This window comes from Nyctereutes procyonoides, unplaced genomic scaffold, assembly GCF_905146905.1.
Source record: "Nyctereutes procyonoides isolate TBG_1078 unplaced genomic scaffold, NYPRO_anot_genome, whole genome shotgun sequence".
Taxonomy (NCBI): Eukaryota; Metazoa; Chordata; class Mammalia; order Carnivora; family Canidae; genus Nyctereutes; species Nyctereutes procyonoides.
The window spans coordinates 3,335,667-3,405,430 of NW_026575133.1; the positions used below are offsets into that span (position 1 = coordinate 3,335,667).

Here is a 69,764-nt window from a genome sequence, read left to right on the forward strand (position 1 = left end):
GGGTTGTAACTAGTAAGGAAATTTAATTTTTTCTTTTGCATTTCCTTCCCGCATCACATATGAAATGAATCTCATAGAGATATTTAATAAGAGACAAAACAGTATTAAAAGTATTGAGCTAGTCTGCCTGGATTTGGATCCAGCTCTGCCACTTACCAGCAGCATGATCATAGGCAAGTTACTTTACTCAGTTTCCAACATCGGAAGAGCTATAATACCAGTTATAGGTAACCCAGTTAAATCCGTGTACTTTACAAAAAACAATGTCTGGCATGTGTTTAGTATTTGGTGAGTGCTAGCTCTTCATAGGTAATAGGGAATGTATTGACCCAGAGAAAGAGAGAGGCAGAGACACAGGCAGAGGGAGAGGGAGAAGCAGGCTCCATGCAGGAAGCCCTACGTGGGACTCGATCTTCGATCTTCGGTATCCAGGATCGCGCCCTGGGCGGAAGGCAGCGCTAAACCGCTGAGCCTCCCGGGCTGCCCTCTGCTGGTTACTTTAAACAAAAACAACATCAACAAATCAAAAGGTGGCACCCTTTGTTGAGGGTACTAACCACTTATCTTCTTATTTGAGGAAGGGATGATAATTTTTTTTATGTACTAAACACTATGCTAAGCGTTTTACATACATTATCTTCATTTTTATTTAATTGAGGAAGGGATGATAATTCCCATTTTACAGGTAAGAAAACAGAGGCTTAAGTGTGGAGATGGGGTTCAAACTCAAAGGACTCATTCCCTTTCTTCTCCCTTCCCCCTCTGTAATCTACATACAGTCTTCCTTTAAATTTAGCTCATAGCACATGCCCCTAATTAAGGCCTTTGCTGACATTCTAGCCTATCCCCAAATTGCTGAACTTCTATTATGGAGCTTTCAGTTCTTAGTGTTGGTTCCTTTTCTTCTGCTTCCTCAGAGAGCTGTGTGTCTTCAGCTTGAGGCCAAGAACAATTCTTCCTTCTCTTTTTCACTAATAAAAATATACTCAGGGATCCCTGGGTGGCGCAGCCGTTTAGCGCCTGCCTTTGGCCCAGGGCGCGATCCTGGAGACCCAGGATCGAATCCCATGTCGGGCTCCCGGTGCATGGAGCCTGCTTCTCCCTCTGCCTATGTCTCTGCCTCTCTCTCTCTCTGTGTGTGTGACTATTATAAATAAATAAATAAATAATAATTAAATAATTAAAAAAATAAAAATATACTCAGTCCCTATCGTATCTAGACACCAAGATTTTACAGTGGTGATTTTTTTTTTTTAAGATTTTATTTATTCAAGAGAGACGCAGAAACACAGGCAGAGGGAGAAGCAGACTCCCTACGGGGAGCCTGATGTGGGACTAGATCGCAGGACCCCGGGGTCAGTGACCTGAGCCAAAGGCATGACCTGAGCCAAAGGCCGACGCTCAACCACTGAGCCACGCAGGTGCCCCTATAGTGGTAATTTTTTAAAACCTTTTTATTTAGGTAGATCAGGGATTTTTGCTTCTTTGTTTTATTTTTGTCTCTAGCCCTTAAGAACATAGTAGGTGCTCGATAAATATTTTAGGACTGAGTGCGTGATTGAATGAATGCAAATGCAAAGATTAGATTTCTGCAGTTTCAGAGCCGGCTGGCTCCTGGCAGGCGTTCAACAAACGACTGACTGATTCTGCAGGCTACTTCATTGAAAGCACCGGCAGACAGGTCAGCAGTTGGAAGCTGGGCGAGAGGCAGGGCTGCTAAGAGCAGGGGGCGTGTCTGACCCAGGTTTGGCTCCTGGAGCATGGAGCATGCGCAGTCTTCACAGACGGTGACGGGCGAAAATTGCGGAGGGCGCGATTACGTAGACGCCGGTTCTGATTGGCTACCGTTCGCGCGCGAGGGGTCGTGCCTACTCGTCGCCAAGTAAACAGGCTAGGGAGGGGCGGGGCCAGCGAGGCGCCACGACCTGGTTGGCCAGGCGGGGGTTGGGGGTGTCGCGGATTGGTCCCGGCCGGGAGCTCAGCTGTGTGGAGCTCACCGGGCCCCGGAGCCGGCGGCCTGAGGGATGGACGAAACGAGCCCACTGGTGTCCCCCGAGCGGGCCCAACCCCCGGACTACACCTTCCCGTCCTGCTCGGGCTCTCACTTTCCGCAGGTGCCGGGGGGCGCGGTCCGAGTGGCGGCGGCGGCGGCGGCGGCGGCGGCCGGCCCGGCCCCCTCTCCACCGGGCTCGCCAGGCCACGACCGGGAGCGGCAGCCACTGCTGGATCGGGCTCGGGGCGCGGCGGCCCAGGGCCAGACCCAAACCGTGGCGGCGCAGGCCCAGGCGCTGGCCGCCCAGGCGGCGGCGGCGGCGGCGGCGGCGCACGCCGCGCAGGCCCACCGCGAGCGGAACGAGTTCCCGGAGGACCCCGAGTTCGAGGCTGTGGTGCGGCTGGCCGAGCTGGCCATCGAACGCTGCATCTTCCCCGAGCGTATCTACCAGGGCTCCAGCGGAAGCTACTTCGTCAAGGACCCCCAGGGGGTGAGAGTGGGGTGGAGGCCGCCGCCGCAGCCTCTGGGGAGGGCGGGCCTGTCCGGGGAGTTAGGCGCTTCGCACAGCCGGAGGCAGAGGGGGGGTGAAAGGGCTACGGAAGGGAGCAACTTCTCAGTGCAGAGCCCCCTGGCAAGATGTTGGAATGCCCCTGAGGACTGGAGATGGAGAAGCTCTGCGAACCGAAGAACTAAATCAGAACCTATTTGGTGGGGGAGGAGTGAGCGGAGAAGGAAAAGAGGAAATTGACCAGATACGGGCGAGGAGGGGCCCAGCGGTGTGGTGGGGCAATCGGCCTGTCGCCGGGACACGCGCGGGGACGTGCTGCTTTCTAGTAGGTTCCTTAGCTTTAAACTGCGGAGTCTGCTGTGCGGCCGTTGTCCTACAGACTTGAGCTTTGGGTCCATTTCTTCTTTTTGGACCGAACCAGCGTTGTCGCTGTTCACCGAGGAGGACGGGTGATGCATCAAGGGCTCTGAGGGTTCAGTTCCAGCCTCCTGTGTTGTGGGGATGTCCCCGCCGTCCCAGAGCTCTTACTGGCAGACGTCGGTGATGGAGTAGGTGGACTTAAACCGGTTTCATCTGTCCTGGTTATTGCTCACTTCTGGGAAATTGTTCAAGTTCTTTTTTATGGTTCCTCAGTAAAGAGTGTGGAGTTTTAGAAACAGAGGACTAGCTAGCTGCTACATTTTACTTTTCATTTCTCTCCCAGGACTATCAGCAGTTTGCTTTTTTTTAAAGCTAAGGCAAAAATGTTTGCTGACCTTTATTTTGTACCCTGTGTGTGTATAAAGGGGGACAGGGATGAGATGGGTTGGGATGGGACATGGGGCGACTGGGGCAGCTGAGAGGTGACTTTATTCTTTCGGTAGCTGCAGATGAATTCAGGGCGTTTATATCAAACCAGAGGTATCATTGGAATATCAGTGGGTCAAAAAATACTGATTTTTCCTCTCAGATGGGCCAGAATGGTTTTTGGGGAAAATATACTATTGTTATATACTCACTAAAATAATGGTTGTCATATCTCCCGCAAAAGTTTTCCCTGCGTCTCCCCCGTGGGAACACTTTAGATGGGTGGTGGTCTGTTCTTAGAGGAGTGACAAGTGGCCCGGATGGTCTGACTTGTAGCCCTTGGGGAGGTTTATTGAATGATCTGGTCATTCTCCCAGATGTTGTTGTCCCTAAATCATCAAGAACCAGAAAGCAATTCTGCTATCAGCTCATTTAACATAAATTGGGGAAAACTTTGGGAATAATAAGTCTTTCCAAGCCCCTCGAGTAAGGGAGCAGTGAGTTAAATTGAAAGCTCAAAGGGGAACCATTACTTCTAGAAGAAAAGAAGAGTGGGTGTCCTGAGGTCTAAATGTTAGCAAGATACTTTGTCTTTTAAATAAGTGGTTTTTGTTGTTGTTGTTAATTTTACCGTACTTTTTTTTTTTTTAAAGCTTATTGGCTGATGTAAGAAGGGGCTAATTATCTTTGATAGGTATAGTAACAGGGGGAAGGGTTTTATTTTTCCTTCATGACTCTGTTAAAGCTTTGTGGAAGTGTGTCAGGTCAGCTGAGAAGTGATCTGGTGTTCTGACAGGTAGAAGCAATAAGATCTTTCACCTCTACCTGGCAGGTAAAGTACTACCACCTCTGTGCATAGGCTTCAGAGAATGACAGACTACAGGTATGTTTCTTGGTGGTTTGCAGGATCACAGGGTATAAATTTTTCTGGTCACTGTCCTTTCTTGGAGAGGAAGTCAAAATACATATGCCCTGACAAAACTTTTAATATAACCATCTTCCTCCCCCTGAGGAAAATGTGGCTCACAGCAGAGGACCACTTCCTAAATGCTGCGGTGGATTATAGTGGACCGCAGGCTCACTGTAGTTGGTCATGTCATCCTTGGCCCTGCTCCAAATATGTTTGTTTATTTTATTTAACAAATACACAGATAGCACTTACTATCTGCTAGGTACTGTTTTAAGTGCTTTACAAATAATAATCACTTAGCACTTACAACACCCTTGGAAGTAGGTACTATTATTCTCCTCACAGATATTGAAATTAAGGCACACAGTATAACTAACTTGCTTAGGGTCGTAGCAGTAAGCTAAGGAGGCAGGATTCAGACCCAGGCCTACTGGCTCCAGAATTCACATTCCTCACACTATGCTGTGCTGCCTCAAAGAGAGTCATCTGAATTTCTGCTTTCTCTTTTCATCTACCATATTGGTTAGGATTAAACTTGCCTATGTGTGGCAGAAAATTTAAAACAATAATGGCTTGAATAAGTACATTTAACTCTCAGAAAAAACCTCTAGGCTGTTCAAGGCTGGCATGGCATTATGAACAATGTGTGTCCTTCCGCAGGCTGATGAGCCATCCCTAGCATGTGGCTTCCACTTTATGATCCAGGATGGCTACTCAGACTGTAGACATCTTGTGTGTTTTTTAGCCAGTTGGAAGAAAGAAAGAAAGGAGAGGGAGAGTATGCCCTCTTCCATTAAGACATTTCTTAGAAGTTGCACCAGACTCTTTTTTGCATCCCGTCATTCAGAACTTAACTGCAGTAGTGACTGGGAACCTTAGTCTTAATTGGGCCCCACTAAATGCAGAGTCCTGTGTCCAAGGAAGAAGAGGCAACAGAGATTGGGGGAACCAGCAGTTTCTGCCATAGCTGCTTTTGGAGCTAGAAAGGCTAGAAGGTTCTTAAAGATAATGGCCCTGATTTCATTTCCCAATTTAGCATGGTTTCTCCCTCAAGGCAAGCAAGTGGGGACCTAGAAAAGTAAGATGGAAAATGCTAGATCAGAAGGCATGGTAGAGAGTGCTCATGTTATCCTCCTCACTTGCATTCTTGTGCTTTCTGGTCTTACGCTCAATCACCTATGAAAATATTTTTTGAGCATTTTCTGTTTTTGTGAGGCTAGTAATACTATATGTTCATATTGCCAAGAATCATAGAATAGCATGTGATTCACTAGTTTATTAAGAAGATTAAATGCGATATCACACATGAAAGCTCCTGGCATAGTTCCTGGTGCTTAGCAGGAGCTCAGAGTGTTTTTTTTTTTTTTTTTCCTCTTAAGTTAATGCCCACTGACCTCTGGGTTAGGCTTTCTTGGATACATGGCATTGAGTAAAGCAAATTTGTATAATTGTGAGAAGATGATTTTATGATCATCTGAGAATGGTAATTCATTAGATAATGCTAACTGGTATTTGCTTCAAAATTTTGCAGATAATGCTCACGTGTTCTAGGAACGAGGCCTTGTATCAGTAATTTTCAATCTTTTTTTTTTTTTAACATTTTATTTATTTATTCATGAGAGACAGAGACACAGGCAGAGGGAGAAACAGGCTTCATGCAGGGAGCCTGAAGTGGGACTTGATCCTGGGTCTCCAGGATCACGCCCTGGGCTGAAGGCAGCGTTAGATCGCTGAGCCACCTGGGCGGTCCAGTTTTCAATCTTTTAAAAACACTTATCCATCAAGACCTTGTCATGACAATGGTACAGGTTTTTTTTTTTCTTTTTTCAAACATAAAATTATGTTATTGAGTGTGCTTCTTCCAACTACCTGTGCCCTCCCAAGAAGTTCTGATATCCTTACACATGGCTGAGAGCAACACTGATAGCCCAATAAAGAATAAAGATCTCAAATAGAATACTTTTTTTAAAGATCTTATTTATTTGAGAAAGAGAGCACACACGCAGGCAAGCACAGAGGGAGAGGGAGAAGCAGGCTCCCTACTGAGCAGGAAGCCCTAAGTAGGGCTGTATCCTAGGACCCTGAGATTACCACCTAATTGGAAGACAGATGCTTAACTGAGCCACCCAGGAGCCCCCAGAATAACATTTTTTTACTAAAGTGTTAAGAGGCTGTCAAGTTTGTATATCATATTTATTGATTAATTTTATTTATTCATGAGACACACACACACACACACACACAGGCAGAGGGAGAAGCAGGTTCCATGCAGGGAGCCCAATGCGGGACTTGATCCCAGGCCTCCAGGATCATGCCCTGGGCCGAAGGCAGGTGCTAAACTGCTGAGCCACCCAGGGATCCCCTGTATATCATGTTTAGATGTAGTTCTTGAGGTGGTTTTTTTGTGGTTTTTGTTTTTGTTTTTGTTTTGTTTGTTTGTTTGTTTTTTAGTTCTTGAGGATTTTTAAGCATCGTTACTATTACAGGGACCTGTCCCAGGCCACCAGTTGTAATGGGTGAGGCAGGTCGGGTCAATGACAGTGGATAGGAAAATAAATACAGGCTTAATCTCTTCCAGTGCATTCATTCTATTTGGATCCCACCTTCTTTCATAGTTTCATGTATTTGGAGTAGCCCATCCCTCTCTTTTCTAAGAGTTAATATGTAAATAAGGCTTCTCTCCCTAAATAGGAGTGCTGTTTCTATCCAGCTGATAATACAGAATACAGCAGTTCTCAGAATGAGGCAGAAGGACTGTAGGAATCCATTTAAGGGTGCACAGGTCAAAATAATAACAATTTTAAGACTTTGCCATTTTCATTCTCACTTCCTATGAGTGCACAGTGGAGATTTCCAGAGGCTACATGATGTGTGATATCGAAACAGATCGAATATTAAGAAGACATAAAAATACAGTTAGTTGCCTTTTATTAAGCCAGACACTAGAGTTTTGCAAAAATGTAAACCAGTGTGACTGCCTTTTCACTAAAAATTGTTTTTGAAAATAGTTATTTTTCATAAAAATATATATCACTTATATGAACATGTAATAGGTTTATTTTTATTAAGTGAATTAACAGTCTTAACATTTTAGTTTTAATTTGTAGTATAGCAAACGTAGATTTTACCCACATAAACAAGTTTTGGCGTCTTTAATAATTAAGAGTTTAAAGAGAGAGAGAGGCAGAGACACAGGCAGAGGGAGATGCAGACTCCATGCACGGAGGGAGTGTGACATGGGACTCGATCCTGGGTCTCCAGGATCACACCCCGGGCTGCAGGCTGTGCTAAGCCACTGCGCCACCGGGGCTGCCCGAGTTTAAAGAAATCTTAAGACAAAATGTTAGAGAATCATCAACTTCATGCTTACCAAATTAAAAAAAAAACACTTATTAAAAGTTATTTCTGTGTATTTTCACTGTGCAATATGAGCAATGTGCTTGAACTATCTTAAATTTTAGCACAGCACAATGCCGTCCTCCTTAGGGCTGCCAGAAAGATAGAGAAAACCCAGTATTCGGTTGTGGGTTCTGACACCAGCCAGTGAATGGCCTCTTGCTTCCCGGGCAGTTGTCTTTGCACTCCAGCTCCATTGCGGCTGCTGCTGCTTAAACTTTCTGTACATCACCCCCTTTATTAAAGGAGGGTTACTAAGTGGGTGTCAAGGAAAGGTATTTGAAAAATATTGGCATCAAACCAAACCTTACTCCCAAATTTAAGAAAGGAACTGAAAGTAAAGAAGAGAGAGGAGAATGAGAAAAATTAGGCAGTAGACATTTTCTTTCTCAACCAAATAATGTGAGTGCCTTTCTGATTTGAGTGGTTCTAGAGTTTATTTTCTGTGAAGTAGGAGAGTATTCTTTAGTACTCAAGAACACAGCTGAAAATGTGAAGTTCACATTAGCTTTGGAAATTAGACCCGAGGCCGTGTCGTGTATCTTGTGGCACCTGCGGTGCTCACATGCCATCTTACACAAACGATGCACTGAGCACATGTTAACAGAATTGAATTGAACTGAGGCCACACTTAGTTCTGAAAGGCCTTTGACTCCCTTTCTGCCTTATGTCCTTCAGTTCCTCCATCCTTCCCACCCTACCATCCCTCCACGTGTCCTGTCCAAACATTATTATTTAATGAACCCTGTGTGATACTGAGGCAGTGATGATCACTAATGCTTTCATAGGCATTGAGATACTTTCTGTTTATCCTTATGTCTGAAGGAAATGGAGAAGTTTAAGAAGTGAGTCTGTCAATGGGGCTTTGGCGGTGATCTTGGCCTTCAGGTTCTTCTTTCTTTAATGCAAGTACTTAAGCCTAGACCTGTTATTTTTTAGCCTTGCTAATAGGAGTGTCTTGGTCTTCCTCCCACTGGGGACCAGCCTGCCAAACCCCACATTGTACCTCAGGTGAACTGGCTGCTGTGGGACATGCCTCAAGCTGTCCTGTGGATTATACCTACTTCCAGAGTTAGAATGAACTCGTCGGTCATTCTCTGAGTCATAGGAGCCCCTTGCTACTGCTGCTTTGTGGCTTGGAGCCCAGAAAGATCGCTGACTTAGACCTTTTGCTAGACATTTTGGATAAAAAGGTAATTCTGGATATGGATATGAATATGCATTTGACCTTTCCCAGTGATTCAGTAAAATTGTTTGTGTTTATTTATTTATTTTTTTAAAGATTTTGTTTATTCATGAGACACACAGAGAGAGGCAGAGACACAGGCTGAGGGAGAAGCAGGCTTCCCGCGGGGAGCCTGATATAGGACTCGATCCCAGGACCCCGGGATCGCGCCCTGAGCCAAAGGCAGATGCTCAACCCCTGAGCCACCCAGGCATCCCAAGTTGTTTGTGTTTAAAAGTAAATTGATTCCTATGGAAGGACGAGAGTTCTGTATTTTTCTTGCCATCTCAAATTCTTACAAGGCTTCTTGAAAGAACTAGTCTCAAGATGGACCCAATTATTGTTAGAGACCTGCATCTAGCTAATTCCTAATAGGAGTACATACTTAATGCAGGCCGATGGGCGTATGTTTACTGCTGTGACCTGCCTGTCAGGAAGTGACACCCACAGGAAAATGTCTTATGACCCAGACTAGCTTGAGTTGGCTGTGGGGTAAGGGGAGAAGGAGAATCATATGATACAAAGATGAATCACTTGGATAGCATACTTACTTTTCTTCCTTTGAAAGTACCAGTTTGGTGACTGGAGGGAGTGAGACAAATGTGAATAACCATGGAGGGCAGCCTGGCCTGGGGAAGAGACTCCAGGAGGGAGGTCTGTAGTTTTGGGGTTGCAGCAGCATCCCGTATTTACAAGGACCTCTGAGGATTAAGTTACAACCTGCCAGAGAAGATGGTTTTTAACCTTTGTGGCCTCTCAGGTTCTAATCTGTTGCCTCTCAGAGTTGCTTAAAAGAACCCCATTCTAATCAGGTGGCAGATTCTTTTTCCTGCTGTGAGTTTTCCCTTCTGTTGCTTTCTTAGTTTGTCATTCCTAAACTTTTTATATGAAAGTTTTGTTAACACCCAGGGAGTGGGATAGTAAGACTGATAGAGGAAATCAACCACTGGTGGAGTTTTCTTAGCCTCATTCCATAATACCTTACTCATTTCCTTTCAGTTGATACTTAATTTTGAGTTTTTACCTAATTGATGTAGAACACCAGTTTGTATGAATTTACCCTGGAGGTTGGGGTTTGATGGTGTTAAGTCTGTTTTACCATTTGTGTCAGATGTGGCATCTTCTTTGGCCACAGCCCTTTCTGGCAGTGGGTCTCTTAGCTGTGTAAATGAGCTGTGTCTTCCCCTTACACGCTGGGGAGAAATCAGTGTCTGTCTTTTAGGATTGTCTGCCTATGCCCTCTCATGTCTTTTTAGAGTCCTACTGACCTGGTCTGTGACCTCCTTTAATCAATTTGCCTTTAACATCCTATTTTTCTTTTTTCTGTGTAGAAGATCATTGCTGTCTTCAAACCCAAGAACGAAGAGCCATATGGGCACCTTAATCCTAAGTGGACCAAGTGGCTGCAGAAGCTATGCTGTCCCTGCTGCTTTGGCCGAGACTGCCTTGTCCTCAACCAGGGCTATCTCTCAGAGGCAGGGGCCAGTCTGGTGGACCAAAAACTGGAACTTAACATTGTACCCCGTACAAAGGTCAGTGACCTGTCTTCAGGGAGCTTTACTGCCTATCCAGAGTTTTCCTGGGCCTAGGGCCTGCTACATGTTAATGGGACCATTAGGTCCAGGGAGGGCTATGTATGTCCTAAGTCTAGGGTCCTGAGCCTTTTGTGGGGAGGAGGTGGTTGGTTTAGGCTCTTGATTTGATCATCTGATAGAAGCCATTCTGAGAAAGATACACGTAAAATTCTTGCATATGTTTCAGGAAATTCGCTGATCCTCTGATGCACATTTACAAGTTCCCTGGGTCTTTTGATCCCAGGTAACTGCATGCTGGTTAGAAACGTAGCTACTTTTGTAGCTCATTCTCTTAGCTATTCCATGGTTTAGATAAATCTAGAATGGACTAGCTGTTAGCTAGTCACTTATGTAAGGTCTGCAAGGAGGAGTCCAAGAGGGACTGAGGGTTAGGGTAAAGGTCTGGCTTGAACCTGTATAGGGAACTGACATGGAATTCTCACTTTATTTTATTTTTTTAAAGATTTTATTTTTTTATTTAACAGAAAGTGAGAGCACAAGCAGGGGAGTGGCAGGCAGAGGAAGAGGGGAAGCCAGCTCTCTGCTGAGCAGGGAGACCTATGTGGGGCCCCGGGATCATGACACAAGTGGAAGGTAGCTGCTTAACTGACTGAGCCACCCAGGCAGCCCCCACCTGAGATTGAGTAACAACTTCAGGTGGAACTCTGATCTGATGCCCTAAGGTTGCAGGAGCATTTCTATAGCTATGGGCCTTAATCCTCTGAGAATTAGACTAAAGAGGTTTTGAAGTTTTCTTTGCAGGTTTAGATAGTAGACTCTGTGGGCAAAAATACTGATCAGCAGATGAGAGCTTCCCTTCAAACTTGTTTTTTCTGTTTGCCCATGGAGTTTTAGAAGAAATTTTAATTGTTGTGGTTGTTTAACTGTCTACTCTTTTGCTACCAAACTCCAAACGATAAGTCAACTGGTTTGTAAGTTTGTAGAAGTCCGGTACTATTTCTTGAAATTTCCTCTTATTCTCAGCATCTAGCAAAGTACTGTGGGGGTTTTTTTGTTTACTTGTTTACTGTTTTTGTTTTGAGAGAGAGAGAGAGAGCTATGTGAGTTGGAGGGTAAGGGGAGCAGAGGTGGGGAGAGAGAATCCCAAGCAGGCTCCATTGCTCAGTGAGATCCCACAACCTGAGCTGAAATCAAGAGTTGGACACTGAACCAACTGTGCTTTCCAGGTGCCCCAAGCAAAGTACTGTTTTTATAGTAAGTACTCTGTAAGTGCCAGCTGAATCATTGAGTGAATATCAAACCATGAGGGACAATCCTAGTGATCCCCCAACTCAGGTCTATGAGGAGAGTGTTTGCTTATAGCTCCCACTGACATCTGGTTCATTTCCTGGTCTTATACAACTCATTCCTTCCCTTTATACTTTAGTTCTCTCTGTACACAGAGTTAAATAGCACACTTTGAATATCTTGTATGATAATTAAAGCTCTGAGATCTCCTGCCTAACCTGAATTCCTCCTATTAGGCTCCTCCTAGACTCTAGAAATTCTTTTAACTACTCCTTGCTCATCACTGTTATTCCCTTTCTTTACTGGGTAAATAGCAGTCTGCACCTGGCCCTGTGCCTGCTCTGCCTACTCTGCCTGTGCTTCTGGAGTGTAGTGCCTAAGAATCAAGGCTTGAGTCCACATTCTGGCTCTGTAGCTCTTTGTTGGGTGACCCTTGGCAAGTCAAGACACCCCCACATGCCTTGCCTGCTCAGTTTCCTCACTATAAAGATAGGGATATAAATAGTTCCTACTTGATAGGGTGGCTATTAAGATTACACAGGATAATCCATGTAAAACACGTAGCCCAGTGCCTTTGCACAATGGAAACACTCCATATGTCTCAGCCTATGGTATTTTTTTTTTAATTTATTTATTCATGAAAGACAGAGGATAGAGAGAGGCAGAGACACAGGCAGAGGGAGAAGCAGGCTCCAAGCAGGGAGCCTGATGTGGGACTCGATCCCAGGACTCTAGGATCACGCCCTGGGCTGAAGGCAGGTGCTAAACCACTGAGCCACCCAGGGATTCCAAGCCTATGGTATTTTTATGACAATTCTAATCATAATAGAAATGTCACTTACCACAATCCTGTTCTTCCCCATCTCTGGTCTTCCTCTTTCGCTGTTAGAGAACCTTAATGTGGCTTGAGGATCTTTTGCATCAAAGTCAGCAGTAACAAAAATACTCATCTTCCATGAGACTGGGATGAGACAGAACTTTGCAAGTTTAACCTACAGCTGCTAGAGAATAGTGAGAGGAAGTCTCTCCCCACCCAACCTCCTCACCCTTGTGACAAGATTCTATCCAGTTGATGAGAACATCTGTCACTATGGGAACGGAGCTCATGTTATGATGGAGCTTCAAATAGTAAGGTTCTAAGTCTCATTTGATAGCTTGTTTCGGCTCTCTGTTCTTGTGAGGTTTCAGATTATGATAATTTCATTAGTCATAGAGAAAAAAGTGGGTTGTTAAAGAGAGCGCTTGAGAATAAACCTGATTGAGGGGAAAAAGGTGGTTTATTGCTTTGAGAGAGTGAGGATTTTCACTGTGGAAACCGGTAAGGTAGTCTTAGGAAAGCCTTTTTTCCCCTTAATTCCTATGCATGTGTTTTCTGGGCATAGAGTGCCAACCTACAGTACCTTGCACATCCATTATAGATACTCTTGTTAACGTTGGAGGAGAAATGGATGAATAGGAGGGAGGAAATGATTTCGCCCCTCTTTAAGAATCATAGGCACAATAATTAGTTATTTGTGACGGATTTTACAAGGCTTTGAAAAGAACGAATTTTCGTTTAAATTTGATTTTAGGAATTTATATGCTGAGACTCATTTGTTGCTGTCTTTGAAAGAAGCTTGTAACTCATTCATGCATTCACTTAATAAATAAAGAACATGTGCCATGCACTGTGTTAGGGACTGAGGATACTAATGTGAATAAAAATAAGATGTTCTCTTTTTCCCCCAAATCTCTTTAGTCTTAAGAGAGATTAGATCTATTAATGGATAATCACAAGACAATATGATAAGGGTGATAATGGACATACATATGGATTAGAGTTTATTACTGCTATTTGACAGTCAAATGTAATTTATTTTTAAGAGGGAGGGAGGGAGGGAGAGCGAGAATCTTAAGCCCCCATGGGGCTTGATCATAACCTGAGATCATGACCTGAGCCAAAATGAGGAGTCGGGATACTTAATCAACTGAGCCACCCAGGCGCCCCAATCAAGTGTTATTGATGGCCCACTAAAAAATGTTTTTTGAAGTGCTGCCGAGGTGGCTCAGTCTGTTGAGCGTCTGCTTTTGGCTCAGGTCATGATCCCAGAATCCTGGGATTGAGCCCCATGTATTGCTTCCTGCTTCACAGGCACTCGCCATACTCACTCGTGCTCTCTCTCTCTCAAATAAATAAAATCTTTTTAAAACATGTTTTTTTGAATAGGCAATGCACATATCTAGTATAGAGATCAGAAAGCACATTAGGGTAAACAGAGAAGAATAGTTCAGCCTCTCTCCCACCCTTCCTGAAAGGCAGCTGCTAGTTCTAGTTTCTTTTGTAATATTCCAGATATAGTCTGTGTAGATATGCATAAATATAGCAATCTACTAAAGATTAAAACCCATTTTAATGCTTATTTTAAAAAAGTGAATAACTGCACATAGTACAGAATACAAGAGAAATAAAAGGATAGAGAGTAAATTGCGATTTTTTTTTTTTTTTTAATCTGGAGAGAAAATAGGGATTGGGCACTCTTCTAATGAACCAGGAGGTGGCAATATTAGGGGAATTCATGCTAGCTGCCATAACAACCCATGAGTCTCAGTGGTTTAATGGATCTTGCTCACACTGTAGATTCATGCCAGTTAGGCAGTTCTCCTAGATCCCTTGTCATTCCGTGTAGTGACAAGAGATCTGAGATCCCTCCATGATGTGGTTTTGCCATCTCAGACCCCTTCGTTTCCAGCTGCACAGATTGGGGAATGTGAACTAAGGATCATGGGAGGTTTTAGGGGTCAGGCCCAGAAGTGATACATACATACATCATTTTGTCAACATTCCACTGGCCTGAACTAGTCATATTAGAAAGACAGAAATGCATTCTTTCTGTATGCCCTGGAGAGGAACAGTATTGATAAGCATCCAGCTATTCCCAAATAAGTATAGAACATACTTTATTTGTTCTATACCACTACAATAATATAGTTCCTTGTACTCGACTATAACCTAGGTATTTCTTCTCTTTCCATTGTAGGTAGTATACCTGGCCAGTGATACCTTCAACTATAGTGCCATTGACCGAGTGAAGTCCAGGGGCAAGCGGCTTGCGTTAGAGAAAGTGCCAAAGGTTGGGCAGCGGTTTAATCGCATCGGCCTACCGCCAAAGGTAAAAAAACACCTGTGTGGCTTAGTAAAGGTGATGGTGTATGGTGGCATAACCATCCAAGTGCTGAAACAAGGCGCTTGCATATAAACATGTGGATAGCCTGCCTCGAGGCTCCTATCTTCCTCATTTCTGAAGGCCTAGGGTTTGGGGAATAATTCTCCAGAAACTGAGTCCCTAATTTTCTCACTTTATTCCTCTGGCACATTTAGGTGGGCTTCTTGATTTTGGATGGGCAATCACTCATGACTTTTTTCTGATATAAACTCTACAGTGCATTATGGGCCACCTGGCTTACTCCTGGGCTTTTTGGACTTGAGCTATAGGGAAATACCTTTATTCCTCCTCTTTGGCTGCAGGTTGGTTCATTCCAGCTCTTTGTTGAAGGCTACAAAGATGCAGACTACTGGCTGCGGCGTTTTGAAGCAGAACCTCTCCCTGAGAACACTAACCGGCAGCTACTGCTGCAGTTCGAGCGGCTGGTGGTGCTAGACTACATCATCCGTAACACCGGTAAGCAGCTGTGGGCACCTGGGGCCTGTATTAGACTGCTGTGCAGTATGCATGCAGAGGCTTGGGGGCTTGCCAGGCTCTACTCCAGAGTGCCTTCTAGGGATGAGGGTTTTCTAAGTGAGAAGGGCCTCAAAAATACTTTTCCAAGACAAGCTTTATTCAGGACATCATGTATGTTTATCAGAGGTAGTGAGTCCTAGAGCTAGTAATAACTAACGTTTTATCTTAGTCTCTTTTCTGGTCCCAGACAGAAGATATATTGGCTCTTCCAAAGCAACATGGAGAGTACTTTTGTCCTTGATCCCTAGTTACTTATAGTAGCAAGACCTATCACCAGACAGTTTTGTCTTTAAGTACTTCTTATGAGTGGGCTTATACAGTATGTCATTTTACAACTGGCTTATTTCACTTAGCATATGCCCCAAAGCTTCATTCATGTTGCAGCATATATCAGAATTTCTTTACTAATTTTTAAGGCTGAATATACATTGTATGTATATGCTGTATTTTGCTTATCTATCTGTTGATAGACACTTGGGTTGCTTCCATGTTTTAGCTCTTGGCGAATAATGTTGCTATAAACATGGGTGTACAAATATCTTTGAGACACTACTTTCATTTCTTTTGAGTATATACCCAGAAGTGGAATTGTTGGGTCATATGGCAGTTCTGTTTAATTTATTTTTTTAGGATTTTTAAATTTATTTGAGAAAGAGAGAGAGTGTATGCGTATGTGCATAAGCAGAGGGAGTGGCAAAGGGAGAGGGAGAAGTAGACTTCCCACTGAGTAGGGAGCCTGACATAGGGCTCTATCCAAGGACCACTGAGATCATGACCTGAGCCAAAGGCAGATGCTTAACTGAGCCACCCAGATGTCTCTGTTTATTTTTTTTTAATTAAAGTATGATTGACCTGTGTTTAGTTTTTTGAGGGACTGCCATACTATTTTCCACAGTGGTTGCATCATTTTACATTCTCATCAGTGGTGCACAGGGATTCCAATTTCTCCATCTTTTCCTCACCACTTGTTATTTTCTGGGTTTTGTTTTGTTTTTCGATCATAGCCATCCTTATACGTATAAGGTGATCTCTCATTGTAGTTTTGCATTTCCCTAAGTGATGTTGTGAATATCTTTTCATGTACTTTTTGGCCATTTGCATATCTTTGGAGAAATGTCTTTTCAACTCCTTTTGTTATTGATTTGTCGGACTTTTTTTTTTTTTTTTACGTATTCTGGATATTAATTCCTTATCAAATACATGATTTGCAAATACTTCCTCCCATTCTGTGGGGTGCCTTTTTATTCTGTTGATAGCATCTTCTTTTTCTTTCTTTCTTTTTTTTTTAAAGATTTTATTTATTTATTTGTGTGAGACATAGAGAGAAAGAGGCAGAGACACAGGCAGAGGGAGAAGCAGGTTCCATGCAGGGAGCCCGACGCAGATCCCAAGTCTCCAGGATCACGCCCCAGGCCGAAGGCGGCGCTAAACCGCTAAGCCACTGGGGCTGCCCTGATAGCATCTTCTGATGCAATTTTAAAAATTTTCATAAAGTCCAGGTTCTCTATTTTTTTATTTATTGTCTGTACCTTTGGTGTTATAGATAAGAAATTATTGCCAAATTGGATGCCATGAAGCTTTTGCCCTATGCTTTTGTCTTAAGAGTTTCATTGTTTTCAGTCTTAGATTTAGGTCATGGATCCATTTTGAGTTCATTTTTGTATATGGTGTGAGGTAAGGGTCCAACCTCATTTTCTGTATGTGGATATCCAGTTTTCCCAGTACCATCTGTTGAAGACTGTCTTTTCCCTGTTGAAGTATCTTGTCACTCTTGTTGAAAATCATTTGACCATATATGCAAAAGTTTATGTCTAGAATGTATTGTATTCCATTCATCTATATGTCTGCCTTTATGCTAGTACCACACTATTTTGATTACTATAGCTTTGTAGTAAGTATAGTTTTGTTTAAGAGAGAGAGAGTGCACTCATGTGTGTAAGTTGGTGGGGGTAGAGGAAGAGGGGAAGAGAGAATCCTAAGCAGGCTCCATACCCAGCACAGAGCCTGACATGGGGCTCAATCTCACAACCCCGAGATCACATCCTGAGCTGAAACCAAGAGTTGGACATCCAACTGATTGAGCCACCCAGGCACCGCTGTAGTAAGCTTCATTCATGTTTTATAATAGTTTTATAATAAATTTGGAAGTTTTGGAGAAAGTATGAGTCCTCCAGCTTTGTTCTTCTCTTTCTGGATTGTTTTGTTTATTTGGTGTCCCTTGAGATTCCATAGGAATTTTAGGATGGGTTTTTCTATTTCTATGAAAAACATCATTGGGATTTTGATAGGAATTGCATTAAATCTGTAGATAGCTTTGAGTAGTATTGACATCTTAACAATATTGAATCTTCCAGTCTATGAACATAGGAGGTCTTTCCATTTATTTATGTCTTTAATTTCTTTGAGCAATGTAGTTTTTATTTACAAGTCTTTTATCTCTTTGGTTAAATTAATTCCTAAGGATTTTATGCTTTTTGATGCTAATGGAATTGTTTTCTCAATTTGCTTTTTGGATTGTTTGTTGTTAGCAAAAGAAATAAAAATTAGGGATTCCCTGGGTGGCTCAGTGGGTTGGCGCCTGCCTTTGGCCCAGGCCATGATCCTGGAGTCCCGGGATCGAGTCCCACGTCAGGCTCCCTGCATGGAGCCTGCTTCTCCCTCTGCCTGTGTCTCTGCCTCTCTCTAGGTCTATCATGAATAAATAAATAAAAATTAAAAAAAAAAAGAGAAAAAAATAAAAATTATTTTTGTGCATTGACTTTGTATTCTGATGCTTTGCTGAGTTTATTCTCTTTTTTTGTATGGCATCTTTAGGGTTTTCTACATATAAAACCATATCATCTGCAACCAAAGATAATTCTACCTCTTTCTTTCAAACTTGGATGCCTTTTATTTCCTTTTCTTGCATAACTGCTGTGGTCTTCCAGTAACATGTTGAATAGAAATGTTGAAAGCAGGCATTTTTGCCTTGTTCTAGATCTTAGAGAAAAAGCTTTTGGTCTTTCACCATTGAGTATGATGTTTATTGTGGGTTTTTCACATATGACTTTTATTATGTTGAGGTAGTTTCCTTCTATTCCAGTTTAAGTATTCTTATGAAAGGATATTGAGGGGCACCTAGGTAGCTCAGTTAGTTATGCATCCAGCTCTTGGTTTTGGCTCAGGTCATGATTTCAGGGTTGTGAGATTGAGCTCCTCTTCCAGCTCTGCACTGGGTGTGGAGCCTGCTTAAAATTGTCTTTCTCCCTCTCCCTCTGCCTCTGCCCCTCCACTTGCACACATGCACTATCTCTCTAAAAAAATAATTTTTTAAAAAGGATGTTGAATTTTGTCAAATGCTTTTTCTACATCAATTGAGATGATCATGTGTGTTTTTTCCCTTCATTCTGCTAATGTGGTATATCACATTAATCAGTTTTCATATGTTGAACCATATTTACTTTGCAGTAATAAATCCCACTTGGGGGATCCCTGGGTGGCGCAGCGGTTTGGCGCCTGCCTTTGGCCCAGGGCGCGATTCTGGAGACCCCGGATCGAATCCCACATCGGGCTCCCGGAGCATGGAGCCTGCTTCTCCCTCTGCCTATGTCTCTGCCTCTCTCTCTCTCTCTCTCTGTGTGACTATCATAAAATAAATAAAAATTAAAAAAAAAAAAAAATAAATCCCACTTGGTCATGGTATATAATCCTTTTTTTTTTTTTTAAAGATTTTATTTACTTATTTGAGAGAGAGCACAAGTGGAGGGGAGTTGCAGAGGAAGAGGGAGAAGCAGACTCCCAGCTGAGCAGGGAGCCTGATGAAGGGCTTGATCCTGAGACTCTGCGATCATGACCTGAGCCAAAGGCAGACACTTAACTGACTGAGGCACCCAGGCACCCCATAATCCTTTTAATATACTGCTAAATTCCATTTGCTAGTATTTTGTTGAGGATTTTTGCAGCATTATTTATAAGGGATGTTGGTCTATCATTTTCTTGTGGTGTCTTTGTCTAGCATTGATGTCAAAGTAAGGCTGCTCTCATAGAATGAGTTTAGAATGTTCCCTCTTCCTCAAACTTCTTAGAAGTTTGAGGAGGATTGGTGGTAGTTCTTCAAGTGTTTGGTAGAATTCATCAGTGAAGTGGTGGTCCAGGGCTATTGGTTGGGAGATTTTTCATTACAGATTCAATCTTCTTACTGGCTATAGATCTATTCAGATTTTCTATTTCTGCATGATGAAGTCTGTCTGTTTTTTGGGTTTTTTTTTTTTTGAGAGCATGTGAGTGGGGGTGGGGGGACAGAACGAGAGGGGGAGAGAGGATCCCAAGCAGGCTCCATGCCCAGTCATTTCTTCCTGTATTATTGTTTCTTTGAAGGTAATCTCTTTTTCTCTAGCTCTTTTGAGATTTTCCCTGTAGTTGGTTTTCAGAATTTTTACTGCCATACGCTTGGTGTAGTTTTCTTTGTATATATCCTATAGGGATTCATAGTTTTCCTTGAATCAATAGTTTGAAACCTTTTGTCACTTTTGGAAAATTCTCAGCTATTATCTCTTTATTTTATTTATTTAAAAGTTATCTACTTAAAAAAAAACTTATCTACTTAAGTAATCTCCACACACACTGTAGGGCTAGAGCTCACAATCCTAAGATCAAGAGTAGCATGCTCTTTTGATGAGGCAGCCAGGCATCTCTATTCTCTCTTTTTTTTTTTTAAGATTTTATCTAATTATTCATGAGAGACACAGAGAGAGAGGTGGCAGAGACACAGGCAGAGGGAGAAGCAGGGGCCATGCAGGGAACCTGATGTGGGACTCAATCCCAGGTCTCCAGGATCACACCCTGGGCCAAAGGCAGGTGCCAAACCGCTGAGCCACCCAGGGATCCCCCTATTCTCTCTTTAAATAATTACTTCTGCTCATTTTTTTTTCTCCATTCCTTCTTAAGAATCCAATCACATGTTGTTAGTAACACATTTTTTCCTGGGTGCTTCATTCTGTTCTCTTTTTGTGACTGTTTTTCAGATCATTACTTCTGTCTTTGGCACAATCTATTGTTAAGCTCATCTATTGGAGTTCTCAGTTTGTTTTTGTTTTTGTTTTAAAGATCTTATTTATTCATGAGAGACAGAGAGAGAGAGAGAGAGGCAGGCAGGCAGGCAGAGACACAGGCACAGGGAGAAGCAGGTTCCATGCAGGGAGCCTGATGTGGGACTCAATCCTGAGTCTCCAGCATCATGCTCTGGACTGAAGGTGGCGCTAAACCGCTGAACCACCCAGGCTGCCCATGAAGTTCTCAATTTGGTAACCATATTTTTCAGTTGTTAAATTTCTATTTGATTCTTTTTTGTGAATTCTTATTTTCTGCTAATATTCTTAATCTTGCTTTTTATCTTAAACATATTAAGAATTTTATCTTGCATATTTTAGTGTCTGTATTTTCATTGTTCGAAGTCCCTGTAGATTTATTTTACTTTTATGTTTTCTTTGTTTTTATTTATGTCATTGTGTCTCTTTATATACCTGTTTTTATAGTTAGATAGATAGATAGATAGATTTTATTTATTTATTCATGAGAGACACAGAGAAAGAGGTAGAGACAGGCAGAGGGATAGCAGGCTCCATGCAGGGAGCCCAATATGGGACTCGATCCTGGGACTCTGGGATCATGCCCTGAGCCAACGGCAGACTCTCAACCACTGAGCCACCCACGCGTCCCTCTATCTGGTTATTTTTGATTGTCAGATATTATATATCAAAAATGGTAGAAATATTTGGAGGCCTGGATGCTAATATAAATCCCATGTAGAAGAAGATGTTTGTACTTGGCAAGCAGCTAGGGGTACTAGCTATCCAGATTCACTTTAATTTCTGGTGTTGAAGAGAAACTCTACTTAGTTCCAAGGTGTCGTCCTTCAGATTTCAAACCACAGCATGGGGGATTTTTTTTTTTTTTTTTTTTTACAGCATGGGGGATTTAGCAGGGTCTCCTCCCCTTATCAGTCACCAGACTAGGGTTTTGTCTCCCTAGCTACACATGGCTATTAGAACAGTGTTCCATATCTCAACCTCTTAGCTACCTCTTCCCAAATCAGCAGATGCTCTAAGAGAAAAGCCACAAACGATGGATTCTCTTTCTGAATTTTCTCCTCTTCCAGGTCCAACACTTCGGACCTGGAAGACACATTAAGACACTCTTAATGGTCTTGTTAAAATCTCCAGTACCTTCAAGAGATTTAAAAAAATTTTTCTATCAGTTTTTTCTAGTTCTCAGTAGAATGATAGGTTCAAGTGCCCAAAATATGAAATCCCTCATACTGAAAGTGAAAGTCACCCCAGTTTTTCCTAACTTCATGTTTCTGTTCACAGATCGAGGCAATGACAACTGGCTGATTAAATATGACTGTCCAATGGATAGTTCTAGCTCTCGGGTAAGTGGTTGATCTCTGTCTCGAGGAAGAGGATGAAGGATGAGGTAGTATGTATGCATAATACAGAAACATAATAATCAGAGATTAGGTAACATATGTTCAAGAGAATCAGGATAGCACATGTGTTTAAAATTGATAAGTTAATATTTGATAGAGTTATCAATCTGTTTTTTAAGCAATATCTTATTGAGTGATGTTAATAAAGATAGAATGAAGGAAAGTTCAAATATCTTTGGGCTATATCACATATTTTATGCCTTTCTTGGAGATACACTTGCATAGTAGCATTGTAAAGGTCTGAAAAGTAGTTCATTAGATGAACCTATTTAATTTTATTTGGCCCAGTGATTTCTAAACTTTTTAAGAATATTTTTCTCCTAATAGTTCCACAGACAGTTCCACAGAATATCAGTTTAGAAGAAGCTGGTTCCTGCAGCTTTCCATACTTTTTCATTACTTCCGTACTCCACCATGCTTCTGTATTTCTGCTCAGTCTGCACATTTAAAAAAATTAGTGGGAATGCTACCTAGAATAGGAGAGTGAGATTGACTTTTATTTATAGTGAGTGTTTTTTGTCCTGCTTTATTTAAATATAATTGACATACAACCGTGTGCAGTTTTAAGATGTGCAATGTGGTGACTTTAATGTATATTTTGCAAAGTATTTACCACAATAAGGTTAGTTAACACATTCTCATAGTGTTTTTACTTCTCTAATAGTGGTTCTCAAATTTTGTACGTCTGAATCACCTGAAGAGCTTATTAAAAATAGTACAGATTCTTCAGGCCTTTCCCTCACTAGCTCTAGGGTAAAACTCAGGATTCCAGACTTTTAATAAGATATCCTAGGGGATTCTGATGCAGGTATCCTCGACCCACATTCCCTGTTTCTGTGATGGCACCTGTGAACTTGAAGCATGGAGCCAAATATAGTCATGAGAGTGGCAGACTGTCATGGGTACCCTGCCCCACTCTTTGCAATTGACCTTGTCCCTTATCACTGAAATGGCAAAAGACTCTCTTGTGCAAGAGCAACCAGCTGTTACCTTCCATGGCTCTGTCATGTCGTGGGAAAATGTGGTCACCAGTGAGGTAGCATCTGGTCAAGGACTTTAGCTGGCTGAATTTGATTTTTCTTTTTCATACTCTCAGGACTCTCACTGCCTTTCCCTAGGAGGAAAGGCTTAGAGGTACCTTTGTTATTGTCAGTTTCCTTCTTACCAAGGACTGTGGCAACTCCTGGGGAAGTGTACCTTTTCTAAGATAAGGGAGTCTTAGAACCTTGAATAGGCCAAGGCCGAGGTGCCATAAATGTACTAAGTTTAAAATATCAGTGAGAATGACAGAACATGAGAGACTCCTAACTCTGGGAAATGAACAAGGGGTAGTGTGAAAGGGAGGTGGGTGGAGGGTTGGAGTGACTGGGTGACGGGCACTGAGGGGGGCACTTGATGGGATGAGCACTGGGTGATGTGCTATATGTTGGCAAATTGAACTCCAATTTAAAAAAAAAATACTAAGTTTAGGTAACTATGAAAATCAGTTCAGAAGTTGAATAAGGATTGGTGCCTGAGGGGGTTGAGGTGGGGTGCTTTGCTACTACTTTAAAGGGCATGAGACAGGTGGGACTCTAAATATTTAGTCTTTCCTTGCTCTTCAGGACACAGACTGGGTGGTGGTGAAGGAGCCAGTTATCAAGGTGGCTGCCATAGACAATGGTCTGGCTTTCCCCCTGAAACATCCTGACTCCTGGAGGGCATGTAAGTCTGAGACCACTGTGGTCTGGCTCTTTTCTTGCTCACTCTCAGTTTCTCATCTACGCAATGAAGATAATAATAACTCTACCACAGGACTGTTCTAAGAATTCATGGAATAAAGCAGCTCATGCATTTAGCACAGTAGCTGGCATATGGCAAGTACTGCAAAATAAAAGCTATTATTGTCATTTTTACCTTATATTATTCCTATTACAAGCACACAGTTGAATTTTCTCATCTGTGTTTGCATATTTCTCCTTTCTGAGGACTGTCTTCTTATAATTTATTCTATTTGGGTTTCTAAATGTAAGCCATTGTCAGTGTTCTATATTCCTTGTTGACATCCTGGAAGTCAGCCCCTGCCCTGTTATAATGAGAAACTCTTGGAAAAAGAGAGCAATACAAGTTGGGGGTCACTAACTCCTTTGCAATATCAGTCTGTCTTTTCAGTGTCTCCTTGCAAGTCACTGGAAAGTCATGTCACATCTGGAAAGAGGACTAGGATTCGGCAGTCCTAGGTTTAAATCCTAATTCCTCCAATTACTCTATAGCCATAGGGTTAACAGCCCTTGTAATTTTCTTTCCTGTTGTATATCATGTGAGAGGGGTGTTCTGCCTTTTGCAGTGCTCTGATAGGTGGAGGACATAGATGGGCAGCTTTGCTTTGTGTTTTTTCCTCTTTTCAGATCCCTTTTACTGGGCCTGGTTGCCCCAGGCAAAAGTTCCATTCTCTCAGGAGATCAAAGATCTGATTCTTCCAAAGATATCGGACCCTAACTTTGTCAAGGACTTGGAGGAGGACCTATATGAACTCTTCAAGGTTAGCCCTGGGATCCTCAACCTTATAACCATATGGAAGAAGGAATTTCTAATGGCTTTTCTAATGGGTCCTGATACAAGCCAAGAGAGAATGGCTAACACTCTTCTGACTTGTGTTGGCCAATGAAGAGCAAACAAGATTCCCACATGTGGACAGCAAAGACCTAGCTTGGGTTGGTTTGAAAAAAATTGACATCTGTGATGAATCACCATGGGTTTATCCTGCATGTCATGGGGCTGTGGTGTATCTGCAGAGCTCTCCCTTTTCAAATGGAGCACTAGAGCCTGGAGTTCTTTAGAGTTAATAATGAGACTTAGGACAAGATACTTACTTGTTCTCTCTTTCCCTATCTGTGAAACAGTTCTTGGGGTGGTAGTTAACTTCACTAAGCCTTGTAAGCCTTATGTAAGTTTTCTTTATTAGAAAGTTTCTATTTGGGGGAAGAAAATGAAAAAGAATTCTGAGGGATTCATGCAGGTTCCATCTCCTGCCCTTTTGCAGAAAGATCCTGGTTTTGACAGGGGCCAGTTCCATAAGCAGATTGCTGTCATGCGGGGACAGGTAAGCCTGGGACTTCCTCCTGGTGTCATTCTTGGGATCTCTCTGGGAGGGTTGTATGCTCATGTTGAGTAAATGTGTAAAGCTTGTGTTGTATAGCCTTTGAGTTTATGCCATGCTTATTTATGACTCTGTCTTAGTACATGGGAGAGGAAAGGTAGCCCTTTCCAATTTCCCATCTCTTCCATGGTATCCAGTGCTTGGTGAGGATTTACTGTGTGCTCAGCTTTGTGCCAGGTGTTGGGTAGTTCATTGGTAAATTGAACCAGGGTCCACTGTCCTCAAGTTGTTCAAGGCAGGCCATATGCCTTGGTGGTTAAGAGCTAGCCTCTGGAGTCAGACCTCTTCACTACTTGTAAGCTCTGCGATCTTGGGCAAGAGCCTCTGTATCCTTGTTTATAAAGTGTGACAATAATAACACCTTGCAGAGTTGGCCAGAGGATTACATAATATAATGCATATCAAGTGTTTAGTTAAAACAATTACCTACCTAGCACATGGTTAGCACTCATATATATTGGCTGTGGTTATAATTTTTGTAATGGTTATAAGTCATATTATTTCTTTTCTCTCCATTTTACCTTCAAAGAGAGCTAAGGAAACCCCTAGGGCATTGCTGATCTTCCAAATTAGTAAAGACTATGCCTGAAAAATTGTTTTAAAACTTTTTTTGGGATCCCTGGGTGGCGCAGCGGTTTGGCTCCCGGTGCATGGAGCCTGCTTCTCCCTCTGCTTATGTTTCTGCCTCTCTCTCTCTCTCTCTCTCTCTCTCTCTCTGACTATCATAAATAAATTAAAAAAGGGGGGGGGCAGAGGGAGAAGCTGGCATCATACAGAGAGTGGGACTCGATCCAGGGTCTCCAGGATCACGCCCCGGGCTGCAGGCGGCGCTAAAACCGCTGAGCCACCGGGGCTGCCGTTTTAAAACTCTTAAAGGGCACTGACGTTCTTATCACTTTAAAGAGATTTGGGATGGGGGCGCCTGGGTGACTCAGTCAGTTGGGTGTCTACCTTTGGCTCAGGTTGTGAAGAGCTCTGCGTCAGGCTTCCTGCTCAGCGAGGAGCCTGCTTCTCCCTTTCCCTCTGCTTGCCGCTCCCCCTGCTTATGTGTGTGCACGTTCTCTCTCTCTCTCTCTCTCTCTCTCTCTCTCTGTCAAATAAATAAATAAAATCTTTTAAAAAAAGATAAAGATATATGGGTTGGCCTAATAGTTAAGGGGCACACCCTGGTCTTGGTGCCTGTGTTTGAATCCTGGCTCTGTCACTTATTGGCTCTGAGGTCTCGGAGAAATTACTTAGTCTTTCCTTCTTTTAGTTTCTCCATTGGTAACATGGGAGTAATAACAGCACCTACACCATAGAGTTATTATGAGATAAATGATTTGGAGTAGTGCTTGATTGAAATTCTCGATAAGCATTAGCTGTTTTATGATTATGTATACAGAAAAGGCAGCTTGTCACATCTTTAAAGGACAAGATCTTTCTAGTTGTAATTATGCATTTATGTCTTCTTACCATTTAGGTAAAGGCTTCTGGTGAGAGCAACTCTTGGGGTTACTGAGTCCATATTTCCTTGGAAATGGGATGTACAGAGGTTTTAAGAGCTGCAGTTAGAGCTGCCTGCGTACCAGTAACTTGGTCTTCCTATATTCCCCAAGTAGTGTAAGGGCACAGTTAAGCTGGCGGAATTTTTGGAAACCTTAAAAGCCACTTGATGTACTGTGGTATTAGGGAACTCAGCCTAAAGAAATAAACTTCTTCTCAAGTTTATGTAGGCTGTGCCTCTGTGCCTGTGGTATACTCTCTTCCCTCATCCCTTCCCAACTCCATCCCTTGCCCACAACCCTAGCCATCCTCCTTTCGTCTGCTCCAGTTAGGGCCTTTGTCTAGAGTGGCAAAAAGGAGGAAGTGCAGTTTTTCTCTTTCTTCTGTTTTGTGCACCTAATGTCCTTTGAGAGCCTTTTGGCCTCTTAACAGCCTAGAGTGGCTGCCTCTGGACCCCATAAGGTTTCATGAGCATCCAGCTCCTTTCAGCAGGTAGAAGGCCAGTATATTAGTCACATCTTCACTTGCTCACCAGTCATATCCCATGGCAAAATGAGCTTTTGCCTTCCAGAGGTCGGCTACACCACAGGGAAAGGGGGTCACAATCCTTTACCTGCCTCAGCTGTCATCACAGAGTGCCTGTGTGAGGGCTCTGAGCCAGAGGGGAAGAGTCAGGAGCTCCTAGAGACACGGAGTTGGGGGACAGAAGTTGTCGCTCACCATAAAGTCTTCACACCAGGTGTTAGAGTGTAGGGTCTGAGGTCAAGCCTCTTTAAATGGCCTGTTCAAAGACAGTGTTGATTCTTTCGCATTATGTGCCTGCTATCAGTTTTTCATCAACTTTTTTTTTTTTAGATTTTATTTATTTGGGACACAGAGACAGAGAGAGGCAGAGACACAGGCAGAGTGAGAAGCAGGCTCCCTGCAGGAACTTGATCCCAGGTCTCCAGGATCTCACCCTGGGCTGAAGGCGGCACTAAACCGCTGAGCCGCCGGGGCTGCCCAACCGCTGAGCCGCCGGGGCTGCCCTCATCAACTTTTTAATTTGAAAAATTTCAAACCTCAGTAAAGAGTAGGATGTTTTCCTGATTCACCAATTATTACACTTAGCCACACTTGCTTTATCTCTATATCTGTTTCCTCGTATCTCTGTAGATTATCTATTGGAATAATATCTGTATATCCCTATATATTTTCTCTTTTTTTTTTTTTTAAGATTTTATTTATTTATTCACGAGAGACACACACACACAGAGGCAGAGACACAGGCAGAGGGAGAAGCAGGCTCCATGCAGGGAGCCCAATGTGGGACTTGATCCCGGGTCTCCAGGATCAGGCCCTGGACTGAAGGCAGGTGCTAAACCACTGAGCCACCCAGGGATCCCTATTTTCTCTTTTTAAAATACCTGTGTAGGGGATCCCTGGGTGGCTCAGCGGTTTGGTGCCTGCCTTTGACTCAGGGCGCAATCCTGGAGTCCTGGGATCGAGTCCCACGTCAGGCTTCCGGCATGGAGCCTGCTTCTCCCTCTGCCTGTGTCTCTGCGCACCTCTCTCTGTCTCTCTCTCTCTCTGTCTCTCTCTCTCTCTCTCTATGTCTATCATGAATAAATAAAATCTTTAAAAAAATAAAATACCTGTGTAATTTGTCTCTCCCTAGATAGATAGATTGATATATTTTATTTTTGGCCAGATCTTTTGAAAGTAAGTTGTAGATAATTTGACATTTTACCCCAACTCCTTCAGAGGCAGCTTCTAACCCAAAGAACCAAAGGAAGCTCAGGAAGAACCAGCCAGAGCAGGTTTAAAATCCTCTCTCTTGAGTTGGGTAGTCTCTGCACAATTCACTCCAATTCCATCTGAACCCCCTTTTCATTCTCTACCCTGAGTTCATGTTCAGTGGTCTTTGAAGCAGTAGAGGATGCTGACAGGTACCAAAACAAGTGGAAAAAAAAAAGTTACTGGTAGGATCCAGTTCTCACTTCTCACCTCTGTTTCAGGTGTTTCTCTGCCTCTTCATGAGCAGCATTTGCAGACCAGGAATATTTATGACTTGAGGGCTGTGTGTCTCCTTGATTTGAGGGTGCAGCCATGCTTACCCTCCCCTATGTCTGTGGCCTGGCCATGAAAATCTTCAGTACTGTGCAGTTTTTTTATTTTTATTTTATTTTATTTTATTTTATTTTATTTTATTTTATTTTATTTTATTTATTTATTTTTTTAGTATTGTGCAGTTTATTTTTTTTTTAATTTTTATTTACTTAGGATAGTCACAGAGAGAGAGAGAGAGGCAGAGACACAGGCAGAGGGAGAAGCAGGCTCCATGCACCGGGAGCCCGATGTGGGATTCGATCCCGGGTCTCCAGGTTCGCGCCCTGGGCCAAAGGCAGGCGCCAAACCGCTGCGCCACCCAGGGATCCATATTGTGCAGTTTAAAGGCAGCTCATGGGCGTCTGGCTGGCTCAGTCTGTAGAGCATGTGACTCTTGATCTTGGGGTTTGAGTTTGAGCCTCACGTTGGGTATAGAGATTACTTAAAAATAAAATCTTAAAAAAAATGAAACTGTGTTTTATAAAGAAGGAAGGCTATCATAGGACAACTTCCATTTTTGTACTGTCTTGTCAGAATAGATAATGGTGGTGATTCTAATTTTGATGAACATGTTCCCATGAACACATTTATTTTTTTTGTAGGATTTTATTTATTATTTGAGAAAGAGAGTGAGAGTAAGAGAGCACAAGCTGGGGAGAGGGAGGGTCCTCGGATTGTGACCTGAGCCAAAAGCAGATGGTTAACTGACTGAGCCATCCAGGTACCCTCCCATGAGCACATTTCTGAAATCTGTAAAGTATGAACAAAAGTTGGTAAAAAGCTAAATGCAGTGTGGTATCCTGAGTGGGATCCTGAAATAGAAAAAGAATGGTAGTGGAAAAGTAATGAAATCCGAATTAAGTTGAGTTTGGTTAATAGTAATGTTTTCAATGTTATTTTCTTAGTTCTTGTAAATATACCATAGTTACATGAAAATTTAAAATTAGGAGAAACTGGGGCAGCCCGGGTGGCTCAGCGGCTTAGCACCTGCCTTCAGCCCAGGGCCTGATCCTGGAGACCCGGGATCGAGTCCCATGTCCCATGCATGGAGCCTGCTTCTCCTCTGTGTCTCTGCCATTCTCTCTCTCTCTCTGTGTCTTTCATGAATAAATAAAATCTTTAAAAAATAAAAAAACTAAACCTATTTAAAATAAAATAAATAAAATAAAATAAAATAAAATTAGGAGAAACTGAGTGGTGTACAGGAATTCTCTGTACTATTTTTTTTACCTTTTCCATAAGTTTAGAAAACAATGATAAAGACAGAGCATTAGAGGGAGAACCCAAGTGAAATATTTGACTCTTCAAACTGTAGGAAAATCAGAAAATAAGGATCAACGATGAGCAAATAAAAATCACCTATAAAGGATGCCTGGGTGGGTTTGCAGTTTGGCGCCTGCCTTTGGCTCAGGGCGTGATCCTGGAGACCCAGAATCGAGTCCCACATTAGGCTCCCTGCATGGAGCCTGCTTCTCCCTCTGCCTGTGTCTCTCCCTCTCTCTCTGTGTATCTCTCATGAATAAATAAATAAAATCTTTAAAAAAAAAAAACACCTATAATTTCTCGACCCAGAGATAATCACTGCCACTTCCTTCACCTTTCTCTATAGATAGGTAGATAGGAAGAAAGAATTTCAGAAAATAAAGGTGGAGTCACATTATAATCCTGGCTACAGTCTCTGTCCTATTCTAATGACATCGTGATCAACTTTCCACGCCAATAAAATAAATCTTTTAATCACCGTTTCTTATTCCTTAGATTATGAACTGATCCCATACTCTTGGGTATTTATACATTTTCACTGTTATAAACAATACTTCCCTGTATTAGTTGAAACTAAGTGTTTTGTGCATACCCATGATTGTTTCTTTAGTTCCTACAAACAGAATTGCTGAGTCAGAGGGCCTGTTCACTTTTAAGCCTTTATCATCCACTTGTGTTTTGGAAAAACTGGCCCAGGGTCTGGCCCCAGAGCCTGACTCTCTGAACTGTTTCCCAGATTTGAGGCTGCTGCTGCTTCTTCTGTATCCTTATTAAGGGGAATGGCAAAAAATGAGAGTTTTGGTTTTAATTTTCTTTTTTTAAATGACCAGAGTGGTAGTGGTCTCCATATTCTGTATTTTGCTCCTTTATTTTTCTACTTTTGGAAATACCCTATTTGCATAATTTTCCATTAATGTATTGTTTATTTTTGTTTTTTTTTTTAATTTTTATTTATTTATGATAGTCACAGAGAGAGAGAGAGGAAAGGCACAGAGACATAGACAGAGGGAGAAGCAGGCTCCATGCACCGGGAGCCCGATGTGGGATTCGATCCTGGGTCTCCAGGATCGCGCCCTGGGCCAAAGGCAGGCGCCAAACCGCTGCGCCACCCAGGGATCCCTGTATTGTTTATTTTTGTATTGATTTATGGAAGCACTCTGTCAGCAGGTCTTCCTTCAGAGGCAGACCAGGATGCTTTGGTCATTCCCAAACTGATCTTATTTTTCCTGCTGCAGATTCTAAATCTGACCCAGGCCCTGAAAGACAACAAGAGTCCCCTGCACCTTGTCCAGATGCCACCCGTGATTGTCGAGACGGCTCGATCCCACCAGCGATCTTCTAGCGAGTCCTACACACAAAGCTTTCAGAGTCGGAAGCCCTTCTTTTCGTGGTGGTAGCCCGAGAGGCAGACAAAGACATGTTTGAAACTTGGGCTGGGAGGAAGCCTGGGGAGTGGGTTGCAGGAGAAGCCAGAGAAGCTGGTGGAGAGCAGTGCCCTTAAGAGTCCTTCTCTGCTTGCCACCCCCTCAGGGCTTTCCCAAGCACAGGGAGAAGCACAATCGGATGGACAGTGTGTGCTGTTGGACCCTTTTGAGTACTAGGGAGGGCTGGAGCCTCCGTGGGAGTAGTCCAGAGGCCCTGGAAGGAGCATCTCCCAGCGTCCCCTGGGGGCAGGCTGGGACATCCCCTTCCCTCCCTGACACCCTGCTCTGTGGCAATTCCTCATTATATTCTGCATCAGAAAATGAACACAAATACGAATTTAAATATTAGTAGCAAAAGCCAGGCAGAATCCCAGATCCTCTCAGGTCAGAAAGCTCTGATCCAGACCTAAATTTGCATGGACCCAGACACTCACGTGCCTCACAGTTCCCTACTCTTGTGGACCAAGGCGGCTGCGTGATTCAGAGGGCGACTGGGGGACTCACCAATTGGGACAGACAGAGCCGCACCTTTCCTTTGGGTTTTTGCCAGTTTTTCTTCCCCTTCTCCCACCAGTGCAATAGGCTGACTGAAAGCCTCCCAGCCCAGTCTCACAGTGGGGACGCTTTTGCTCCAGAACTCTCAGTGGTTCTGCAGATGGTCATAGAGATCAGCTCTGCTCTCTGCTCTGGTAGGGATGCAGGTTCCGTAGGCCAGGTTTGTAGTTGCCCATCATACAGGCAATGGCAAGAGGGAGGAAACAGCCGCCCCAGCATGCAGAAGCAATCCCTTTTGGCCTAAGGGCATGCTGGGAGCTGTAATTGGTCTGTGGGTAAATTTATCCCAGCCTTGCTTCCTGAGTCTTGTGATACAACTCCACCAGTCCTCTAATTTGTTCTGTTGTTAGATTTTTTTTTTTTTCTCAACGCTTTTGACTTAGGGGTTCAGTTCTGGGTTCTGGAGTGGGTCTCAGTGAGGTGCATCTCAGCTCATAAGAGGACAGGATATTAGGTCCCTGCACTTCTTTTTATGGTACTGCTGCTGCTTGGTGGAGGTTACTAGACTCGTATTCTCTTCCTAGTTGGCAACTTCCCTTTGCTCCCTGACTTCTTGTTCCAGGCCAGTTGTTCCATGGGTTCTTGAGAAAGGCAGCGCCCGGAGGAGAAAGGCCTTCAAACTGTCCCTCAGTGCCTGCCCAGCTCAGTGTGCATCTTCCTGTTTCCATGTCTCTTCCCTCAGCTGTCCCCCTTCCCAGGTGTCCAAGCCCTTTCTACACCAAAGCAAAGAATGGCCTCGAGAGGGAGTAAAGAGGGTGCCATCTGTGGCTAAGCGGCAGTTCTACGCTGCTAGACACTTCAAGATTCTGGCACCCTGCGATTGGTCAATCAACCTTGGAAAGAAACTATCTCGAAGGTTTGAAAAACAACCAAAGAAAGGGAGCAAGGACTATGGCTGTGTGCCCTCTGCTTGCCCAGCTCCCGCTGCCCAGGAGGCAGAGCGGAGATGTACAGCCCTCTTGTCAGCTGGGCCAAGCTGGTACCTTTGCATCCTAGCTCCAGGAGCCAGCTTGTGCTGGGATTCCCTCCAGCTGACAGGAAGAATCTCTGGGAGCTGGATATGCATGCCTGGTGGACAAAGACACAGCTCTTAGCCCTGACAATCTCATTCGACCGACCTGGAATCTGGTCTTGGGGACCATGTTTGTGACAGTGCCTGCCCCCAGACTGCAGGGACAGCAAGGCTTCCAAAGGCCAGAGGGGGTACCATGGTGTGTTTAGCTCTCCAAGACCTCTCTACATAAACCTGTTGGTAAAGCGTCTCATCTGGGTGTCAAGAGAGCCTAAGCAGTCTTAGAGGAAGCTGGTTGCTTCCTCCAGCCAAGTAGATCTGCACATTGCCCTCATCCAGACCAGCCCTGTGATGAGAAGGAGATTGGGTTCAATGTACGAGGGGGCTGGTCCCAATCCTGGCAAGAGTGTGGGGCATCCTTTCCTGGCATGTTTCCATTCTCCTTGAAGTCTGTACTCAGGTTGCCTTGAATGTGGACTCGGGGAGAGCCGGGGGCCCAAAGTGCCAGGGCAGGCTTCTGGGTGGTACTCATGGGACAGCCCAGCCCTCTGCTAGCCCAAGGCCCTGTTCTCGTGTCAGGGAGGTGAGGCTGGGCTGGGAGAGTGCTGCTGCCTGTGTTGTTCTGCCAACGCACTATAGAACTTGTATGTAATGTATTTAAATCAATGCAAATGTATGAATAACAAGTCCAATTCTGACCTTTGTCGTCTAGTGTTCTTGGGTGAGAGAAAGACAAGGTAGAATGAAATTTTAAGGACCAAGAACCCTGTGTTTCAATGGAGTTGTGGAGATATGGCTCCTGAATTATACAGGTCCTCATTTCCAAAGTCCTAGTGCTCTGAAAACCAAAAATATTTTTATTAACTCATTTGACACCAAAATGTGACTGAACCTACATTGATATGAATTGAAACTATTTGTAACCATCATGTTTTTCTCTTAGCGTGTATATTTGTTGCAGAAGTATTACTGTTATGTTATGAGATATTTCCCTACTAGGGATTATGTAGCACTTGTACTTAGTACTTCCCAAAAACTGAAAAAATACTGAATAGCAAAATCATCTAGTCCTAAGGGTTTGAGATGAGGAATATGGACTCAGCTTCTCTTCGTGGCCACAAGAGGGCAGCCCTGTTTTGTCTGTGCATCATAGCCTGCTTGAAGTTTTGAATCCAGGGTTTTGAAGTGGTAGGTAATAGGGCAGATAGGATTCCAGGGGAGTGGAGCTGGATGCTAATGAGCACATGATATACTATTGAGGTAAAGCCAGTAGAGTAACCAAAAATCCTCACTGAACATTTTTAGGCTAGGAAACCTCAGATAATGCCAGAGGCTCAAGAATGATTGGGCTAGCTGTTGATGGTTGGCCTGTGGGGAGAAAGAAACCAGCTGAAGAGCTGGCATCCCAGTACAATGACTGCAGGCTCAGTGCTCACTATGCAAGGCCAGCTGGAATAGCCTCTCCCTTCTAGAACTGGCCAGAGTCCAGGAGCCCTCTTCTGTGGATCAGGACCACCCTATAGAGTTACATCCATCTCCTAATTGGACAACCTCTGGAAAAGGAGGCTTTGGCACAGGGGACCTAGGAGGTTGGGGGACTCACAGAGAAAAAGGAGGCCTGTCCTATTTTCTCCTTCCTGGGAACACCCCCCTTTTCCCTGCAATAAGCACAATCCTTCATCCCCTTGTTTAAGAGTGTCCATTTGGGGATCCTCCCTTTCTGTGACAGACTCACACAATTATTGATGCAAATGTTTTTATTTTGCTACTTAAACCACAGTTTCCTTGTGCTAGCCTGACAGGGGCAGGGATGTGGGCAGGCTGCTGGACTGTGGGTTACAGCAGGAACAGGAGGGTTGGTAGCAGGAGTGGTGAGATGCTCAGTGTGAGTGTCCAACACTTAGGGGAATATCATGCAGCCCAGGTGTACTGTTAGATGGGAAGAGCTGAGGCGCGGTTTCTTCTCATTCTGGTGAGGAATGGGTCCCACATAACCTAGAGCTCAGGAGACATTTCCAGTCCTGTTCCAAATGGAGCAGGCCAGTGGCAGTAGTCTTTCATTTACCCCTGTGGGGCTATCTGCCTCCAGTCTCTCCTCCTTCTTTACCTCCTGGGCCTTTTGGCAAAAGTCCCTGTAATTCCTGGGGAAGATAATGCCATTCCCAGCTCCTTCCCTGGATCAGTGTCTGATTTGATGGAGGTAGCTTGTAGGGCCTGGCTTCTTCCAGTTCCGGCGGATCCTGGCACTTGTCCTCCTGGAGTTCAGATACTGATCACCAGAAGCTGTCTCCGTGCTACCACTCTGTGGGTTGGCCAGTGGAGTGCAGGGCTCGGGGATTCTGTGGAGAACAAGTGTATAATAGGCCCACATCAATAGGAAGGACAGAATGGGAACTAAAGAGATTTGGGTCACAACGGACTATTAAAACAGACTGTTCAGGGTAAAACAAGACCAGAAGCCTGGTTTGGTCTACCCCCTGAAAGCTAAAGCCCAGGCAAAGCTTTCACATTTCTGTAAAGAGAGCTGGGCTAGAACAGGGTATGTGATACTCAGCATTTCTCCAGCTTCCTCATGCTGTACCCATGGCAGCCATCATCATCAGTCAGCCGTGATATGAGACTGGAGGAACAAATATCCTCCTTAGCAAGGTATATTAAACAGGAATTGCAAGTCAACTGGAGGTAATATGAGCAAGGGCCTGATTTACTCCCCCGGACCTGATGACTTGGAAGACCTGTTCAGGTCTAATGTTCTAACTGGGGGCCCCAAGAAAGCAGTGGGAAGAATAGAACCCAGATCGTAACCCACAGTGATTGGTTAGGCTGTGTGGTTCGGCTTGGCCTTGTGGGGTTTGCAGTTCCCAGGCTGTCCGTGACCTAGGCAAAGGGGGATGACTAGTGAAAGTTTAAAGCTCCTCAATTTTGAAACCTCATTGCCTCTACGAAACCTTCCTACACTATGTTCTCCATAATCCCACAGGTAAGATTGTGATTGTTACCTATTTTACAACAGGGAAGCAATTTTTTTCTCCCAAACAAAAATCCCTCCCCTGGCTGAGAATCCCTGCAAAATTAAGTGATACCAATAGGGCCCAGGCCTTCCTTCCCATGGAAATTCACAGGGTCAACATGACTCTAGTAGTAACTGCAGTCACAGGCCCTGTGTAGACCTCACAACCCCCACAGCAGGTGCTTTACAGTGAGGCCAAGTCAGTGGTTCCAGGTCACCCTGCCAGGTGGCAGAAGCATGGTGGAAGGGGCATCATTGGTGCTCACCTTCCCTCAGCCTTCCAGTTCCAGGAACCCACCTGAGCCGGCTGCAGTGGTGCAGTGAGTGGGCCAGTGGTTTCGACCGGGGGGGCCTCTTCCTACGCAGCCTCCTCAAGGCTTCTGCCACGCGGTGGTCTCCTGCACACTCCCAGATGATCTGTGCTCGCTCCTCAGCCAGCTGGTCCCCACTGCGCTGAAACAGGCCCTGGATCTGCAGCAGCTCGGCGTCCTGGAAGATGTTGGCCGAGGCCTGCTTGCGGCCCCGGGCCTCGGCCGGAGCCTGCTGCCAAAGGGGCGGCTCACTCACCACAGAGGCTGGGGTGCCCATCCTGGGTGCTCTGGGGAAGGAAAGCATGGAGAGACCTCAGTCAGTAGGCCATTCCCAAACCTGCAGCCTGACGGATGCAAGGGCTTCTGGTGTTTCTATTCTCCAGGAGTCAATGTGCACTAAGTCTTAGTCACTCTAATTTTCAGGGTACCTGGGGGATATAATGTGAATAACGACAAACTTTATTATGAAGTGCTTATGTGTACGATACATGTACTATCTCACTGAAGAGTCACAGCAACCCGTGAAGTAAGAATGGTTTATTCCCACCATACAGATGAAGAAGTGCAACTTGGTTGAAATGACCCTTCGCAGTCACAAAGCCTTGCATAAGCAGAGAGCTGGGAGCAGAACCCAGGTCTGTCTGGCTGTAAAGCCCAGGCTGACCCTGGATACCTACATCCTGAGGACAGTGCTGACAGCAGCCATGGAACTGTGTTGAGCGTTTAAATGTATTGGGCATGGCTCTGAGAGTTGTGATCACACAACCACCTCATTGAAACGTGATAACAGCAACCCTATGGGTAGATACTGTATCCTCATTTCACTAATGAAACTGAAGAATGGAAGCCAGGTCTCTCTAAGGCTCTGTAGCACAGAGGTAAGAAGGGTTTTGGGGTTGGAATATGTAGGTTGGAATCCCACTTCTGGCCACCTCCATCCCTGAATGGCTCACCTGCTTCCTGTGTGAATGTGTGAGCTGCACCAATTCCTACTTCACAGGGCCACAGTGGGGACTTAGGACAGTGTTAAGAACGGTGCCCAATGTTCTATTCTGCTTTTCCAGCTGAAAACAGAATGGTCATCCTACCTATTTTCAAGACCCTGGAGACACACCAAGTCCATATGGTTCAGTAAGCACAGTATGAAACAGACCAATCAGATCTAACTGCAGTCCAAAAGGCCATGGAGAGGAACATAGGGGCAATGAGGTGGCTACAGGGTTAGAATATACAACCACGGGCAGATGTTGGGATCTAGAAGAGTTCAATAAAAGGAAGGCTCATGTCAATGCCCTCCCCCCATAGGAAATGAAAATTAAATGATCTTCCTCAGTTCTAGAGAGTTCAGTTTGAACAACAAAGACATTTGAGGGTCACTCACCCCATCCTTGTCTCCAGTACAGCCTGAAAAAGCTATGAGACTGGAAAGCAGACCAAAGACCTTGGCATTACACAGAACTGGGCTTGAATCACAGTCCTGCCACCTTAGCTGTGACCCTAGGCAAGTTACTCAACGTCTCTGAGCCTCTGCTTAGCTGTAAAGTAGGGCTCATAACCACTTGTCAGAATTGCTGTAAGGCCTGAGTGAATCCAAAAAAAAAAAAAAGGACTGAGTAAATTCAGTGTGGTATCAGGTACCAGATAAGAGCCAAATAAATGCAAATGCCACCACCCCCTCTGTCCTCGCCCCCACACCCTGTCCCTATTGGCTTCCTTGACTTTTGTAATTGGATCAGGGGTATGACAGGATCCCTTTTCCTCTGTTCTGGCCTAAGCCAGCTGAGGACTTGCCTGTGCTCCTTTCACCCTTCAGCCCCAGGCCTAGTGTGAGGAAGGCCTGGCTGCTACACCAGACCTCCCCTCATCCACGGAGCTACAGAGATATCTGTCAACCAGAAACCAGCTTAAAAAGGGAGTAAAAATTAAAATACATTTCAATACAAAATGTCTATGCTCCTTGTAACAAACTCAAACAGAATGGACATCACATAAAGCATTCCCAGCTTCACGGCCCTTAAGACTCACCTGCCTTTGTTTTCCTGAGACTTTGAGACATCTCTCCAACTCACTCAGACTCCTCAAATGTAACTGGCCCTCCCTCCTCTTCACCTCAATAACCAACCTCCTTATTCCAGTAATTTCCAAACTCACCCTGTCCCAGTGCCTAGGCCTCCTATCATAAGAACCCCACTTTCTTCAAAAGATTTAGTAACTAAAACCTCCACAAGAAGGCATCCTGGGTGGCTCAGCGGTTTAGCGCCGCCTTCAGCCCAGGGCGTGATCCTGGAGACTCGGATCTAGTCCCACATAGGGCTCCCTACAGGGAGCCTGCTTCTCCCTCTGCCTGTCTCTGCTTCTCTCTGTGTCTCTCATAAATAAAATATATTTTTTTAAATTTTTTATTTATTTATGATAGTCACACACACACAGAGAGGCAGAGACATAGGCAGAGGGAGAAGCAGGCTCCATGCACCGAGAGCCTGACGTGGGATTCGATCCCCGGTCTCCAGGATCGCACCTGGGCCAAAGGCAGGCGCTAAACCGCTGCGCCACCCAGGGATCCAATAAATAAAATCTTAAAAAAAAAAAAAAAAAAAACTGCACAAGACTCAGATAAATTTACTCCACAAAAATTGTGTTTTTTATCTGGAAATGGGAATTTTTAAATCTACATCTCCTTAAGCACTATTATGAAATCCAGTTAAAAACCTGGTATGTGTGGTAATCAAATCCCCTGAATTGGATGATAAAAAGTGACCAAAAAACAATAGTCACCAGGCAACACTTTCAGGCTGATGTTAAAAAGCTAACTCTGGGTCATTTACTGGTGATAGGACAATATGCATGATATTTCATCCTCCAAATAGTTCTAGGAATCAAACACTGTTACCTTCCTCCCAGCTCAGAGAGGAGCAAAGAAAGCCAAGACACAGATTCAATGCCAGAGGCTCAGCCAAGGCCAGGACCTGGTGTAAGGGGCTGCCTTCACTGCCAAGCAGCACGGAGCAAACTGAAGCCCGTCATTTCTGTGGGGGAGAGGGCTCTGTTCTCACCTAATTCATAAAAAGGGGAAACCTGCCACTGGAAAGGGAACAATGATGGGCCCACACACAAAGCAGGGGCGGGGTTGTAGAGTTTATCTTTTCTTGAGTGTCAGAGCTGTTGTCTGTGATCTGCTGTTGTAGTCTTGAACCTGCAGCACTCAGAGGAAGATTCCCAGCTCCCACAAAACAAATCTGGAACCGCAGCTCAGCCCAGCCCAGTGCACACGGTACCAGCTCCTGAGTCAGAGGACTCTGAGCCCTTGTGCCACTCGCTGGCTGAGGGGCCTCTGGTACTTCACATCATCTCTGTGGGCCTCTGTTTCCCTCATACACCAGGAAGAAGGAACAGCTTCGTGCTTTTGGTCTCAGGGCGTGTGTAGTCAATGGTTCTATGACGAGGCTAGGTCTGTATGGAAGCAGTGACTGGATTTGCTCGTCTGATGAGGCCTTAATGCAACGTGTATGGACAGGTCTGGCTAATTAGGTGCCAGGAAATTCCCCAACCAGTAGTTCCTCCTTTCTGCTCTCCTCAACCTTCCCTGGAGATAAGGCACTGTTTTTGCTGCTGTGGGACTTGGGGTTAGGGACTGGGAGAAGACAGAGAACTCACTGCTCTAAAGCACTCCAGTGACCTACGCTGGCTGTGGCCAAGCCTGGGCAGACTCGTAGGCTGGTCTGGGTGGTGGGAGAAGAGGCCATGTTGGGCTTCTCTCAGATTCAGGCAATCTTACCCTCCCCTCAGAGAGAATGGCAACAGGATTGAGTAGCAGCAGCTGCCTCAGGGATGACTCGGAGCCCAACTTCCCAGATATTCACAGCCACCAGTGTGTGCTACAAAGCCCTACAAGGCCCCACCTCCAGCCTCCAGCATCCCAGTTACAGCAAGTTTCAAACACACCAACAAACCATCTGGGTGAGTCTAAGCCTCCAGCCTCAAACATACCCTCCATGCACTTTGGGGTGGGGTGCCTTGGCACCTCTAGATTTTGAGGATCTTCACTCTTGGCTCTGCCTGCTACCCTGGGAGTCAGCCAGCAGTAAGAGAATAAAAATCAATATGAGATTTCACATAGGATTAAACTTTGGGAAAATGAATTAGAACACTTTTATTATCAGAATAAACTTTTTTAAAGATTTTATTATTTTTATTTTTATTTCTAAAGATTTTATTTATTCATGAGAGACACAGGCTGAGGGAGAAGCAGGGAGCCCGACGTGGGACTTGATCCTGGGTCTCCAGGGTCACACCCCAGGCTGAAGGCAGCACTAAACCGCTGAGCCACCTGGGCTGCCCTAAGATTTTATTTTTAAGTAATCTCTACACCCAATGTAGAGCTTGAATTTACAACCTGAGATCAAGAGTGGCTCACTCTACCAACTAAGCCAGCCAGGCTCCCCAGAAGAAACATCTCTTATCTTATTCAATGTGTTATTTCCCCCCTAATTTCTTTTTTTTTTTTAAATATTTTATTTATTTATTCATAGAGACACAGCTAGAGAGAGAGGCAGAGACATAGGCAGAAGGAGGAGCAGGCTCCATGCACCGGGAACCCGACGTGGGACTCGATCCCGGGTCTCCAGGATCGTGCCCTGGGCCAAAGGCAGGCGCCAAACCGCTGCGCCACCCAGGGATCCCTCCCCCCTAATTTCTTGGACAGGACCTGAATTCATGGAAGTCAGTGTATACTTGAACAATGGTACTTTTTTTGAAATGGAAAATGACACTATAGAGATATTAAAAGATTACAAGTGGATCTTTCATCCCAGAGCTGACGTGAAAGAATATAAACATGGGTCTGTGAACAAATGAGTAAAAACTCATTGCAAAATACTTCAGCATGACACAAAGTAGCTTAAAAATGAACCCCCAAAGTAAATACCAAATGTGGAAAAGGACAAAGTTCAACTTGTTTTGAAATAGGCAATAAATGAATTATAGAGCTCTAACAAAGAAATATATTTAAAAAGTAACTCACCATGCAATGAATTTGTAATACATAAATATAGCGCACAATTGAGCACCCTTTGTAGTCTATGAAGCTCAGTTTAGACAGCTAGCTATTCTGACCATGGTCTCAGAGAGGCACAGGTAACCAACTACCAGAGGCAGAACACACTTGCACGAGCTGCCAGCAACTGCCTCCACACTCAGCTCACCTCCTTCAGATAACCCTGGTGATGGTAATAATCTGTAATTGGAGGCAAAGGGCCTTTGGAAAAAGAACTGAAGGCTCTGGCCCAAGGCCCAGATCAACACCTGTGGCCCTGGCCTGCCTCCCCTGTCGCTGGACAGCAGCCAGAATCTGTGGTTCCTCCACTGGGAGGCAGAGTCAACAAGGCTGTGTGAGCCCCCAGGCCCTTAAGGCCTACCCTACCCCCAGAAGTAACTGAGAGAACTGCATACATGTCAGTCTGCAGATCTAATGTGGAAGCGGACAAAAGGGCCCTACTCCTAGACCAATTCTCAGACACGACTGGAAAATAAACTAGGTGTAGAAATAACTCTCTTCAAGAGTTCAAGAACCCTGAATTCTGGCCGTGCCACTGAAAACTGGGTGACATTGACAAGCCTGTTTCCCCTGCCTCATTTTGCCCATCATCAAATGAGTGAGAATAAATAACCCTTAAAGGAATAAGGGTTATTCCCTTATTCCAGTACATTGGTGTACCGGTGAAAGCATCCATTCCAGTACATTGCATCATGAATGAGTGATGTAAGGGAAAGGCAATTTAACAACCAGGCAGTATAGAATCATTGTCATTTTCATGAAACTCCCTCAAAAGGGGCCTTCACTTGGGAAAAGATGGCAAAGGGTAATGGATCCATCTGTAGACCTTTAAATCACAGCTGCTAGTGAGGCAGCTTGCTCCATGTCAGACACAGAACATCACTTCCAAATAGGTGATCTTTTTAACTCACCCCTATGAGGAAGCACTATGACTAAAAAGGTTATACCCATTTTACAGATGAGAAAACTGAGCTCAGAAAGGTTAAGTAACTTGCCCAAAGTCAAACAGGAGGTGGGTGGTGAGGCTGGGATATACCCAGGTAGTATGATCTCAGCGCCCAGCCTCTCAACCACTGTTATTTTTGTTCCTGCCAGATGGTTGTCGAGGTCTTCAGGGGAAGGAACGACCCAGGAGGCTCAGAAACCTCTCGGAGCCTGCTATCTGCTTCTGCGGGCTTCGGAAGGCGCAGGGATCGAAAGTCAAGTCTCCCAAGCCTGCCTCGGCGCCCTCAGCACTCCACGGCCCGCAGGGAGTTAGAGCGATTACTCACCGCGCGGAAAGGCAGCGCCGACAGACCTCAAATAGGGATGGGGCAAGCTAAGAGGCGCCCACCCCAACCCTTTCACGGCTTTTGGCAAGGGCGGGCGCTTCCTGATGCGAAGGCGCTCACAAGGTCCAGGCGGCGTTCACCCACAGGTCGAGAGCTTCGGAGGGGATCTCCTGGCCCAGGCTGCAGGGCGACATCCCCAGCACAGGTCGGCCCCCGAGGCTCAGACGTGGCCGCTTCGCACAATGCCGGGCGCTAAGTGGACTACGGGGTCGGGTCCCAGCGGCACCGGGGTCTGACGGCCCGCCCGCCCGCTCCCACCGCAGCGCGAGCCGGGCCTCTGAGCTACGTACCTGGCTGCCCGAGGCGGGCCACCTAGGTCACAGCCGCGACTCCCGGGAGAAAGCGCTCCCCGGCCGGGGAAGAGCCAATCCTCGGCCGAGCCTCGGCGAGAGCTCCCGGGCGAGCCTCCCAAAATCGAACGCGGAGACCCCGTGGGCCAATCATCAGCAACAGAGGGGCGAGGGGCGTGCCCGGGCCCCGCCCCCTCGCCCTCCGCCGGCCTCGAAACCGAGTGCGAAGATTCCCCGGGCCCAATCAGCAGCGGAGCAGCGGCGAGGGGCGTGTCCGCCCGGGCCCTCCCTGCCCCCTCGGCCGCCCTAGCGCGGCGCCCGAGGCGCCCCCTTCATTGACGTCAGTACCCGGGGAGAGCAGGGTTTTGCTGGCGCGGGAGCGGGGCGGGGCCGCATTCCAGCCTCGGGGTGCGGCCGCGGGCCCTGCAGGGTACACGTGACGCGTGCCCCCTCTCCCGGGCCCTGGGCGGCGCGCGCGGCGCCGCGCTCCTTGCGGCGGGCGGCCCTCTGCAAGTAGAGCCGCGGTTCCTTAAATTCATCTCCCTTCTGGCTCCAGCTTTGAGGGAAAGGAGGAGATAGTGAGACCGTGGGCTCCAAAGCTAGAACGCCATAGATTCGAATCTTGAATCAGCTGCGCAACCTTGGGTCAGTCAGCTAAATGAGCAGTAGTACGTACGAAGATTTTATACATTCAGTGGACAAGGGTCCGTTAGGGACCCACCGTGTCCAAGTTCCTTAACCTGCAGTGAGTAGGAGACGTCTGTAAGCCCGTGCCCTGGGGGAATTTATAGTAAGGAAGGCAGACATTAAAAAGCTTAAAACGGGGGATCCCTGGGTGGCTCGGCGCTTTGGCGCCTGCCTTTGGCCCGGGGCGCGATCCTCGAGTCCCGGGATCGGGTCCCGTGTCGGGCCCCCGGCATGGAGCTTGCTCCCTCCTCTGCCTCTTTCTCTCTCTCTGTCTATCATAAATATAAATGAATAAATCTTTTTAAAAAAAGCTTAAAACATTTAGTAGTGGTTACAACTGTGATAAACATTATAACTATAAAAGGATCAAACGGAGGAAATTCAATCCCCTGTAGGAGGTCCTGGGAGAAGAAGTAACTTTAAGCTATGAAGAAGTTGAAGTTGGTCAGATGAAGAGGAGCGGGTCTGGGAAGAATGCTTAAGAAAGAATAGGGCATCCCTGGGTGGCTCAGTGGTTTAGTGCCTGCCTTTGGCCCAGGGCATGATCCTGGAGTCCCGGGATCGAGTCCCACATCGGGCTCCCTACAGGGAGCCTGCTTCTCCCTCAGCCTAATGTCTCTGCCTCTCTCTCTCTCTCTCTCTCTCTCTCTCTCTCTCTCTCTCTCTCTGTATCTCTCATGAATAAATAAATAAAATCTTAAAAAAAAGAAAAAAACATTTAAAAAAAGAGAGAATAGCATGTGCAAAGTCTAGGAGAAAGTTTGGCTCAGGAGGACTTAAAATGAGACCTAGAGGGGAATCCCTGGATCGCTCAGCGATTTAGCGAGTGCCTGCAGCCCAGGGCCTGATCCTGGAGTCCGGGAATCAAGTCCCACGTCAGGCTCCCTGCATGGAGCCTGCTTCTCCCTCTGCCTTGTGTCTCTGCCTGTGTGTGTGTGTGTGTGTGTGTGTGTGTCTCCAATGAATAAATAAATAAAATATTTTTTTAAATAAATAAAATCTTAAAAAAAAAAAGAGACCTGGAGTAAGACTCCCAAGGGAGAGAGTGGTGAGAAAGCAGAAGGCAGAGGCGGACAGTGAAAACATTTCCATTTGACTCTCTGAGGAGAATAGCATTATATATACTTGTCTAATAGATATTTTATATCTAAATGTGCCAGTCAGCACTTTACAGATATTAGCTCATTTCATCCTCATGAAAAATTTGTGTTTTTAGAAGGCCACTTTGGCCACAGCTTGGAACATAGATCAGAAGAAGTGGGAGTGAATGCAGGGTCCAATAGGATCTTTTTTTTTTTTTAAGATTTATTTATTTATTTGAGAGACAGCATGAGGAAGGAGTTGTTGGGAGTGGGGAGGAGAGAGAATCTCAAGCAGACTCCCCACTGAGTGCAGACTCCAAGGCTTGACTCAATCTCAGGACCCTAGGATCACTATGCTGATATCACCACCTGAGCCTAAATCAATAATCAGATGCTTAACCAACTGCAGCCACCTATGAGACCCCAATAGGTTCTTGATAAATGCTTGTTTACTTCCTTGGAAGATGAAGAGTTATTTGTACACTGGTTCAAAAATGGTCAGGAAGGTACCTGGGAATAGGGAGCTAGGTCTCCCTGATTTCTTTTTCACTTCAAAGTTGACCTTCATAGTCATTTAAGTGTGATCTCTCCTCTGTAAAAGTTGCGAGGGAGAAGGAATAAAAGCCAGCACGTAAGGATTTGTGGGTCCCTTTCTGCAAGGTGGAAGGGATGTTTGGGAGCTGTTCTTCCCCATCCCAAGGTCTCCAGTTTCTCTTTCTGTCCTCTACAAAAACATCAGCAAATGCTTTGCTATAGTTAAAAGGGTTTTAGCAGCAGTTTCTCTTTGCTTTTTCTGAAGACCTAGGGAAATAGCAAATGAATAAAGAAGTCAGCAATGTTCATCTCCAATAGAAGGCACTGATTGCTGCAAAACCTTTCAGCCAGCTGCTTGGCTAAAGAAAGGAGTGTGTGGAGTCCTAAATAGGGAGACTGAGCTTCTGAACCAGGGACACCCTGTTCCCCAGTCTCAGAAATAGAAAGGGCCAAACTCTTGGCATATTAGTGCTTGGAGAGCCTAGGACTTCTGATGCCAGGAGCTCAAATGAGCATACCAGGGTGGGAATTGGGAACTTGTGGCTTCTGGGTCAGACGTGACTAAGGCTGGGTGGAGAACATCTGGTGTCTCCAAACATTTTTGTAGGCATGTGACCATGCGCTTATCACACAATGGAAACATTTCTATTGTTAGAGCTTTATGATTCCGTATGTCTGATGAGAAGATAGTGCACTTCCATCATGCAGGACTGGAGGATCTGGGATCCACCTCCCCAGCAGGGAAGGCCCTGTTTTGAAGAGAAAGTCAAATCTGAGGCATGGAGCCCTGGTGTAATTCAGGCCAAGATTTGGTTTTACCAAGAATCAGATTAAGGTAAGGTGAGTAAGGAATACTCCTTGGGTGCAGTATTTAAGGGGACACAAAAAAACTCAGTAATCAAGATAAATATTTTAGTATAATATTTTTAAAAATCAAAATTAATGTAAAGCATCCATGATGAACAAAATATCAACACTTAAAGACAAGCTCTGGTTTGTTTTATGACCTGCTGTCATTTTGCAACAAGAATGGTCATTTCCAATCAGCCCGTGGTTCCCACACAGGTTGCCGTTATGCTCCCTTCCAATTAGCTTTCTGAGGGTTGAAAATAGTGTGTGAACCGACTGGGCAACACAAGCCTCTATGGATGGCCATTTTTTTTTTTATTGTAGGGCTTTCATCAACTTTTTCCATTTGATTCACAATATGGGAGAATATTTTGATAGGTGTGTATATGAGTGCACGTTTCCTTTTGCCTCAAGTGCCAATAGGGCTCAGTAGACTACTAATTTCTAGGGGAGTAGAGTCTAGAAAAGGAGTTCCAGCTGTTCAACCTTAGGCAAATAACCTCTCTGCTTTCCTACTTCCTCATCTATAAAGTGGAAAGAATCATAGGCACCTCTCTGTTTTGCTGTGAGGATGAAGTGAGGTGCTATAGGCATAGCGCTCAATATAAGCCTTGCTACAGACACTAACCCAGCACTTGACCCCTTCTCTCTCTGTCCTGCAGGAATTGTTCAAGCAGCTCTTACAAATGGTTCCCCCGTGGAGTTGAGGTTTGTTCCAATGGGTTTGTGGTTGCTATCTGTCCTATTCTGGGGGGAGCAGAGAGAACATTGTGTGACTCTTAAGTTAATTCTGTTTTTCTTGATCAGCGATCTTGGTAATTCTAAACTTTTTAAAAAGCACCCTTCTGGGGATCCCTGGGTGGCTCAGCGGTTTAGCACCTGCCTTTGGCCCAGGACGTGATCCTGGAGTCCTGGGATCAAGTCCCACATCAGGCTCCCTGCATGGAGCCTGCTTCCCCCTCTGCCTGTGTCTCTGCCTCTCTCTCTGTGTCTCTCATGAATAAATAAATAAAATTTTAAAAATAAATGAGTTGTAAATGTATACATATGTTTAAATGTATTATGTGTGCATATATACATGTGTATGCTTACACACAAACACATACAAGCACACATGTTCTCCAGCTGTGTCTGCTGAGAGGGCCTAGAAGCAATGATACCACAACAGGGATATGCGCATTTACAGTTCACATACTGAGTTCTCTCTCTTTTTTTTTAAGATTTTATTTATTTATTCATGAGAGACACACCCACAAACACAGAGGCAGAGACACAAGGCAGAGGGAGAAGCAGGCTCCATGCAGGGAGCCTGATGTGGGACTCGATCCCAGGTCTCCAGGATCACTCCCTGGGTGAAGGTGGCGCTAAACCGCTGAGCTACCCGGGCTGCCCCAGATATGAGTTCTCAATATTCTCCACAAAAGGAACCATGGCCCCTTGGGGAAATGATCAATTCAGCCACTGGGGTTGAGAGAGTTCAGGATGATTCTAGAATATCTTGTCCTAGAAAGCAAAGAAGTACTCGAAGAATGATGCAAACACATCAAAGGGACAAGGAGTCCTTTTATAAGGGCTCCCATTAGCAAATGCAGAGCATCAAAATAAAGCATGACACTAATAGATTATAATCCAATGAGTGAAAAAACACCTGAGTCCATAGCACTATAAATAAGTGAATAGGTAAACAGAGGAGAAGAAAAAGGCTTTCCTTATAGTAAAATGCCAACTAATAATTGTACAAGGAATAAAGCAGCTAGAAAATCATTAATGGCTACTAAAACAGCCCTGTGGCCAGTTATAAAAAGGGTTGTAGGGCAGCCCGGGTGGCTCAGCGGTTTAGCGCTGCCTTCAGTCCAGGGCCAGAGACCCAGGATCGAGTCCCATGTCGGGTTCCCTGCATGGAGCCTGCTTCTCCCTTTGCCTGTGTCTCTGCCTGCCTCTCTCTCTCTCTCTCTCTCTCTCTCTCTCTCTCTCTCTGTGTGTATGTCTCTCATGAGTAAATAAATAAAATCTTAAAAAAAAAGGATTGTAGCAGCTTTGCATATTTTTTGTTTGTTATATATACATGGTGTTTTGTACATAGTAACCTTTTCTCTCTCTCTCTTTTTAAAGATTTATTTATTTATGATAGAGAGAGAGAGAGAGAGAGAGAGAGAGAGAGAGGCAGAGACACAGGAGGAGGGAGAAGCAGGCTCCATGCAGGAGCCTGACGTGGGACTCGATCCTGGGTCTCCAGGATCAGGCCCTGGGCTGCAGGCGGCGCTAAACTGCTGTGCCACCGGGGCTGCCCCCTTTCCTCTCTCTTATGCTTTCATTTCATATGTACGTTTTTATGGAAGTTATTGGATATTATCGTTACTAGCTTAGTCTTTAGTTAACAGTATATTCCAAAGGACCCTGACAAAATCCAAGAAGTCTTTTTTTCTTTCTGAGCAGTACTTAATACAGATCACTGGGACTGAATATCTCCTTATTTTGAAGAGAGGGGGTAAGAATGTCATTTACAAGAAAGATGCTTTCCTTTTCCACGCTACCCAGGGAAGGGTCTATACAGCGTTGTTTTTCGTTCCCATCATAACTTAAAGGGAAACTTTAACAATGTCCGGAGCCCTTGATGTTCTGCAAATAAAGGAGATGTCCTCAAATTCCTTGCAGCAGGAACCCACTTAGGTGGCACCAACCTTGACTTCCAAATGGAACAGTACATCTACAAAAGGAAAAGTGATGGTATCTACATCATAAATCTGAAGAGAACTTGGGAGAAGCTTCTGTTGGCAGCTTGTGCCATTGTTGCCATTGAAAACCCAGCTGATGTCAGTGTTATATCATCCAGGAATACTGTCCAGCGAGCTGTGCTGAAATTTGCTGCTGCTACTGGAGCCACTCCTATTGCTAGCCGCTTCACTCCTGGAACCTTCACTAACCAGATCCAGGCAGCCTTCCAAGAGCCAAGGCTTCTGGAGGTTACTGATCCCAGGGCTGACCACCAGCCTCTCACAGAGGCATCCTCGTTAACCTGCCTACCATTGCTCTGTGTAACACAGACTCTCCTCTGCGCTATGTGGACATCGCCACCCCTTGCAACAGCAAGGGAGCTCACTCAGTGGGTCTGATGTGATGGCTGCTAGCTCGGGAAGTCCTGCCCATGCGTAGCACCAGTTCCCATGAGCACCCGTGGGAAGTCTTGCCTGATCTCTACTTCTACAGAGATCCTGGAGAGATTGAAAAGGAAGAACAGGCCGCTGCTGAAAAGGCTGTGACTAAGGAGGAATTTCAGGGTGAATGGACGGCTATAGCTCCTGAGTTCACTGCTACTCAGCCTGAAGTTGGAGACTGGTCTGAAGGCCTGCAGGTGCCCTCTGTGCCTATTCAGCAGTTCCCTACTGAAGACTGGAGCGCTCAGCCAGCCACTGAAGATTGGCCTGCAGTTCCCACTGTTCAGGCCACTGAATGGGTAGGAGCAACCACTGAGTGGTCTTAAGCTGCTCTTCCACAGAAGCAACAAAATGGAAATAAGGTTGACCGAAAATAAAACAGTTTCAAAAGAAGAAGAAGAAGAAGAAGAAGGAGAAGAAGAAGAAAAAGAAGAAGAAAAGAAAAGAAAGATGCTGTATTTCATTAGGTGGAAATATGGAGTTGTTTCATTGTCCTATGGAAGCCCAGATGTATATAGAAGGTTGTATATGGAAGTTGAGTCTCCAAAGAGGTAGACTGTGACAGTTATCTCTGCGATAAAGGAGCCGAGTCCTGTAAATATTTCTCCTTTTCCAGCTGGCACAATGCTCAGCTTTGTCAGTAGAGGGAGCTGGCAAGACACCGTAGGAGGAAGGGTTTCTCTCCTCGGTTAAGGTGTGCCCTTTCACTGAGCTCCTGCAGCTTGCGAGGCTTTTCCAGTGCCTGCTCCCAGAGCTCAGGTGACTTTTCAAGCGCCAGGTCTGGCAATGTGGGTTCCTGCAGCGTGGGAGGCTTACCCTACAGCACATGGCAGCCAGCAACACACAGGGACTAGTGGCTTCCCTCAGCCCCTTGGGTGGCTTTGTGGTAACCTTTTTTTTTTTTTTAAGATTTATTTATTTATTTGGGGAGGGAGCAGAGAGAGAGGGGACAAGTAGACTCTACTGAGCACAGAGCTGGACGTGGGGATCAATTTCATGACCCTGAGATCATGATCTAAGCTGAAATCAAGAGTTGGAGGCTCAACTAACTGACTGATCCACCCAGGTACCCCAGGCCAGGTTGTTTTATTTTATTTTTTATTTTTTGATCAGGTGGTTTTAAAATGTACTGAAGATTTTGGTTTTATTTAGGAATAGTGAGGCCAACAGATCAGGAGATAGCTACCATTGAAAAGATAACTTAGGGCAGTCAGGGTGGCTCAGCAGTTTAGCACCGCCTTCAGCCCCGGGGCATGGTCCTGGAGACTCAAGTCCCTGTCTAGCTACGTGCAGGGAGCCTGCTTCTCCCTCTGCCTGTGTCTCTGCCTCTCTCTTTCTCTCTCTCTTTCTGTGTGTGTGTCCCTCGTGAATAAATAGATAAAATCTAAAAAAAAAAAAAAAAAAAAAAAAGATAACTTGTTACTCATAGCTCCCCAGAGGAAGGGATATGCCACACAGGGCCACCTGGGGAAGCACAGGGTCAGTCAGGAAGCAGAAGGGGCAAGAGAAAAGCATGGACATGAGCTTTTATTGTAGTTTTTGTGGAAAGAAATGGGTGAAGCATAGTAAGGAGGGTAGGCAGGTATAGGATTGGGTAGTTTGAATAATTCCAGCAGGCTCTGGGGCCTAGAGACTGTCTTCTTTTCTTTCTTTCTTTTTTTTTTTTTAAGATTTTATTTATTTATTCATGAGAGACACACACACACACACACACACACACACACAGAGGCAGAGACACAGGCAGAAGGAGAAACAGACTCCATGCAGGGAGCCTGATGTGGGACTCAATCCCAGGACTCCAGGATCACGCCCTGGGCCAAGGCAGGCACTAAACCACTGAGCCACCCAGGGAGTCCCAGGGACTATCTTCAATTGTCTGATACCTTTCCCTGGAATGATTAGGGCAGAGGAATATTGCCTCCTTTTTTTTTTTTTTTACTTGAAAAGTACACTTTTTTTTTTTTACTCTGCCAAAGGTCGAGCCTTTCCTTTATTTTTTATTTTTTTAATAAATTAATTTTTATTGGTGTTCAATTTACCAACATACAGAATAACACCCAGTGCTCATCCCGTCAAGTGTCCCCCTCAGTGCCTGTCACCCATTCACCCCCACCCCCCCGCCCTCCTCCCCTTCCACCACCCCTAGTTCGTTTCCCAGAGTTAGGAGTCTTTATGTTCTGTCTCCCTTTCTGATATTTCCCACACATTTCTTCTCCCTTCCCTTATATTCCCTTTCACTATTATTCATATTCCCCAAATGAATGAGAACATACACTGTTTGTCCTTCTCCGTTTGACTTACTTCACTCAGCATAATACCTTCCAGTTCCATCCACGTTGAAGCAAATGGTGGGTATTTGTCGTTTCTAATGGCTGAGTAATATTCCATTGTATACATAAACCACATCTTCTTTATCCATTCATCTTTCGATGGACACCGAGGCTCCTTCCACAGTTTGGCTACTGTGGACATTGCTGCTAGAAACATCGGGGTGCAGGTGTCCCGGTGTTTCATTGCATCTGAATCTTTGGGGTAAATTCCCAGCAGTGCAATTGCTTGGTCGTAGGGCAGGTCTATTTTTAACTCTTTGAGGAACCTCCACACAGTTTTCCAGAGTGGCTGCACCAGTTCACATTCCCACCAACAGTGTAAGAGTGTTCCCTTTTCTCCGCATCCAAAATAGAGAAAGTGGTTTGGAGTATGGGCTCTGGATCCATTAGTTTGCTCGGCAAAGGCACACTCACAGTCACATTATTTGCTATCTTTAGGAATTAGCTAAACCTGGGAGGGGCAGTCCCTGCTTGGATCTGCAAGGTCCCAAGATGTCAAAACATCACAAAACAACAGAAAATAGAAAGCATGAACGATACACAGGAATTCAGATAGTGCACAGTGGGCATGGCTTGTCTCTGCCCTGTGATGTCAGGACTTCAGCCAGAAGTCTGGAAGGCTGAGATTGCCTTGACAGCTGGGGTTAGAATCATTTGAAAGCTCACTTCGTGTATCTGGTGCCTAGGCTAGGAGAACCTGAAAGCCAGGACTATTGACTGGATTCTCAATGTGACCTGGAACATAGATGTCTTCCATGGTGGCTCAGGGGCACAAGTGAGGTCTAGTGAATAAGGCTCAAGTGTCTTTGTCTTTTGGACAGAACTTAGAAGTCATACAGTATGGTTTCTGCCATCCTGCCATCCTTGCCCAGATTCAGGGAAAGGGGACATAGACTCAACCTCTTGATGGGAGAAGAATCAAAGAATTTGCAGTTCCACCACCACAGAGTGGAAGTATAAGTTACACCCTAGCAGTTAGTTAATATGCTTCAGGGATCCCTGGGTGGCACAGCAGTTTGGCGCCTGCCTTTGGCCCAGGGTGCGATCCTGGAGACCCGGGATCGAATCCCACGTCGGGCTCCCGGTGCATGGAGCCTGCTTCTCCCTCTGCCTATGTCTCTGCGCCTCTCTTTCTCTCTCTGTGACTATCATAAAAAAAAAAATTAAAAAAAATTTAATATGCTTCATTCCAGTGCTGTTATAAGAAGCAGAAATCTGTTCAAGTTAGCTAAAATGAAAAAGTGCAGCGCAAGGGGTTGTTACTGTAAAGCAACAGTGAGTTCACAGAACTGAAATCTAACAGAACCACCCAAAGCAAGTCACAGGCAACTGTCCACTCTCACCATCTTTTGTGCCTGCATAGCTGCCTGTGATGGCTAATTTTATATATGAATTTGACTGGGCCACAGAGCACCCAGAGAGTTGTTGAAATATTTTTCTGGGTGTGTCTGTGACGGTGTTTTTGGATTAGATTAACATCTGAATTGGTAGACTAAGTAAAGCCGATTGCTCTCCCTAGTGTGGGTGGATCTTATCCAATCAGTTGAAGGCCTGGATAGAACAAAAAGGCTGACCCTCTCAAGAGTAAGGAGGACCTCCTTCTGCCTAGAGAAAGTCTTAAGCAGGCCCCATGCTCACTGCAGAACCTAATACAGGGCTTGATCTCACAACCCTGAGCAGAAATCAAGAAGCTTAACCAACAGAGCCACCCAAGTGCCCAGAGACATTGTTTATTTTTTCCCCCCACCTTTGGACTCTAACTAAAACCCTGGCTCTTCCTGAGTCTTGAGCCTGCAACCTTTAGAATATGCTACACTATGGCTCTCCTAGGTGTCCACCTTGCCAACTGTAGATCTTGGGACTTAAAAGCCTCCTTAAAGCCTGTAATTATATTACACAAACCAGTTTCTTAGAATAAATCTACATATCTATCTATCCTTCCTGTTTCTCTAGACAACCCTAACACATTGCCCTCTTCTCTGCAGATCAACTTCTGCCAACGCAGGATTTCTACTTCACCTAAATTTGCCTCATGTACTGGCTTTGGTTACTCCAGCACTTGCTCCATTTAGGAATAACCATTTGGTCAAATTGCAAAAAAAGGAATCTGATAGGCCCAGTTTGGGTCAGAAGAGGAGAAAGGAAAGTAGGGTCAGAGCTTTATAGTATAAATATACCATCTATATCTAGAGCCACCAGTCCGACAGGGGCTGTGAGTACAGGGAAAATGCTGCCATGGGAGAGGCAGGCAGGTCTCCCAGAGCATTTCAATACCACTGAAGATTTTTGCTTCTTCTCTTGATCCTTGAATGCCATGATGTTAGCTATTTTGGCATCTTCCTAATAGGTCAGGACAAGGTCCAGTGGCGTCTGTGACTTTTGAGCTTGTTCAGTCATGGCATCCCACTCTGCCAGTCTACGTGGGGGAGGGGGTAGATTTTTGGCAGCAGAGAGAAAAACCAGAGTTGGAGAAAATCTCCATGATTAGCCACATCTGTAAGGGACCCCAGTGGTAACAGGAGTTGGAGACCAAGTGGTAGTGGTGGTGAGACCATCTTTGCTTTTGCCTTGTGATTTCAATGAATAATGTCTGATAAAGGGTCTGGTGAGACTGACCTAAGGGGCAAGTTCATGGTTAAAGTAGACTCAGGGAATCTCAGACAGTTGTAGTGTTTCCAGTGGTCCAGAAATCTAAATTTAGTTCCTAGCCTAATCTTTCTGAGTCTCATTTTCCTCAACTGTCAAGTGGAGATAATGAATTTCCTATCTCCCAAGGTTGTTGCAAGGGCCAAAGAGGAGATGCAGGTGGGAACATGCAGCGCAAAGCATCATCTGATGGTGACCCTTGGGCCTCACTCTTCTTGCTTTAAAGCTCCAGTCATGGATGGGCTAGAGAATTAGGGGGACAAATCCACCTTTCCTGGAGACCCTTGACATAGCAGGGTAAGAAGTAGAAACAGCAGACACAGTCAGGCTGCCCAAATGCAGATCTTAGGGCCTGTGACAGCCACACCGGCTCTTGTGGCCCCCTACCTGCTGACCATCTCTGCAACGTAGGCATCATTCTCTTTATCACTGCTCGGGGGCAGTCCTCTGATGTCTTGTCACTTCCAAGACCAAGGCTGAAATCTGAGATATATGCACTGATTAAAAGCGTGGATTTGGGGGTGCCTGGGTGGCTTTGTCGGTTGAGCAGGTTAAGTGTCTACCTTCGGCTAAGGTCATGATTCCAGAATCCTGGGATTGAGTCCTGCATCAGGCTCTCTGCTCAGTGGAGAGCATGATTCTCTCTCTCCCTCTGCCTCTCCTGTTTGTGCTCTCTCTCTCTCTCTCTGTCTATCAAATAAATAAATAAAATATTTAAAAGAATAAAAGCCTAGGTTTGGACATCAAATATTTGAATTCCATTCTCCATTAGGTCTGTGACGTTAAGTCACATAAGCTCCCTGTGCCTCAGTTTCCTCATTTTAAAGTAGAAGTGGTTTAAAGGCCCTACCTCACAGAGCTATTGTGGGAAGTAAGTGAGACAAGAGTGGAAAGCACCTGTCATGGTGCCTAGCCCATGGTAAACGCTTTGCAAATGTTGGTTATTACTATTGAGCCACTGGCACTGTTATCCAAGGCTGACTGGCAGAGTGGTGGTGACTGATTCAGTCCATCCTGGCTCAGAATGTCCATTCTTATAAGTGAGGATCCTCTTTTCTCTAGGACTGTGGTCTGCACATCCCCATCACAGGTCCCAGTAGGAGGTCATCTTCAGTACCTCATAGGCAGCCAATTAATGTGAAGTCTCCTGGGCCTCTACTTTGGTCACCCATGGTTACCCATGGTTACTTAGCCTTAGGAACCAGCCTTGCCAGCGGGTGTTCTGGGTGGCTTCACACAAAGATAAGCTTCAGAGGGTACCTGTGGCTCCTGGTCTGGTCCTGGCCAGCTTCACCTGGGGAGCAAGGGCTGAGCTTTGTTAGAGTCAAATGTCTTTCTTTGCCACTTCATCATGCTTAGCCCCAAGGTGCCAGAATCCAGGCCACTTTATAGTTCCAACAAAGGCCAGATCCCCCTCAAGGGCTGGAATAACAAACTCAAGAGCCACCAGATTTCTACCCAATTCCAACCCAGAGGGGACCCCACCCACCATTCCAGAGGTCCCTGTTCCCACAGCCATGGGAACAGGTCTGGAGGTGTGAGCCACTTGGCCAAAAAATGAGAGTTCATGTACAGAGCCCCCTGCCCTGAGTGAACACTGGATTGTGAATCAGGAGGCCAAAGTCCTTTTTTTTTTTTTAAAGATTTTATTTATTTATGAAAAACAGAGAGACAGAGAGAAAAAAACAGGCTCCATGCAGGGAGCCCGACGTGGGACTCGATCCTGGGTCTCCAGGATCACACCCTGGGCTGAAGGCAGTGCTAAACCGTTGGGCCACCGGGGCTGCCAGAGACTTAAGTTCTAAACTTGGCACTCACATCATCAGCCAGCTGTGTGACCTAGGGCAAGCCACTTATCTTCCCCAGGCCTTAGTTATCCCTCTAGAAAATGAGAAGCCTGGAGCACATGATCTTTAAGGTCTCTTCCAACTCAGGTGTAGGATTATAGCATAATGCCAGGTATACACATAGTAGGGGGTTGAAAAAATGTTTATTTAGTAACTTATAAGATTCAAGGCAAGATTCTGCAGGTCCGAACACCCATCTCCTTCCTCACTGTGAGTTTGCCTCTGCTGTTAGCTAATTTATGTCAAGTGCCAGCTCAGGGCCTGGCACATAATAGGTATTAAACCAATGTGAGCTGAATCTATATATGCAGTACATTTACGGTAGCCCAGAGATTGAAGACAGAACTGACCAAACATCCAGAGCTGTTCCTGGGATCTCCGGGTGGTCACTCCTTGTTACAAGCTGCCTTCCCTTCTGGGCATAGTGAAAGTCATCAATTTGGGACTTAGATTGATTTGGGACTGGCAAACATCACTACTTTTTTTTAAATTTTTTTTATTTATTTATGATAGTCACAGAGAGAGAGAGAGAGGCAGAGACACAGGCGGAGGGAGAAGCAGGCTCCATGCACCGGGAGCCCGACGTGGGATTCGATCCTGGGTCTCCAGGATCGCGCCCTGGGCCAAAGGCAGGCGCCAAACCGCTGTGCCACCCAGGGATCCCAACATCACTACTTCTTATTCCCTCTGCCTATAGCACCTGTCAGGGGCTGGGATTTACCCCCACTTTCAAGCTAACAAGCTAGCCTGCTGTTTTTTCCTAAATGCTGGCAGAAGACCCGGTTTCCTGAGTCAGATCCAAAGGATCTACCAATCTTGGCACAGCAAGCAGTGTGAGCATCATCTTTATGTCTCTTTCCCTTGTTTCCTAGTTTCACAGGGGCACCACTGAGGGGCCCAGGTGGATATTACCCATGCAGGAGCTTTATGTCACAGCTACGGTGAGCACTGTGCTTCGAGAACTCACCCCGTCCCCTCCTACCACCACCACTGTTATAGTTAAGCAACAAGCAAGCCTGCTCTCAGCCTGGGAGATGTTCCCTCATCCCACAAAGTTGCTGGCTGCAGAGCACAACAGTAAGAAATGGTTGGAAAGCAAATGGGCGACCGTGGCTTTGCATTTGAGCACACTTGGTGACGAGAGCCAGGGCCGCTCAGGCCCCATGGTAGACTGCCTTGCCCAACAATGCCCAGCCCCCATCTCTGCTTCTCACAATTCTAGCCACCCTCCAGAGACACTTCATTCTGAAAGCTTTCCCAGCCCTCTTATCACACATACTCTCCCTTTCGGATTTCCTTGTATCCATCTCCCCATTTCACGTCCACAGCTGTCCCTCCAGTCAGAAGAGTGCTACACTGTGAGGGCAGGAGCCCTGCTTCTTAATTCCTACCTTCTACACCAGATTATTTGCATCCCACAGGTGCTTAGGCCGTATTTGTTGCGTGGGAGGAATCAAGATTTTCTTGCATGCTTATGCTTTTGCAGAGTCTCCTGGGACTGCCCCTCAGAATGTTTTCAGGATTCCGGAGGCTAAAAATATCTCTCCAAAGCCACCCCATTGTCTTCCTTGTAAGGAGCTGGACTTAGCTGTGAGGCGGGAGGTTTGTGTCCACCAGGTGGCGCTCCACCCTTAAGTCTCCAGATGCCTTTTTTAGACGACAGAACTCTCCCAAGTGTTTATTTGGTTAGATCCCCTGCTCACAGAGGTGTTTGTGTAGCATAACCCCGTCTCCAGCCCAGCACCCAGATTCAGCCTCCAGGTGCCTGCCTAGCTCCAGCCCTTCTCAAGATTGGCACCCTGAGGTTGTCTCACCAGGGATGCTGAGAGAAAGGCCCCAGAATTGGGATCAGAAGACCTACGTTTGAGTCTCCACACTGACGCTTAGCTAGTTCTGTTTCCCTGGGCAAGTTATGTAACCTTTCTGGGTCCTTGTAAGAGTAGCTGAGAATAAGTCATGGGAAAGTATATATAAGCTCTTTGAATGTGAACCTGGAGTCAGCCACACCTGGGCTCCTGTTTAAACTGTCATCCATCAATTCTGTGAACATGGTCACCTTCCTTAACCCTCTGAGGCCTGGTTTCCGTGCCAACAAGTCAGAGTTAACATTGCCTAGAATATAGGGGTGCCTGGCTGGCTCAGTCGTTAGAGCGTGTGACTCTTGATCTTGAGGTCAGTGAGTTCAAGCCTCACATTAGGCATAGAGCTTACTTAAAAAAGAACGAGTGCCTAGAGCATAGTAAGCATTCAATTAATAATGATGACATGAGTATTATGTATCCCTAAACCCTGAAATGGTGCCCAGTGCCCAACAGGTGCTTAATATCCATTTGCTGAATGTAAGGATTTCACAGATGAGGAATCTGAGGCACAGTACGGTTAAGTGCGAGCACGCGCACACACACCAGGTCCCAGCACGAGGGAGTGGCGAAGTGATGATGCATCGCCAGGGAGTCTGCCTCCATGGTTTGCAACCTAAGTCTCTAGACCATGCTATCTTATGTAGATATGGATGTTATACATCACCCTTTATTCATTTAAAATAAGTGTTCAGAGCTTTCTCAGGTCCCTGTAGGTGAGGCTATTTTGGCTGTGAGAGGCATTATTCCCCTGAGAAACCACTTTTTCCCATGAGGGGTGCCAGGCTGCTGGAAGAGAGACCTGCTCAGCCAGGCCAGCAGGCCAATGGACACATCAGATGACCAGGAGATGAGGGACTAGTTCTGCAGGTAGGGTCAGCTAGGGGACTGGAGCATGCATGATCCCCGGGTAAGAGGGCCCCCTGTTTCATCGCTGCTCCCACCGCCACTGGGTCATCCACCCCACTGACATTTATTGGGTCTCCTATGTGCCAGGCAAAGATAGAGGTGACAACCAAGAGTTGCAATGTACCAGACCCAGGAGTATTGCAGAACTACTGCGTGCTCCAAGAGAGGGCCTAAAGAGCCAGCATTCAACAGCCTGGGAGGCTGGACCAAAGGGAGAAGCATTCCAACTAGGCATTGAAGGATAAACAGGGGCTTGCCAGCCAACTGAGGTCTGGGAATGAAGGGCATTCTGAGCTTATTTGGGGGAACCTAAGAGGTTTGGTGGGGTTGGCATGCTGGGTGGGAACATGGGTAAGGAAAGGAAGTAGAAAACCAGGAAAGTGAAAGTCAGTTGGAGCCAATTTGTGAAATATGCCCATAGAAGAGAGAGAACTCTATCCTGTGGTCAGTGGAGAAAGCAACGCAACACCAGGTCTGTGTTTTAGAAAGATGTCACAGTGCATGAAGTTTGAATGGGATGGGGAGAAAAGAGACACCAGCTTCATGGTGTTAACCCCTCTAGACTTCATGTCTCCTCTTCAGTAAAAGGAGGAAAATAATTGTATTTCTGAGGTCGTTTTGAGGCTTAAACGGACGTAAGTGTAAATGACAGTGTAAAGCATCATTAGGTTCCATTAGAGGCCACGATGCCTAGTAGTTAAGCACGAAGGCTTTACTGTCTCTTACCCCAGGCCTGGTGTCCTGGCCATGTTGGGTAGCACATTTTTAATCTAGGCAATTAAGGATGTTGCAAAAGTGAGGATGGACGCTTGGCTTTGGGGTATGTGGGAGGGACAGTGGGGTCTCTGGTAGGTGATGGTCCCTTGAGAGCCCAGCTCTGGACGGCGGGATAAACGTGAGGGTGGACACGGGTAGCACCTCCCAGATGTCCAGGTGGGAATGGACGTATGTCAGCTTCAGACCAGCGCTGTCCTCCGCCAGAGCCAGGAAAAGGCCAGGAGGCCCGGGTGGGCCCTAGGGCAGGAGAGAAGAGAAAGCAAGGGGCCCAGCCAGAGGCTGAGAGAAGGCTTCAGAAGACAGCTCTCGGCTCCGAGGCTGGCCGGGAGCCGGAGACAGGCAGGGCGGGCAGGGTGGCCCCAGATGTGCCAAACTTGGCCGGGGCGGCCGAGCGGAAGGCCCGCGGAGGGCCGGGGGCGAGAGTGCCCTGAGCCGCGCCCCGGGCAGGAAGGAATCCGAGCTGGGAGTCTGGCGCCGCCGGAGAGGGGGCCGGGGTGGTGAGCGAGGCCCAAAAGGAGATGGCAGGAAGCCGGGAGGAGCGAGCGGGGGTGGAGACGGGGTGGGAAGGCGGAGGGCGGGTAGGACTGGCGGGGAGACGGGGAGAGAGGAGGGCTGGAGGGAGGAGAGAGCGGAGGAAGGGTGGGGAGAAGGGGAGAGGAAGCGCGAGGAGGGCTCGCAGGGCGGCGCGCAGGCCGCGGCGGGCGCAGTGGGCACGTCGGCCAGGCCACCGCCGCGAGCCGGGCGCCGCCACCCCGCTGCTCGGGCCTCCGCCTCCTCCGCCTCCTCCTCCTCCTCCTCCTCCTCCGCCGCCGCCGCCGCCGCCGCCGCGCCCGGGGGCCATGCTCCCGCCGCCCCCGCGCCAGCCGCCGCCCCAGGCGCGCGCGGTCCGCGGGGCGGTGCGCCTGCACCGGGCCTTCCTGCGCGGCCCGCTGGGCGTGCTGCGGCTGCTGCAGCTGCTGGCCGGCGCCGCCTTCTGGGTCACCATCGCCACGAGCAGGTACCAGGGCCCCGTGCACTTCGCGCTCTTCGTGTCCGTGCTCTTCTGGCTGCTGACCCTGGGCCTCTACTTCCTCACGCTGCTGGGCAAGCACGAGCTGGTGCCGGTGTTGGGCTCGCGCTGGCTCGTGGTCAACGCGGCGCACGACCTCCTGGCGGCCGCGCTCTACGGCGCCGCGACGGGCATCATGATCGCCCAGACGCGGAGCCACAGCTACTGCAACCTCAAGGATTACCAGATGGCCTGCGCCTACCACGCCTTCCTGGCGGCCGCGGTCTGCGGCGGCCTCTGCCTCGGCCTCTACCTGCTGTCGGCGCTCTACGGCTGCTGCCGCCGCTACCAGGGGGAGCAGGAGGTGGCCTGAGCCGCCGCGCCGCGCCGCGCCGCACCGCGGGGCGGCGACCCCCCCCCCCCCCCGCCGAGGCCGGCGCCCGCGTCCTCCCCGCCGCCCCGCGCCCGAGCGCCCCCCGGCGGCCCTGCGCCCCCGCCCGCAGCTCCCGCCCCGCCGTCGGCAGGGGCCCGCGCACGGCCGCATCCGCGGAGCGGGCCCCCACGCTCAGCCCGGCGGTTCGAGGCGAAACCTCGCGCGTGCTCACCGCCTTCCGTGCGGAGAGCGAGACGTGGACAGGCGCCGCGTAGATCCGGGGGAGGCTCCCAACTGCAGCCAGCCTTCGGGCCGCGCCACGGCCCCGCCCTCCCGCCCCGCGGTCGGAAGAGCACCCCGGGCCCCTCCCCGGGCCCCGCTTCCAGCAGCCGCGGGCGGAGCCGACGACCGGCCTCCACCGGTCTCAGGACGAGCCAGGAGTTTCGTTTTAGCTCGGGACTGTGCGGGCGCCCTGCGCACCCGGGCCCGGAGGTTGGGGCGCGGCCCATCTGCAAAGGTGAGGATGCATTGGGAAGGCCCGCGGGCTGCGCCTTGGCACGTTTGGAGTCTTCTCTCGCCTCCGCCTGCTGCGCCTTTGTCCTCGGGGTCCTTGGAGGCCAGGCTCACACGCACACTAGTTTCACGGGCCTCACCCTCCCAGCCTTCTTCTCACGGGTTTCTGCGCCATCACCCCCACCTCTCAGTATCTTTTTGCATCAGGGGTCCCACAGAACCCTGAAGGAATGTCCAGGTGAGCCTCACCCCTTGCTCTTGGCAAAGCCAAAATAAGGTTAGAACTCCGTTTCTGGATTCCCATTAGAACCCCCCCCCCCCCCCCCGTTTCCAGACTCCCAGTCCAGCACTGTTTACATTAACGCAGTGGGTGTTCCCAGGAATCCTGGCTCAGGAGCTACCCTCTAAAAGAGGGTGTCGGTGCCAAGCCAAATGGGTTTGTCCAGGTGCTATCTCGCCTTCTTGGAGATTCACGATGCTCATTAGCATATCAAAGGCTCTGAGAAGTCCTGCTGTAAAAGAAGCTCAAGTGATTTGGTTTACAGTGTTAACTGCCTCTGGACCTGGACCAGTTACTCTTTGCCACCTAAGACTTCCGAGCATCCCTGTGCTGGCTTGGCTCTCATTCTTTCCTAAGGGATCCAACCCATTGGCTGTGGTATGATTGAAGATCTGGGGTGCTCCTCTTTCCTAGGGAATTTCTCTAGCAGAGGGAGGGCTTGCCTCAGTGGGGGAGAAGATAGCCATCCCTGCCAGGCCCCGGAGAGACCTGGGAGTCGGTAGATCGGAACATTGCTCTACATTGTTTGAAAAATGAAGTCAAGGTTATCCAAGTGGTTACCTACTCAAGAGGAACATTATCTGTATGAGATGCTGGCATTGACTGTGAGCAACTGGCAGGAGTGGGTCTCATTCGCCAAAGACAGAAGAACACTCCGAGTTGGGGTGAACAGCTGGCCCAGTCTCTGTGAGGTAAGGTGCTTCTTGACTTTCTGGAGGGGTCATAGGCCTTTGAATAAAAAACACAGAGCTCTCTTCTCTAAAAGTTAACAGGTTCTTATTCAGGAAGCAAGTTGGAGGAGTGATCGCAACTCCCAAAGAGTTGTACCAACTCAGCCTTTTTGCTACATCATTCAGAGGCTTGCTCTTTGAAAAAGCTCAGCCCCGTCTGGATTAGAAATTAGAATAGGGGAAGCCAGAATGTTTTTGTGAGTGTGTTTTTAAAGCTTGGGTAGACAGGTTGAGGCTCTTCTGTTGTAGTTGTGAAGATCTGGGAGCTACATAGTGTGGAGCAAGAAAGCATTTATCTGGGCTGTGTGTGCCTGGCACTGTTTGAAGCTCAGACCTATTTGTTTCTTTCTTTCAACCCAATTGAAGAGAGTTCTGTTATTATTCTCATCTTCCCTAGGAGGTTACGTACCTCGTCCAGACTCTCCCAGACGGTGTGCCTGGTAGAGCTAGGATCTGGACTCTGGCAGTTTGGCCTCTTGAGAACAGGACTGCACTGCATAGAGTACGGGGTCAATACACATTAGACACTGTTAATGTGGCTACTTAAAAAAAAATTGAAATAAAATATACACAGCATAAAATCGACCCTTCAACCATTTTAAAGTGTACGGTTTGGTGGGCATTAGTAGGTTCACATGGTTGTGCAACTGTCACTACCATCTATCTCCAGGGCGTTTTTCATCTTGCAAGACTGAAACTGTGTACCCATTAGCATTGTGGTTATTTTGGTTGTTGTCGTTACTGTTATTTTCCCTCCTTGGAGAAATCCTAAAACACTGGGCCCTTCACTGTCTCATGTAGGCTGCAGTCCTGCTACCTTCTTCCAGCCGGGGCACCTGTTCTCTCAGACCCCACTGCTCGTGTGGGCCAGAGCCTGGGGTTGGTCTTTGCTGGGATCCTTGGCCTTGGAAGCCTCGTGATTTTGATTCTTCTGTTGCAGGTTTCCAGGTACAGAGATTCCCAGGGCTCGCTTCCCTGGGCAGTGGACCCTGTTCTGGCCTGGGCCAGCAGAGAGGCTGCCGAGTGGGGAGCGCGGATGACCCCTGCCCAGCAGCTTCCCTTCAACATTATCCAGTGGAAGATCCAAGATGCGTAAAGATTCATTTTACATTGACACATGAGAAATTCTGAGTCTCTCTATGGTGTGCCTTGGGCCCAAGATTCCAGACACCTGGAACTGAGCCGTGCACCTCTGTGCTCTGAACAGCGGGCTTTAGCTCCAGCTTTTGTCCCTTTTCTCTCTTTCCAGATCACCATTGAAATTGCATCCTCAGCTCAGAACCAGCTCAGAACTGAGGATCACTTCTTAGTCCCCCAGCTCATGGTACTCTATGGTCAGGTGACCTTACTCAGGAGTTGACCTCTCCTTGGCCTTCATGGTACCTTATCTCTCCAGATGTGCCTGAAACATTCCAGAGCTCACCGGCTCTTCTAGATGTGCCTTCCTGCTTGGCCTTCAGCTGCTTCTCTAGATGTGAGAAGGGCGTGCAAAACAGCCCCCACACTCATCCCCTCCTCCCCTGAGACCCTGTTCCATAGGAATGGCCACTTGACCTACTGGCCCAGAATTTTTGGATACTGGAGGCAGTCTCATTGGCCTCCCTTGTTAGAATCCAGGACTCAGTCCTACTTGAGACCATTGTGGTTCTACCAGTGCAAAAATCTAGAACTGACTGTGGATCTAAGAGAGGATTTTTCTAGTGTTCTACAAAGGCCAAAAGAGAGGGTGAGAGTGGGAGGGGCCAGTAGCCAGAGGGGACCTATGTGCCTCATTTAATAGTTTAGTGGTGATTACTAATTTGCTTTTCTGAATAAAGTTTGATTTGTCTGATGTTGGTGTACATGTCTTCTCTCCCGGCCCCCTGCAGCAGCCCTACGTAGGGAGGGAGGACCGAGCCTCCCTCCATCTTGCTATGCCACACTCTCCTGTTTTCTACCTTCCCAGCTTCCGCTTTCCTTCTCAGAGGGGAAGAAAAATGAGTTCACAGGTTTTCAGTGCACTTAAGGCAGGACACTGAAAGCAGAGGGAAGAAAACTGCCTGTGTCTGCCCCTGACAAAAACTGGTGGGAATTCCAGAGGCTCCTATCCCAGCTCTCAATGACCCCTCTGTTTTTGGAAGCTCCACTCCCTGATGGGCAGGCACAGAATGACTATGGTTATGGAGCCAAAGGGTCCTGTTCTAGTCTGAATCCCTTCTTTTGCAGAAAGGGAAATGAACCCCAGGGAGGAGTGGGGACTTGCCTAGTGTCACAGAGCTGAGTGGGGTGTCCTGGGGCTCAGGCTCAGGTGCAGACCATAGCACCTGCCTTGGTGTTGCCTCTTGGACACACCCCACATGGTTTACCCCTGATTCCAGCCACAGCCTGATGAATACGGAGCTTCAGAAAGGCAGGAAAGCAGAGTTAGCTGGATTCCTTGCCAGCTCCTCCCTCCTGTGCCCTGGACCTGAAGTCTGTAGCCAGAACATAGGATTTTCCAGCCAGAGCTCAAAACTCACTTAGGACACCTCCAGGCAGGAATCTGATCCCGGGTGTGCTCCACACCCACTCTCTTCCAAAGTACCCTCCTCGGCACAATAAACACACACACACCCTCCTCTTAATGGTTTGGATTTCCACGGTAGAGGAAATCGCAAGGACTCTCCCTTATTCCCCTTTTCCCCTTGTATCTATTCATGAATTTTGCACACATAAAAAGTGGCCTCCCTTTATGCAAAGGCTGGTAAGCCCCTTGCTCTATTGCAACTTTGTGGAGAATTTTGCAGCTGAAAATATGCTTCTACTTGCATGACTTTATTTGATCGAATTAACAGCCTTACTGGTTGGTGTTGTCATCTCCATTTAATAGGGGAGGGGAGATAGAGCCTCAAAGAGGGGAAAGGCCTTATCCATGGTCACAGCTGGATATTGGCAGGACTGGGACTGGAAGGCAGATGTTTTCTCACTACCCTTGGCAGCTGGTAAGTCCTTTTGGTCCTCTGGCAGGCTCTGAGGTTTCGGTGGAGTTTGGTTTTCATTCCTGCAGATCAGGTATTGAGGACTGATCTAATCTGACATTTCCTATTCAATGCTGGGGGCACTTTGAAATAAGACACTGTTCTTCCGGGACATAATTGAGTCTGGGGAACCTGAGGGATTTGCTCATTTATGTCTTTTACTTTTCCTGCTTTTCTGAGGATGGGGGTGGGTGGTCAGTGGTGAGAAAGGAAAGCTAACAAACCTACATTTTCAGGGATAAAAGGGGAAGAGCAGGAATGTGAGAGAGAAAGGTCTGATTAGCACTATTTATAAATTTTGTATTGTTTCATTTGTTAGAGTAGTTATTTGTAAAATAAAATACCAATATATTTCCATTAAACATATAATAGCAATATATACCCATTAAAAAAATTAAACTGGGCAGCCCGGGTGGCTCAGCGGTTTAGCGCTGCCTTCAGCCCAGGGTGTGATCCTGGAGACCCGGGATCGAGTCCCACGTCAGGCTCCCTGCCTGGAGCCTGCTTCTCCCTCTGCCTGTGTCTCTGCCTCTCTCTCTCTGTGTGTGTGTGTCTCTCATAAATAAATAAACAAAATCTTTAAACAAAAAAAATTAAACTGTTCAGAAGGGCACAAAGTAAAAAGAGAAGCCATTCATCCTAATCTCAAATGCTAGAGATAAACCATTGCTAACTATTAACTCTCCTTTAATTTTTATAACTAATCAAACATACATGGATACATGCACACACGTGCACACACACACATATATACATTTGACTAATTTTACAACTTGTCCTTTAAAATTAATGATAATAGGGACACCTGGGTGGCTCAGCGGTTGAGCGTCTGCCTTTGGCCCAGGGTGTGATCCTGGAGTCCCGGGATCGAGTCCCATGTTGGGCTCCCTGCATGGAGCCTGCTTCTCCCTCTGCCTGTGTCTCTGCCTCTCTCTCTCTCTCTCATGAATAAATAAATCTTTAAAAAAATTAATGATAATATAGCTCTAACCCTTTCTAAATGTCCATGCAAATAGAGACTGCAAGCATTTTGTGTACTTTCTGGAACATTTATAACTTTCTCACATGGATTAACTCTGTCACTCCCATAGCTGCTTCCTGTAGAGATCTTAGTAAAACCCTTCGGGGTGGGGGGGGTGTCCTTTTTTTTTTTTTTTTTTTTTTTTTTACAGATGAGTAAATAGAGGCTTAGGAGGGGAGGTGAAGTGATTCCCCAGGTCTGTGTTCTCCATGCCTCCACATTGCCAAGAGTAGCAAGGAGCAGAAACAGCCCTGGGGTGGCTGCATTCCACTTCATAGCCAGTCTTGGGGGAGAGGAACACCAGGGACCAAGTGTAGTGGGGGCAGCTGAAAAGAAGTGTAAGGTAAGGGAGAGGTATATGCTGAGGCGGCCAGAACCCAAAGGAGAGCACCTGGCATAGCCAGCACGCGAGTGTGGACCACCCATGGCAACCTCTCAGCCTGTAGAAATTCCAGTCAGGCTCCCAACCCAAAAGCCCTTTGCCCTCCCTGCTCCATGACCCCATTCCTTTTGAACCGGATAGCTATTTGGGATCTTGCTGGCACTAAGGCTGTGACATTCTTTCTTCAGCACTGAGGTGAGGGCAAATTCCCAGAGGCAGTTCTCTGCAGATTCCTATCCGTATTTCTCACAGGTGGAATGCAGGCTCTCCTTGTGGCCATCTCCAGGAGTCCTGAAGGGGGCGCCCTGATGCCCCAGTTGTAAAGCACTTCTGAGTCCAGCAAGGTTGGCAAGGAGGGAAAGTTAGGGGAACTAACTTTGTGAAGTGTCTGCAATGAGCCAAGAACAAGCCAGAGGATACCTTATGCAACAGCTCTTATCATCCTCACAAGCCCATGAAGTATTTTTTTAATGAAGATTTTATTTATTTGAGAGAGCAAGAGAGGGCAAGAGCACGGGGGAAGGACAGAGGGAGAGGGAGAAGCAGATTCCCTGTGAGCGGGGAGCCCCATGTGGGGCTCCATCCCAGGACCCGGAGATCATGACCTGAGCTGAAGGCAGATGCTTAACCGACTGAGCCACCCGAGGGCCCCGCCCATGAAGTAATAAATACCCCTATTTGCTAGCCGTGGGGACAGGCTCCGAAGAGTCAGTTGATTTCCCCAGGTCACTTAAGTGACAGAAACAAGATTCGAACTCAAGTCTACGCTACCATGCCACGCTGTTTCAGAGGACTTCCCGGCAGACAACCTGTCTCTCCAAGCCATCCAAAGACCCCACTGAGAGCCACGCTGGGGTTTCTAATAGCTGTATTGTGAGCTAAGGCAGGAAGGAGAGACTGTAAAGAAAGTGCTGTCATTACAGATGGGAATTGTGCCAGCTACCGCCGTCTCAATTTACAGTGAAGTGAGGTTTAATCAGCTCAGGGCGCCGAAGCCACTCTCCTGGTTCCTGGAGGCTCTGTGTCCGCCTGAAGGAAGCGGGACGTAGAGTGGCCCTCCGCTCAGCCCTCCTGAGACCTCGTGCCAGCGGTATGGCCACCGGCCCTGAGCCCATATTTGGATGCAGAACCCTCTGCCTTTTGAGACCTTGCTCTGTACTCTGGGCTGTCTCCTTCTGTGCCTCCTAGGCAGTTAGTATGACCAGCTCTCATTCTTGGGTGAGCTCAGCCTGTCACCTCAGAAGTGAGGCCAATCTCTGATTAGTTGTCTGTTTCTTAGGCAATTTACTAAAGCTCTTCATCGGGGATCCCTGGGTGGCGCAGCGGTTTGGCGCTTGCCTTTGGCCCAGGGCGCGATCCTGAAGACCCGGGGTCGAATCCCACGTCGGGCTCCCGGTGCATGGAGCCTGCTTCTCCCTCTGCCTGTGTCTCTGCCCCTCTCTCTCTCTCTCTCTCTCTCTCTCTCTCTCTCTCATAAATAAAAATTTAAAAAAGAAAGAAAGAAAGAGAATAGCAATGGAAAAGAGGGAAAAGCCCTCTCACAGACAACCACAAATCAAGAACTGGGAGACCTGGAACCAGCTTTCTGGGAAAGCTGAAAAAGAGGCAAAAGGCCAATCAGGTATAAGAATGGTGCTCCCAGGGATCCCTGGGTGGCGCAGCGATTTAGCGCCTGCCTTTGGCCCAGGGCGCGATCCTGGAGACCCGTGCTACAGGGCAGAGTGCCTGGCACCTAGTCACTGCGGGACAGCTCTCAGCTGTGTGATATGGTTGGGAGGACCTCAGAGAGCATGTTTGTAAAGGGCAGACCTGAGCCACAGTAAGTGCTCATGAGCCTTATTTCCCTTCTCCTGGGCTCCACCCTGCCTCTCCTCCAGACCGAGAAATGACAATCACCAGCCACGGATTGATCCTTCTACTCTTCTTTCTTGTGCTCAGATTTGAGCTTTCTTGAAAGCACAGAAGTGTTAAAAATCACCGTTATCTACGTGAAGATCAGGATCCTCTTTTCTCCAGAGTCCAAGGTCCTTCCTTGCCTTCCTTTTTATTCCCTCACTCTTTTTTTAAAGATTTTATTTATTTATTCATTAGACACAGAGAGGCAGAGACATAGGCAGAAGGAGAAGCAGGCTCCCTGCGGGGAGCCCGATGTGGGACTCTATCCCAGGACCCAGGACCACCACCTGAACCGAAGGCAGACGCTCAACACTGAGCCACTCAGGTGCCCCTTTATTCCTTTTGATAGTCCCTGCAGTATGCTCTGTGCTCCCAGCAGAATCCCTGTCTGTCTCCTTTTAGCCTGGAAGGAGGACACCTGTTCTCATCTTGTTTCTTGAGATTCCGGTCCATCTAGAGAGAGATAAACTGACCGTGTATTCTCAGGTGTCAGTAGTGAGATGTGCACAAACTCCCCTTATTATGTGTTTGCAGACTCCTCCATGACTGTGCTCAAATCAAAATTTGTCCAGACGTGGAGGCGGGGTGGTGGTGGAGGTAGTGGTGTGTTCTAAGTGGTTGGCTTCCCTCGATGTTTTGTATCTGGGCATTTCACAACGTGTCTTTCCTCACTTCCCTGGTAAACTGTAAACTCTGTTGTATTTATCAGCTTATCACCTCCTCCCAGCCATCCCTAGGAATTAGTGAACTTGCAGAGTTTGTTTTTTCTTTTAAGTTAACATGATGAACTACCAGGGCACCTGGCTGGCCCATTTGGTAGAGCATGTACTCTCGATCTCTGAATTCTAAGTTCAAGCTCCAAGTTGGGTGTAGAGATTACTTAAAAATAAAAATCTTAAAAAAAATTAATAAAAAATAAAAATAAAAATCTTTAAAAAATGATAAATTAGGGCGGCCCAGGTGGCTCAGCAGTTTAGCGCCACCTTCAGCCCAGGGCAAGATCCTGGAGACCCGGAATCGAGTCCCACATTGGGCTCCATGCATGGAGGCTGCTTCTCCCTCTGCCTGTGTCTCTGCCTCTCTCTCTCTGTGACTCTCATTAATAAATAAAATATTTTAAAAA

At 46.5% G+C, this 69,764-nt stretch overlaps 3 protein-coding genes and 1 pseudogene across 6 annotated transcripts; 3 read left to right on the top strand and 1 right to left on the bottom strand.

The window, feature by feature from the left end:
* The first annotated feature begins 1,949 nt into the window (after window positions 1-1,949).
* Window positions 1,950-33,720, top strand: PI4K2A (phosphatidylinositol 4-kinase type 2 alpha). Its single transcript, XM_055345933.1, has 9 exons — window positions 1,950-2,483; window positions 10,150-10,350; window positions 14,658-14,789; window positions 15,146-15,299; window positions 21,707-21,768; window positions 23,430-23,529; window positions 24,213-24,346; window positions 24,848-24,907; window positions 31,036-33,720. Exons 1-9 carry the CDS (start codon window positions 2,025-2,027, stop codon window positions 31,195-31,197), a joined length of 1,464 nt encoding a protein of 487 aa, XP_055201908.1. The 5' UTR covers window positions 1,950-2,024; the 3' UTR covers window positions 31,198-33,720.
* Window positions 33,721-34,530: 810 nt separating this feature from the next.
* AVPI1 (arginine vasopressin induced 1) lies at window positions 34,531-43,761 on the bottom strand. Of its 2 annotated transcripts, none has more exons than XM_055345935.1 (3): window positions 42,787-43,761; window positions 36,100-36,399; window positions 34,531-35,130 (listed from the first exon to the last, which is right to left on the bottom strand). In XM_055345935.1, the coding sequence occupies exons 2-3, from the start codon at window positions 36,387-36,389 to the stop codon at window positions 34,971-34,973; spliced, it is 450 nt and encodes a 149-aa protein (XP_055201910.1). In that variant the 5' UTR covers window positions 36,390-36,399; window positions 42,787-43,761; the 3' UTR covers window positions 34,531-34,970. The 2 variants fall into 2 exon arrangements, with proteins under 2 accessions (XP_055201910.1, XP_055201909.1); XM_055345934.1 differs by having other exon boundaries at window positions 42,437-43,760.
* Window positions 43,762-48,536: 4,775 nt separating this feature from the next.
* LOC129523278 (40S ribosomal protein SA-like) lies at window positions 48,537-49,419 on the top strand (annotated as a pseudogene).
* Window positions 49,420-55,776: 6,357 nt separating this feature from the next.
* On the top strand, window positions 55,777-64,177 carry MARVELD1 (MARVEL domain containing 1). Of its 3 annotated transcripts, none has more exons than XM_055345937.1 (3): window positions 55,777-61,573; window positions 62,030-62,307; window positions 63,287-64,177. In XM_055345937.1, exon 1 carries the CDS (start codon window positions 59,980-59,982, stop codon window positions 60,820-60,822), a length of 843 nt encoding a protein of 280 aa, XP_055201912.1. In that variant the 5' UTR covers window positions 55,777-59,979; the 3' UTR covers window positions 60,823-61,573; window positions 62,030-62,307; window positions 63,287-64,177. The 3 variants fall into 3 exon arrangements, with proteins under 3 accessions (XP_055201912.1, XP_055201913.1, XP_055201911.1); XM_055345938.1 differs by having other exon boundaries at window positions 55,777-61,339; XM_055345936.1 differs by having other exon boundaries at window positions 55,777-62,307.
* The last annotated feature ends 5,587 nt before the right edge of the window (window positions 64,178-69,764 follow it).

Excerpts from the sequence above, each read along its gene's own strand:
- PI4K2A (XM_055345933.1), top strand. The coding sequence starts at position 2,025 with ATGGACGAAACGAGCCCACTGGTGTCCCCCGAGCGGGCCCAACCCCCG. Across the intron at positions 15,300-21,706 it reads CTACATCATCCGTAACACCG|ATCGAGGCAATGACAACTGG; the intron begins GTAAGCAGCTGT and ends TTCTGTTCACAG. Across the intron at positions 21,769-23,429 it reads TGGATAGTTCTAGCTCTCGG|GACACAGACTGGGTGGTGGT; the intron begins GTAAGTGGTTGA and ends CTTGCTCTTCAG.
- AVPI1 (XM_055345935.1), bottom strand. The coding sequence starts at position 36,389 with ATGGGCACCCCAGCCTCTGTGGTGAGTGAGCCGCCCCTTTGGCAGCAG. Across the intron at positions 35,131-36,099 it reads CACCACTGCAGCCGGCTCAG|AATCCCCGAGCCCTGCACTC; the intron begins GTGGGTTCCTGG and ends TGTTCTCCACAG.
- MARVELD1 (XM_055345936.1), top strand. The coding sequence starts at position 59,980 with ATGGCAGGAAGCCGGGAGGAGCGAGCGGGGGTGGAGACGGGGTGGGAA.